At 49.2% G+C, this 61,286-nt stretch overlaps 2 protein-coding genes across 5 annotated transcripts; one reads left to right on the forward strand and one right to left on the reverse strand.

Moving 5' to 3' along the window:
* Window positions 1-2,397: 2,397 nt before the first annotated feature.
* plcg1 (phospholipase C, gamma 1) lies at window positions 2,398-45,031 on the forward strand. Of its 3 annotated transcripts, none has more exons than XM_082959880.1 (33): window positions 2,398-2,700; window positions 3,360-3,653; window positions 7,660-7,812; window positions 7,930-8,023; window positions 8,146-8,193; window positions 13,947-14,031; window positions 14,150-14,233; window positions 14,456-14,478; window positions 14,558-14,627; window positions 14,815-14,916; window positions 15,613-15,731; window positions 16,259-16,344; window positions 21,503-21,623; window positions 21,813-21,981; window positions 22,125-22,247; window positions 24,767-24,868; window positions 26,037-26,224; window positions 26,654-26,854; window positions 26,970-27,089; window positions 28,380-28,560; window positions 28,652-28,729; window positions 28,855-28,958; window positions 29,099-29,192; window positions 29,412-29,481; window positions 39,360-39,523; window positions 39,869-39,965; window positions 40,047-40,271; window positions 40,445-40,593; window positions 40,787-40,901; window positions 41,243-41,404; window positions 41,561-41,649; window positions 41,994-42,285; window positions 42,453-45,031. In XM_082959880.1, the coding sequence occupies exons 2-32, from the start codon at window positions 3,437-3,439 to the stop codon at window positions 42,279-42,281; spliced, it is 3,921 nt and encodes a 1,306-aa protein (XP_082816006.1). In that variant the 5' UTR covers window positions 2,398-2,700; window positions 3,360-3,436; the 3' UTR covers window positions 42,282-42,285; window positions 42,453-45,031. The 3 variants fall into 3 exon arrangements, with proteins under 3 accessions (XP_082816006.1, XP_013990141.2, XP_013990142.2); XM_014134666.3 differs by having other exon boundaries at window positions 41,994-42,271; XM_014134667.3 differs by having other exon boundaries at window positions 29,415-29,481; window positions 41,994-42,271.
* Window positions 45,032-45,204: 173 nt separating this feature from the next.
* Window positions 45,205-57,735, reverse strand: zhx3b (zinc fingers and homeoboxes 3b). Of its 2 annotated transcripts, none has more exons than XM_014134668.3 (7): window positions 57,456-57,735; window positions 50,474-51,451; window positions 50,163-50,279; window positions 48,183-49,898; window positions 47,174-48,013; window positions 46,489-46,756; window positions 45,205-46,349 (listed from the first exon to the last, which is right to left on the reverse strand). In XM_014134668.3, the coding sequence occupies exons 2-7, from the start codon at window positions 51,260-51,262 to the stop codon at window positions 46,339-46,341; spliced, it is 3,741 nt and encodes a 1,246-aa protein (XP_013990143.1). In that variant the 5' UTR covers window positions 51,263-51,451; window positions 57,456-57,735; the 3' UTR covers window positions 45,205-46,338. The 2 variants fall into 2 exon arrangements, with proteins under 2 accessions (XP_013990143.1, XP_013990144.1); XM_014134669.3 differs by lacking the exon at window positions 57,456-57,735 and adding an exon at window positions 52,459-52,638.
* Window positions 57,736-61,286: the final 3,551 nt, after the last annotated feature.

Genomic DNA, 61,286 nt, shown 5'->3' on the forward strand with positions numbered 1-61,286 from the left:
ACTCCAACCCTGTTCCTGGAGAGCTACCCTCCTGTAGGTTTACACTCCAACCCTGTTCCTGGAGAGCTACCATCCTGTAGGTTTACACTCCAACACTGTTCCTGGACAGCTACCCTCCTGTAGGTTTTCACTCCAACCCTGTTCCTGGAGAGCTACCATCCTGTAGGTTTACACTCCAACCCTGTTCCTGGACAGCTACCATCCTGTAGGTTTTCACTTCAACCCTGTTCCTGGAGAGCTACCCTCCTGTAGGTTTTCACTTCAACCCTGTTCCTGGAGAGCTACCATCCTGTAGGTTTTCACTCCAACCCTGTTCCTGGAGAGCTACCATCCTGTAGGTTTACACTCCAACCCTGTTCCTGGACAGCTACCCTCCTGTAGGTTTTCACGCCCACCCTAATCTAGCACACCTGATTCTAATCATAAACTTGTTGATAAACTGAATCAGGTTAGTCACAACTGGGGTTGGATTGAAAACCTACAGGAGGGTAGCTGTCCTGGAACAGGGTTGGAGTGAAAACCTACAGGAGGGTAGCTGTCCTGGAACAGGGTTGGAGTGTAAACCTACAGGAGGGTAGCTGTCCTGGAACAGGGTTGGAGTGTAAACCTACAGGAGGGTAGCTGTCCTGGAACAGGGTTGGAGACTTCTGGACTAAAGTGTAATAAATTACACGACTACATTGCGTAAAAACACTCAGAATATGTCATATTCAGGCTTGTAGTCTACTTTTTTTCAGCAGGTTTGTGAGTTTGTATGCAAATGCATCCTAATGCCACTGGTTGGCAATGTATTGTACAAGTACAGTGCCTTCAGAAAGTATTCACACCCCTTGCCCCTTTCCACATTTTTTTTGTGTTACAGCCTGAATTAAAAAATGGATTCAATATTTTTTTTCCACACCCATCTACACACAATACCCCATAACGACAATGTGAAAACATGTTTTTAGACATTTTAGCAAATGTATTGAAAATGAAATGCAGAAATATCTCATTTACATAAGTATTCACACCCCTGAGTCAATACAAGAGCTTTGCACACCTGGATTGTACAATATTTTCAAATTATTCTTCAAGCTCTGTCAAGTTGGTTGTTGGTCATTGCTAGATAGCCATTTTCAAGTCTTGTCATAGATTTTCAGGCCAATTTAAGCCACTTAGGAAAATCTTGCTAATCATCTCCAGTGTATATTTGGCCTTGCGTTTTAGGTTACTGTCCTGCTGAAAGGTGACTTTTTCTCCCAGTGTCTCTTGGAAAGCAGACTGAACCAGGTTTTCCTCTAGGATTGTGCCTGTGCTTAGCTCTATTCTGTTAATTTTTATTCTTAAAAAAAAAAAACCCTAGTCCTTGCCAATGACAGCCATACCCATAACATGATGCAGCCACTACTTTATTGAAAATATAAAGTGTAGTTCTCAGCGATGTGTTGTGTTGGATTTGCAAATATAATGCTTTGTATTCAGGACATAAAGTTCATTTCTTTGCCACATTTTTTTGCAGTTTTACTTTAGTGCCTTATTGCAAACAGGATGCATGTTTTGGAATATTTGTATTCTGTTTATTCTGTAATTTATGTTAGTATTGTGGAGTAACTACAATGTTGTTGTGCCATCATCAGTTTTGTGCTATCACAGCCATCACTCTGTAACTGTTTTAAAGTCCCCATTGGCCTCATGGTGAAATCCCTGACTGGTTTTCTTCCTCTCCGGCAACTGAGTTAGGAAGGACACCTTTATCTTTATAGTGAGTAGGTGTATTGATACACCATCCAAAGTGTAATAATAACTTCACCATGCTAAGATAGATATTCAAAGTCTGCTTTTCACCCATCTAGGAATAGATGCCCTTCTTTGCAAGGCATTGAAAAACCTCCCTGGTCTTTGTGTTTGAATCTGTTTGAAATTCACTGCTCAACTAAGGGACCTTACATATAATTGTATGTGTGGGGTACAGAGATGAGGTCCTCATTCAACAACAAAAAACACTATTATTGCACACCGAGTGAGTCCATGCAACTTATGCGACTGTTTACTCCCGAACTTATTTAGGCTTGGCATAACAAAGGGGTTGAATACTTACTGACTCAATCCATTTTTATGAGTTTGTAAAAATGTCTAAATACATAATTCCACTTTGACATGATGTGGTATTGTGTGTAGGCAGACCAGTGACACAAAATCTCAATTTAATCCATTTTAAATTCAGGCTGTAACAACAAAATGTGGAAAAAGTCAAGGGGTTTGAATACTTTCTGACGGAACAGACACTGACCAAAGGCGCGAAATAATTAGCTATGGTTAGTTAGCCTACTTATAGTAAACAGATCATTATGAAAACAAAGTAGACAGGGGTGGAAAAGTAAGTGCTGTATCTTTAAGAGGCCGATCTATCCGATGCTTTGTTGTACAGAGGGGTCGGATGGGGGAAGGGCCCGAGCCGTGCATGATACAGACAAAACTTGCCTATGGCTCTCTCCGTCGATGGGGAACTGTGACAGGACGCAAAAGGAAAAGGGATCTTTCTCCTCACGACTGAAGCGTACGTACACTGTCGGGACCACAATGATATAATCACGAAAAAGGGGAAGACTGCCGAAGTTGGACCGGCGGAGATGAGCGGGGCCGTGATTGCGGCGATATACCGAGGTGTTGTTCTGCTATTGTTGCGCTGCTCGCGTGTTCCAGTTGGATTTTGAGACGGTAAGACGAAGGGTACTAGAAGGGTGACCTAAAATAAAGGCTATGGCGATAGCTAACTGGGTTTGTCTGCGTTGAATTCAGCCATACTTCCTTGGCCGAACAACTGCCCACCACCCTCGCCTTTAGGAAAATGTAGCACGGAATTCCTTGCCTCGCAGTGTATCCGTTCTCCCTTTCGCAACGAATGTTATTTTGTATTGCTTGTTACAAAAAGAGCAGAATCTGGGCCCATGGAAATAAACTTTATGGGTAGCTTGGGAAGGAAAGCGATTCTATTTAGCTAATAGGATTTGAACCCTCTGAAACTGGCCTATCTAACCTATTTAAATGTGCCGCGGATTACAGTTAAAACCTGTGGATTTCCATGTATTATCTTCGTGAGAAAAGTGTTCTAAAATGATGTAAATCGGGTTGTATATTCCCATAACTAGTGTGTGGTCAGCTACAGTTGATTGGTGCACGTCTGTCATTTTCTCAGTCCAGCACCTGTAGGCCTACTGCACAAAATATGACCCTAATAACATAGGTTTAGGCCTACACCTAAACTCACCTAGACATATTTCTAACAGTAAGGCAATATGCAAGTTTGACAGACCGTAGCCATATAGATGATCAACTCCAGAGAATAGGTTTTCATGGGTTTTCCCCCTCTTCATTAGGTATCCCTGTCTCTGTCTAGCCCCGGGCTGTGGAGATTGTTCTGAAAGGAAAAGGACAACAAACGGGGGAAGTGAACATGGCTGGGACCTCGGGCTTCTTTTCCAACGGACCCATTCCGTGGATTGAGAGTGACACCGAGATGAACAATCTTTACCGGGATCTGGAATTGGGGACCGTGTTGACTTTGTTTTACTCCAAAAAGTCCCAGCGACCTGAGAGAAGAACATTTCAGGTCAAACTTGAGACGAGGACAATTATCTGGACCCGAGGCACAGACAAAATAGAGGGAGAAAGTGAGTATGGCTCTCACATTTGAAAACGTGTGCAATGCACAGGCTGAATGATGTTCTGTTTCATCCAATGAATACAATTTAGGCCTATCTTTGTTAAAAAAATATTGGGTAACTGATCACACTGTCACAACTGGTCGTCACTGTCATACAGAATATGTTCTGACAGGAGAATATGATGCCAAACCGGTCTGTTTACCTGCTGTCATAAACAGGAATGTTTTTACAAAACAACAAAGCTGCAGGAGTGTCACACAATAACAAAACACTTGCTATGTAATTCTGTCCAGTAGCTTGTGATTAGACGAGTACAATTACAAAATTGTGTATTTGTTTGTACTATAATGAAGCAGTTATGGGATTTGAAGTGTGCTCAATGTTCAGATACTGGAAAAACCATGTCACACGAGGCCAGAGCAAATTCAAAAATTGGGGCCTATAGCCTATTGAAACATCCTTATTTGGCCCCATTTGAACATGGCCTACATATCATTTTGTCCCAGTGTTAAATAAAGTGTAGAAAAGCATGCTGGATAGAAGTGTCAAATTCATCACAGGCCCTGTGTGTTTTCGTGAAGGGAGTCTTGTGCGTGCGCCCCTCACTCTGAACGGTCTCCCGGGTAGCAGGATGCCTCTCACACAGCTGTACTCTGCTCCGGATGCAGCCAAGGAGAAAGGAAAAAGAGGTTTAAACGACCCCCACCACCATGTACCTATGGTTGTCCTTTGTTTGCTTAAATCCATACTTTAAAAAAATAAATAAAACCTTAATCTTATTGCTACAACCAACGACTGACTGATTTTTACATGAGATTCAATGTGCACAGCGCATACCATTTTATTAAAACGTATGGATTTCAGGAAACAAATTAAGGCACGCAACAACAAACACAGGTAAACGGTTTAACGTTTTACATTTTTGAAGTATGGATACATAGCAACTTTAAGGAGTCAGGTTAATTTAGAAAAAACAATTCTTTGCTCAACTCCGTGGAGGAGTTTCGGTACTTGACAACGTCGGCATATGATATCCTACTCTTTGAGTGAGATGATATTGGCGAATGTGTCTCCTTAAAAATAGAATGGATCATTTTTACTGGAAGTGTGGGATCATTTGGGAAAGAATCAGGGCGCCATTTTAGTGTTCCGACCTATCGACGACGGGGAGATCAGTGGGTCTCTCACATCACCACTGACTCAGCATTATTGTTGCCTGCTGGTTGCCTCCGAGAGGAAATAAAGAATCTGTGTAATTACCTGCTGTATGCCTATAGATAATTCTCCCTAGTAAATTATCAAATGTAATTTGAATTTAATACAAATCTAATTGTATTTGTCACATGTCCCGAATACAACAGGTGTAGACTTTACCGTGAAATGCTTACTTACAGCCCTTTTCCAACAATGCAGAGTTAAAATGTAAGAAAAGATGGGTAAATAAGACAAAAAGGAAATAACATTTACAAGGCCTACCTGTACCTAGTCAATGTGTCAATACCTCCTTAGTGATTGGTGTGCTCTTGGTCCCCTGATAAACATTTGGCATATAATAAGTGATGTAGTAGTATTCAAATTGTGACTGGTGAAAAGCAGTTCACTTACTTGATGTACCCTGACCACACAGGAGTGAAGGACTGCACGACATAACTGTTTTGGTGGCTCAGTAACCTATCAAACCCTACCCCAGCCGCCTCACTGCTGCTTTCCCCACCCTACCCTTGACTGAATCTCAAGCGAAGACCACAGCTTAGGTCTAAGTGCACCGCGACAATTCTACACGAAACAGACAGAGACCCAAAATGTCAGTGTGGCCGAGACAGTCCTGTCCCAAACACACATCAAGCAGGTGACCCCCTTACCTCATCTCAAACACACCAGGCCTGGTGTGTGGGTGTGTGTGCCTTTATCTAACCACAGTCATAGCTTGCATCAACACACAAACATCTGGGTTTTGGTGTAGTGGTAGACAGTATGTCTTTATACTCTCAGCCAGCTAGGAACATGCCGTAAATAAGCCTACTTGACAAATCTAAACTCTTGTTTGAACAGGTGTTACTGGGATTTCTTAACATGATACTTGTATGTTGTAAGACTTGCTGGTTTAGCTAGTGTCACTAAGACTGAAATCCCAGTGTTGGCAGAATGTAGCACTGGCACTTGCACTCAGTGTGACCTGAGAATGTGGACAACATAGGTTCTCATTTGTACCGACAAGCCTGAAGGCAGCGAGAGAGAATCGAGACACGCAGGACTCAATGATTCCCCCAGATATCTCCATGCCCTTGTTTAGTAAGCACAAATCAGTCCCAAGCCACTGCATAAACAACACAAACAAATCTGAAACCAAACCTGTTTTTTTTTCTGAGTGAAGCTATTTTTGAGTCCATAAGGATCATGCTTTATTAGAATCCCACTATAGGAAAGAGGGTTTACATGGATAAAGGCGTTGAGTTGGCTACATCAGTGACTGCACACAACAGAACCCGAAACCCAGTAACTGCAGACATGCAGTGGTGGCTGGCCTGGTTCCATTCTGTGTGGACCATGAGCTTCCTTTTGATAGTTATTGTAGCTGTCACATTGGATAAGATCTTCTGATGAATGACTAAAATGTAAATGTTGTGGTGAGATTCTGACGAATACTGTTTTTTTTTTTTGGTGGGAGATGTTTAGATATGCTGAAACCGTCTCAGATTTGAGAGAGAGGTGTGTGTTCCGGCAAAGGCACCTGCACGCCTCTGTGGAAACTCAGTCAGTATATGTAGGCCAATGGCATGCCTTGGACTAGGATTTTCCATCCTTTCAGTACACAAGTCTAATGAAAAAGGACAACCTCTGCAATACCACAGTCAAATATAGCCTGCATCATGGGTGACTGTGCATTGGCCAATTTAGTTTGTTCAAAGTTCAACAGCTCTGCTCTAATACTTCAAAACAAACTACTCTTCAGTGTAGTTTGTTATCCTTCCATGCTTTCATCCTCAAACATGCATATTATCCCTAAAGTAAACAAAGATAGTTGTGAGCCAATGAGAGGAAGGTTAATGGGGTAGAGGGAAGTAAAGTGGAGAGCAGAGAGGGAGAGACGTGTTGGTATGTTAGTCAGGATGCCTCCTCTCCTCTCCCTGTGTAAGGTCACACCTCTGGCTAGCTCTTATTTCCTGGAGCCTCTCAATAACTCTGTAAATATTTAGACTGACTTACATGTTCTCTCGAATATCAACCTGTCAGATTGACTTAGTCTCAACGGAAGTCGGCTGCATAGATGCATGTGATGCAAAGTAGATGTGTGTTTTGTGTGTGTGAGATTCTTCGAGATGAAAGAAGGTGGGTACGTACGCACACACAGACACACCGTGTAGGCGGCAGAGCAGCACAGGATGTGGTTTAGGGCAGGAAGAGGAGCAGGAGCAGAGCTGTGTGTGAATATCTTATCGCCTAACTAACTGCACCAGGACAATCGGTGTACCTCAACACTGTCACTAACACAATCCCACTTTGCTACTGTCCGTAACTTCAACTCTCCATATGCTTTACAGCTCATTCTTCTGGCCAAATTAGAACTTGAGATGCCCATTTATACAGTAACTAGTTGTCTTGCACAAATCTCCCATTGACGTGATTTATGACGAAGTTCAAGGGATGCCGTATATGCACTGAGTTGGGCTATTCAGGTTTCTGTTCATTAGCTTTTGATCACCATCTGCAAGGCAAAGAAGGAAAGCTCTTGTTCTGTCTCCTCTGTTGAGGCCCGGTCGGCCCTTATAGTGAGCAGGTGTGTGTGTGGCTTGAGGTTGTGGTCCTCTGAAGGTCTTTCCCTTGGCCAGTCTGTTGCAATAGTGTGGCTGGACTAAAGAGCAGTGTCTTAATATGTCATGCATTGGTAACCCTCTGCTCTGCTTGACAATGTGCAAACCAAATGTGATTGGTGGATACTGTTTAGCTAACCTTAACAGACTGTTTCATGTTGGAGTGACTTGGCTGACCCCTGTATGTGTCTCCCCTCCAGTTGATATCCGAGAGATAAAGGAGATCCGAGCGGGCCAGAAGTCTCGGGACTTTGAGCGCTATGTGGAGGACTCTACAGCACGACTAGACCAGGCTCACTGCTTCGTCATCCTACACGGCACTGAGTTCCGCCTCAAAGCGCTCAGCCTAGCAGGTAAATACTAAGTACACACCAAAGCTTTCCGTTTTGTCAGGTAGAGACACACCCATACCATATTATGGAACTTGAATGTCAGGACTTTGACGCCTAACCCTTGACCTCTCTCCCCAGCGACATCTGATGAGGAGATGACCATGTGGGTGAAGGGGCTGACCTGGCTGGTGGCAGACACACTCAAATCCCCCACCCCTCTACAGATAGAGAGGTACACCTTTATTCGGTTGGGTAGGCTGAGTGGGCATCACTTGATGGTACGTTGCAAATGGTTATCGCAGCACTTTGGGTGTCGAAGACTCATTCTTCAATGTAACTCTTTTTTTCACCCAGGTGGTTACGGAAGCAGTTTTATGCCGTCGATCGCAACAGAGAAGACAAGTAAGTTAAATCAATCAGTGATTTTGGATATGAACTAAATACAGTATCATCGGAAAGTACTCAGACCCCTTGACTTTTTCCACATTTTATGTTATGTTACAACCTTATTCTAAACTGGATACATTTTATTTTTTTTACTCGGCAATCTACACACTACCCCATAAAGACAAAGTGAAACAGTTTTTTAGATGTATTTTTAAATGTATAAAAAATTTAAAACAGAAACCTTTACACAAGTATTCAGACCGTTTGCTATGAGACTGGAAATTGAGCTCGGGTGCATCCTGTTTCCATTGATCATCCTTGAGATCCTTGATTGGAGTCCACCTGTGTTAAATTCAATTGACTGGACATGATTTGGACAGGTACACACCTGTCTATATAAGGTTCCACAGTTGACAGTGCACGTCAGAGCAAAAACCAACCCATGAGGTCAAAGGAATTGTCTGTAGAGCTCTGAGACAGGATTTTGTCAAGGCACAGATCTGGGGAAGGGTACCAAAACAATTCTGCAGCATTGAAGGTCCCCAAGAACACATTGGCCTCCATTATTCTTAAATGGAAGAAGTTTGGAACCACCAAGACACTTCCTAGAGCTGGCCACCTAGACAAACTGAGCAATCGGGGAGAAGGGTCTTGGTCAGGGAGGCCAAAAGGCATCTAAAGACTCTTAGACCTTGAGAAACAAGATTCTCTGGTCTGATGAAACCAAGATTGAACTCTTTGGCTGAATGCCAAGCATCACATCTGGAGGAAACCTGGCACCATCCCTACGGTGAAGCATGGTGGTGGCAGCATCATGCTGTGGGGATGTTTTTCAGCAGCAGGGACTGGGGACTAGTCAGGATTGAGGCAAAATGAACGGAGCGAAGTACAGAGATTCTTGATTAAAAACCTGGGTTCAGTACAAGTCTCTGAATGCCCAGCCAGAGCCCGGACTTAAACCCGATCTAACATCTCTGGAGAGACCTGAAAATAGTTGTGCAGCTTCGCTCCCCATCTAACCTTACAGAGCTTGAGAGGATCTGCAGAGAAGAATGGGAGAATCTCCCCAAATGCAGGTGTGCCAAGCTTGTAGCATCATACCCAAGAAGACTCTTCGCTGTATTGCTGCCAAAGGTGTTCCAACAAAGTGCTGAGTAAAGGGTCTGAATACTTATGTAAATATATATATTTTTTAAATAAATTAGCAAAAATGTTTAAACCAATTTTTGCTTTGTCATTATGGGGTATTCGAATCAAATTGGATTAGTCACATGCGGCGAATACAACAGTGAACTGCTTACTTACGAGCCCCTAACCAACAATGCAGTTTCAAAAAATACAGATAAGAATAAGAGGTAACAAGTAATTAAAGAGCAGTAGTAAAATAACAATAGTGAGACTTTATACAGGGGGGTACCGGTACATAGTCAATGTGTGGGGGCACCGGTTAGTTGAGGTAGTATGTACATGTAGGTAGTGCTATGCATAGTTACTTTAATAAATTACAACAGAGAGGAGCAGTGGTGTATGGGGGTAGCCATTTGACTAGCTGTTCAGGAGTCTTATGTCTTGGGGGTAGAAGCTGTTTAGAAGCCTCTTGGACCTAGACTTGGCCCATGCCAAATCTTTTCAGTCTCCTGAGGGGGAATAGGTTTTGTCGTGGCCTATTCATGACTGTCTTGGTGTGCTTGGACCATGTTAGTTTGTTGGTGATGTGGACACCAAGGAACTTGAAGCTCTCAACCTGCTCCACTGTAGCCCTGTTGATGAGAATGGGGTGTGCTCGGTCGTCTTTTTCCTGTAGTCAACAATCATCTCCTTTGTCTTGATCACATTGACGGAGAGGTTGTTGTCCTGGCACCACACGGCCAGTTCTCTAACCTCCCTATAGGCTCTCTCGTCGTTGTCGGTGATCAGGCCTAACACTGTGTCATTGGCAAACTTAATGATGGTGTTGGAGTCGTGCCTGGCCATGCAGTCATGAGTGAACAGGGAGTACAGGAGGGGACTGAGCACGCACCCCAGAGGGGCCCCTGTATTGAGGATCAGCGTGGCAAATGTTGTTACCTACCCTTACCACCTGTGGGTGGCACGTCAGGAAGTCCAGGATCCAGTTGCAGAGGGAGGTGTTTAGTCCCATGGTCCTTAGCTTATTGATGAGCTTTGAGGGCACTGGTGTTGAACGCTGAGCTGTAGTCAATGAATAACATTCTCACATAGGTGTTCCGTTTGTCCAGGTGGGAAATGGCAGTGTCGAGTGCAATAGAGATTGCATCATCTGTGGATCTGTTGGGGCGGTTTGCAAATTGGAGTGGGTCTAGGGTTTCTGGGATGAAACCAGCCTTTCAAAGCACTTCATGGCTACAGATATGAGTGCTACGGGTCGGTCGTCATTTAGCCAGGTTACCTTGGTGCTCTTGGGCACAGGCACTATGGTGGTCTGTATAAAACATTTTAGTATTACAGACTCTGACAGGTAGAGGTTGAAAATGTCAGTGAAGACACTTGCCAGTTGGTCAGCGCATGCTCGCAGTACACGTCCTGGTAATCCGTCTGGCCCTGCGGCCTTGTGAATGTTGACCTGTTTAAAGGTCTTACTCACATCGGCTGCGTAGAGTGTGATCACACAGTCTTCTGGAACAGCTGGTGCTCTCATGCATGTTTCAGTTTTTTTTTTTGCCTCAAAGCGAGAATAGAAGTAGTTTAGCTCGTCTGGTTGGCTTGTGTCACTGGGCAGCTCTCGGCTGTGCTTTACTTTGTAGCCTGTAATGGTTTGCCAGCCCTGCTACATCTGAAGAGCGTCAGGGCCGGTGTAGTACAATCTTAGTCCTGTATTGATGCTTTGCTTGTTTGATGGTTCGTCGGAGGGTATAGTGGGATTTCTTATAAGCTTCCGGGTTAGAGTCCCAGTTCTTGAAAGCGGCAGCTCTAGCCTTTTAGCTCAGTGCGGCTGCTGCCTGTAATCCATGGCATCTGGTTGGGGTATGTACGTACGGCCACTGTGGGGACGACGTCATCGATGCACTTATTGATGAAGCCAATGACTGATGTGGTGTTCTCCTCAATGCCATCGGAGGAATCCCGGCACAAATTCCAGTCTGTGCTAGCAAAACAGTCCTGTAGCTTAGCATCTGCTTCACCTGACCACTTTTTTATTAATCTAACTTTTGCTTGTAAGCAGGAATCAGGAGAATAGAATTATGGTCTAATTTGCCAATTGGAGGGAGAGCTTTGTATGCGTCTCTCTGTGGAGTATAAGTGTTTCCTCTGGTTGCACATTTAACATGCTGATAGAAATTTGGTAAAATGGATTTAAGTTTCCCTGCATTAAAGTCCCCGGCTACTAGTAGCGCCGCATCTGGGTGAGCGTTTTCTTGTTTGCTTATGGCGGAATATAGCTCATTCAATGCTGTCTTAGTGCCAGCCTCTGACTGTGGTGGTATGTAAACTGCTATGAAGAATACAGATAAACTCTCTCGGTAGGTAGTGTTGTCTACAGGTTATCATGAGATACTCTACCTCAGGCGAGCAATAGCTCGAGACTTCCTTAGATATCGTGTACCAGCTGTTATTAATAAAAATACATAGTCCGCCGCTCCTTGTGTGTATTGTGTGTAGATTGATGAAAAACAACAATGTAATACATTTTACAATAAGGCTGTAACCTAACAAAATGTGGATTAAGTCAAGGGGTCTGAATACTTTCTAAAGGCACTGTAAATGATTGAAAAAGCATTGCATCAGCTTGGAGATAATAGAGAGCAATAATGCTTTTCTTTTGGAGACTTGGTACGTTTGGGTTAGTGTATTATCAATAATTTAGACCAGTATGACTAGCCACCTGCTGTAGCAAATGGCAATATAGGCCAACCAGAGGCATTTTGGACAGACTTGGGATGAAAGTAAAACCATACAATGCATGCGGAAAGTATTATTTTTCCACATTTTGTTACGTTACAGCTTTATTCTAAAATTGATAGAATAGTTTTTTTTCTCATCCATCTACACAATACCCCATAATGACAAAACAAAAAGAGGTTTTTAGAATTGTTTGCAATTGTAAAAAGAAAAAACATAATCACATTGACATAAGTATTCAGACCCTTTACTCAGTACTTTGTTGAAGCACCTTAGGCAGCGATTACAGCCTCAAGTCTTCTTGGTTATGACGCTACAAGCTTGACACACCTGTGTTTGGAGAGTTTCTCCCATTCTTCTCTGCAGATCCTCTCAAGCTCTGTCAGGTTGGATGGGGAGCGTCACTGCACAGCTATTTTCAAGTCTCCAGAATTGTTAAATCGGGTTGAAGTCCGCGCTCTGGCTGGGCCACTCAGGGACATTCAGAGACTTGTTCCCGAAGCCACTCCTGTGTTGTTTTGGCAGTGTGCTTAGGGTTGTTGTCCTGTTGGAAGGTGAACCTTCGTCCCAGTCTGAGAACCTGCTCCAGAGCGCTCAGGACTTCATCAAGGATCTCTCTGTACTTTGCTCTGATCATCTTTCCCTCGATCGTGACTAGTCTCCCAGTCCCTGCTGCTGATAAACATCCCCACAGCATGATGCTGCCACCACCATGCTTCACCGTAGGGATGGTGCCAGGTTTCCTCCAGATGTGACGCTTGGCATTCAGGCCAAAGAGTTCAATCTTGGTTTCATCAGACCAGAGAATCTTGTTTCTCATGGTCTGAGAGTCCTTTGGGTGCCTTTTGGCAAACTCCAAACGGGCTGTCATGTGCCTTTTTTTACTGAGGAGTGGCATCCGTCTGGCCACTCTATCAGAAAGGCCTGATTGGTGGAGTGCTGCAGAGATGACCTTCTGCAAGGTTTTCCCATTTCCACAGAGGAGCTCTGTCAGAGTGACCACCGGGTTCTTGGTCACCTTCCTGACCAAGGCCCTTCTCCACCGATTGCTCAGTTTGGCCGGGCGCCCAGCTCAAGGAAGAGTCTTGGTGGTTCCAAACTTCTTCCATTTAAGAATAATGGAGGCCACTGTGTTCTTAGGGACCTTCAATGCTGCAGAAATGTTTTGGTACCCTTCCCCAGATCTGTGCCTTTACATAATCCTGTCTCGGAGCTCTACGGACAATTCCTTCGACTTCATGGCTTGGTTTTTGCTCTGACATGCACTGTCAACTGTGGGACCTTTTTATATAGACAGGTGTGTGCCTTTCCAAATCAAATGAATTTACCACAGGTGGACTCCAATCAAGTTGTAGAAACATCTTAAGGATGATCAATGGAGACAGGATTCACCTGAGCTCCATTTCGAGACTCATAGCAAAGGGTCTGAATACTAATGTAATAAGGTGTTTCATTTGTAATAAATGTGCAACATTTTCTAAAAACCTGTTTTCGCTTTGTCATTATGGGGTATTGTGTGTAGATTGAGGAAATGTTTTTATTGAATCCGTTTTAGAATAAGTATGTAACGTAACAAAATGTGGATAAAGGGAAGGGGTCTGTATACTTTCCAAATGCACTGTATGCACAACTAGGGAATGAGCACAGCTTAATAGTTTTTGAAGAAGCTTCCTAACAGCTCCGGCTGGTGTGTGTACGTGATGTGGAGGTGTGAAGGAACAAACCTTTCAGCCACAGACCTGCACAGCTTCCTGGTGTTTGTGTGTGTGAGAGAGCACCTCTCTCTCCCCCCCCCCTCCCATTCAGAAGCAGCTTCCTTTAAGTAGTCCTGAGGTTAAGTCACGACATGGCACTCTTCCAGAAGTGTGTGTGCATCTTCATTTGTGTGCTTGGCGTTGTGTGTATTTTAGGATATCCTGTAAGGATCTGAAGAGCATGCTGTGCCAGGTTAACTACAGGGTCCCCAACATGAAGTTCCTCAGAGAGAAACTTCCGGTAACATCCTCACACTCATCACATTTCCCTAATACCCCTCCCCACCAGTGTGTGTGTTTCCAGTGTCTTCCTAACCCTGTGGCAACATTGCCCCCTCTCCTCTCACTCTTTCTCTCAGGACTCGGAGTTGAGGAATGGAGACGTGTCCTTTAGCCAGTTTTCCCAGCTCTATCGCAGCCTGATGTTTGACGCCCAGAAAGCTGTAAGTCATCTTCACCCTTCTATCCTAATCTTCTCTCTCACCCCCTCTCTCTGTCTGTCTGCTTTTCAAATGGCTCCCGAATCAAGAGGCCCGTTAAAACCCACAGAGCCTCTGGTAGGAACCATGAGGCCCAGCAGGCAGGCAGAAGACAGGAGCTGTGTTGTCATACTGAAACGACAAGGTTTATTGTGTTTAATAATTGTCTTTACTTTTGTCTTTCAGATGGAGATTCCTTTTCTACAAAGGTAGATACTCACACACCCAGCCTGAGCATCATGTTATACTGTAGACGTGAGTTGTGTAACACCGCTCTCCCTCTGTCAGGTTCATTGAGAGACCAGAGCAGAAGATCTTACTAGAAGACTTCAAGACTTTCCTTCTGGAGGCCCAGAAGGTATACTGGATGATATAGCATTATTATCTACCCAAGTTCCTAGGGATTCAGTACAACACAACGCTTGACTTGTCATACACTTTAACTAGTTCTCTAGTAAATGTGTTACGTGTTAATACACAAGGAAATCAAATGACCTGAATAACATATTTGGGCAACAATGTGTTGTGTGTGTGTGTGTTCGTAGGAGCTGTGGGCCACCGACAACAATAAGGTGCAGGAGTTTATGTTTGGGTACCTGAAGGACCCACTGAGGGAGGTGGAACAACCCTTCTTCCACCAAGATGAGGTACCTTCTCACTCTTAAGCTTGTCCCCAAGTCTCTGAAATCCCAGACCTAGAGAACATTTTCTACCTGTCTACCTAGGGAAACTAATCGCACCCCCCTCTCTCTCCTAGGCAATAAAATAAAAGTGCCACTATGATTAACTGTTTTCATGTTACACGGTGGTGAGAGTACATCCAACAGACATCGCTCGTCCTAATATTTATATCATTTCTTAATTCCCTTTTACTTTAAGGATTGTGTGTATTGTTGTGAATTGTTAGATATTACTGCACTGTTGGAGCTAGGAACACAAGCATTTTACTACACCCGCAATAACATCTGCTAAATATGTGTATGCGACCAATAGCATTTGATTTGACATTTCACATGATATAACTTCATTTGGAATATAACATCCACATCTTGCTGGAGACCTGAATGTGCCCGAGTTCTGTGGAAAGGAGACATTATTAGTTATTGTCGAACCACGTGACTCGTCTGAAATGTCTGACAAAGGAAGTGCCTCTAGTGTCTACCTACAGGAAAGAACACTTCATATGTCTGGGCCTGTGATTAGTAGAAAACTCTGACTTTCAGTTCAGCACAATCACAAAGGGTGCCTGGTTTTCGCATAGTAGTGCTCTTCATTGGACTGTTTCTTTGTATTCATCAGAACCCCAATATTGATTGCGTGTCTTCCCTCCCCCCTCTGTCTAGTTCCTGACGTACCTGTTTTCCAAAGAGAACACCGTCTGGGACTCAGCCCTGGACCAGGTGTGTCCTGAAGACATGAACAACCCCCTGTCTCATTACTGGATATCCTCATCTCATAACACGTAAGAACAGCGGGAGTGGGGGAGGGAGAAGAATGGATTACTGTATTTGAAATCAGTGTTGTGCTAATGCTGGCTTCACATGAATGGCTAAGAGAGAAAGCATAGTTTCCCAGACATTTTTCCCTAGTCCAAGGGGATTTGTGTCCTACAGTTCTGATGTATATCAGATTAAATTGGTATATTCTAACAATTCCTTTTTAACAGTGAGAACTGGGCTTTGATTGTGTAGGAAAATGTCATTTTCCTCCCATTGAAACATGGTGAGAAGAGGTTAATGTGATAACCTTTTGTTGGCTGTGAAACAATAATCCTGGAAGTGAGGAATGAAAACGTCAATGTTGCTTTGATAAAGTCTGAATTGCCTGGCTAAGTGAGAAAGGGGTGTTTACACTAACCAACAAAGACAGAAATACCTTTTTGATTCTGTATTCAATGTTTCACTACTGTCATGGAAGGGGATGTGAAGAACACATGATGAAGGGAAAGGAGGCTTCTATAGACTATCTGATGTCGTGTGTGTTTTGTAGCTACCTGACAGGTGACCAGTTTTCTAGTGAGTCGTCCCTGGAAGCGTACGCACGCTGTCTGAGGATGGGCTGCCGCTGCATCGAGTGTGAGTTTATTATATACACACACACACCCCTAACTCTGCTCTCTCCATAACCCAATGTCTTTCAGACCTAAAGCCACTCTTCTCCACAATATCTGCATGACAAACGCACCTCGTAAACTGTATCCCTGCAGACTGCACTGGTAGAGGGGGAACACTGTTCAGACCGGTTTCTAAAGGCTATTTTTAGAGACAGTCGTACTGCACTGCTGCTCCGTTCAGAAAGGCACATGACACTTTAATATTTCATCTTGATTTAAACCAGGAAGTCCCTTTTTTTGTGTGTGTTATCACACACACACACACACACACACACACACACACACACACACACACACACACACACACACACACACACACACACACACAGTGCCTTTAGAAAGTATTCACACATCTTGACTTTTTCCACATTTTGTTGTTACAGCCTGAATTTAAAATGTATTATATTGAGATGTTGTCACTGGCCTACACACAATACCCCATAATGTCAAAGTGGAATTATTTTTTAAACAAATTAATTAAATGAAAACATGAAATGTCTTTGGTCAGTAAGTATTAAACCACTTTATGACAAGCCTAAATAAGTTCAAAGTAAAAAATCTGCATAACAAGTCACAAAATAAGTCACATGAACTCACTCAGTGTGCAATAATGGTGTTTAACATGATTTTTGAATGACTACCTCATCTCTAACTTACACATTCAATTATCGGTACGGTCCCTTTGTCGAACATTGAATTTCCTAATGCCTCGCAAAGAAGGGCACCCATTGGTAGATGAGTTAAAAAGCAGACTTTGAATATCCCTTTGAGCATGGCAAAGTTATTTAATGACACTGGATGGTGGATCAATACACCCAGTCACTACAAAGATAGTCATCATTCTTAACTCAGTTGCCGGAGAGGAAGGACACTGCTCAGGAATTGCACCAAGAGGCCAATGGTGACTTTAAAACAGTTACATGGCTGTGATGGGAGAAACCTGAGGATGGCTACAACATTGTAGTTACTCCACAATACTAATGTAAATGAAAGGGTGAAAAGGAGGCCTGTACAGAATAAAAAATATTACAAAACATGCATCCTGTTTGCAATAAGGCACTAAAGTACAACAGAAGGGGGGAAAAAATATAAATTAACTTTATGTTTGGGGCAAATCAACACAACACATCACCGAGTACCACTCTTCATATTTTCAAGCATAAGGTAGTAGCTGCATTATGTTGTGGGTATGCTTGTCATTGGCAAGGACTAGGGATTTTATTTTATTTTTTGCATAAAAAGAAGCTGAATAGAGTTAAGCACCGGCAATATCCTAGAGGAAACCTGGTTCAGTCTGTTTTCCGAGAGACACTGGGAGTAAATTCACCTTTCACCAGGACAATAACTTAAAGACAAGTTTACATACACTAAGTTGACTGTGCCTTTAAACAGCTTGAAAAATTCCAGAAAATGATGTCATGGCAAAGAAGCTTCTGATAGGCCAATTGACATAATTTGAGTCACTTGGATGCATTTCAAGGCCTACCTTCAAACTCAGTGCCTCTTTGCTTGACATCATGGCATAATCAAAAGAAATCAGCCAAGACCTCAGAAAAAAAATTATAGACCTCCAAGTCTCTGGTTCATCCTTGGGAGCAATTTCCAAACGCCTGAAGGTACCACGTTCATCTGTACAAACAATAGTACGCAAGTATAAACACCATGGGACCACGCAGCCGTTATAGCACTGAAGAAGGAGACGATGAACGTACTTTGGTGCGAAAAGTGCAAATCAATCCCAGAACAACAACAAAGGACTTTGTGAAGATGCTGGAGGAAACGGTACAAAAGTATCAATATCCACAGTAAAATGAGTCCTATATCGACATAACCTGAAAGGCCGCTCAGCAAGGAAGAAGCCACTGCTCCAAAACCGCTATAAAAAAGCCAGACTACAGTTTGCAACTGCACATGGGGGCAAAGATTGTGCTTTTTGGAGAAATGTCCTCTGGTCTGATAAAATAGAACTGTTTGGCCATAATGACTATTGTTATGTTTGAAGGAAAAGGAGGAGGCTTGCAAGCCGAAGAACAACATCCCAACCGTGAAGCATGGGGTGGCAGAATCATGTTGTGGGGGTGCTTTGCTGCAGGAGGGACTGGTACACTTCACAAAAATAGATGGCATCATGAGAGAGAAATTATGTGGCTATATTGAAGCAACATCTCAAGACATCAGTCAGGAAGTTAAAGCTTGGTCGCAAATGGTTATCCAAATGGAGAATGACCCCAAGCATACTTCCAAAGTTGTGGCAAAATGGCTTAATGACAACAAAGTCAAGGTATTGGAGTGGCCATCACAAAGCCCTGACCTCAATCCTACAGAACATTTGTGGGCAGAACTGAAAAAGCGTGTGCGAGCAAGGAGGCCTAGAATCCTGACTCAGTTACACCAGCTCTGTCAGGAGGAATGGGCCAAAATTCACCCAACTTATTGTGGAAGGCTACTTGAAACGTTTGACCCAAGTTAAACAATTTAAAGGCAATGCTACCAAATACTAATTGAGAGTATAAACTTCTGACCCGCTGGGAATGTGATGAAAGAAATAAAAGCTGAAATAAATAATTCTCTCTACTATTATTCTGACATTTCACATTCTTAAAATGAAGTGGTGATCCTATCTGACCTAAGACAGGGAATTTTTACTAGGATTAAATGTCAGGAATTGTGAAAAACTGAGTTTAAATGTATTTGGCTAAGGTGTATGTAAACTTCCGACTCCAACTGTACATGCATACATATACAGTACCAGTCAAAAGTTTGTTCACACTTACTCTTTCAAGGGTTTCTCTTCATTTTTACTATTTTCTACATTTGTATAATAATAGTGAAGACATCAAAACATGGAATCATGTAGTAACCAAAAAAGTGTTTTAACAAATATATTTGAGAATTCAAAGTAGCCAACCTTTCCCTTGATGACAGCTTTGCACACTCTTGGTATTCTCTCAACCAGCTTCATGAGGTAGTCATCTGGAATGCATTTCAATTAACAAGTGTGCCTTGTTAATTTGCAGAATTTCTTTCTTCTTTAATGCGTTTGAGCCAATCAGTTGTTTTGTGACGCGGTAGGGGTGGTATAGAGAAGAGAGCCCGATTTGGTAAAAGATATTATGGCAAGAACAGCTCAAATAGCAAAGAGAGGTGACAGTCCATTACTTTAAGACATGAAGGTCAGTCAATGTAGAACATTTCAAGAACTTTGAAAGTTTCTTTAAGTGCAATCGCGAAACCCATCAAGCGCTATGATGAAACCAGCTCTCATGAGGTCCGCCACAGGAACGGAAGACCCAGAGTTACCTCTGCTGCAGAGGACAAGTTCATTAGTTACCAGCCTCAGAAATTGCAGCCCAAATAAATGCTTAAGTGTTTTAGTAAGACACATCTCAACATCAACTGTTCAGAGGAGACTGCGTGAATCAGGCCTCATGGTGGAATTGCTGCAGAGAAACCACTACTGAAGGACACGAAGAAGAGACTTGCTTGGGCCAAGAAACACGAGCAATGGACATTAGACTGGTGGAAATCTGTCCTTTGGTCTGATCAGTGTCTTTGTGAGACGCGTTGTAGGTGAATGGATGATCTCTGCATGTGTAGTTCCCACCATGGGGGAGGAGGTGTGGGGGTGCTTTGCTGGTGACAGTGTCTGTGATTTATTTAGAATTCAAGGCACACTTAACCGGCATGGCTACCACATGTTTCTGCAGCAATACGCCATCCCATCTGGTTTGGGCTTAGTGGGACTATCATTTATTTTTCAACAGGACAACAACCCAGCACACCTCCAGGGCTATTTGTCCAAGAAGGAGAGTGATGGAGTGCTGCATCAGATGACCTGGCCTCCACAATCACACAACCTCAACCCAATTGCGATGAGTTGGACCGCAGAGTGAAGGAAAAGCAGCCAACAAGTGCTCATCATTTGTGGGAACTCTATTGAGACTGTTAGAAAAGCATTCCAGGTGAAGCTGGTTGAGAGAATGCGACGTGTGCAAAGCTGTTAAGGCAAAGATTGGTTACTTTTTGAATAATCAAAAATATATTTTGATTTAACACTTTTTTTGATTACATGTGTTCATAGTTTTGATGTCTTCACTATTATACAATGTAGAAAATGGTACAAATAAAGAAAAACCCTTGAATGAGTAGGTGTCCAAACCTTTGGCGTGTGTGTGTGATAGATGGATAGATAGATGAGTTGCCTACCAAGAAGACAGTGAATGTTCCTGAGTGGCCAAGTTTTACTTCAATCTGCTTGAAAATCTATGCCAAGACTTGGAAAAGCGGTGTAGCAGTGATCAACAACCAACTTGATGGAGCTTGAATATTTTTTTTTATAATAATGGCAAATTATTGTACAATCCAGGTGTGCAAACCTCAGACGTACCCAGAAAGACTCATAGCTGTAATTGCTGCAAAAGGTGACAAATTCCCCTTTTCAAAAATATATATATTATATATATATATATATATATATATATATATATATATATATATATATATATATATATATATATATATATATATATATATATATATATATATATATTTAACCTGTATTGACTCGGGTTGTGAATACTTATGTAAATAAGGTGTTTCTGTATTTTATTTTCAATAAATGTACTAAAAACATGTTTTCACTTCATTATTATGGGGTATTGTTTGTAGCTGGTTGAGGAAAAATAAAGCTATTTAATCAATTTGGAATCCCGGCTGTACCACCACAAAATGTGGAATAAGTCAAGTGGTATGAATACTTTCTGAGGGCACTGGATGCTGTCCTTCCTCTCTGTCATTGAATAAATCATTTTCAATCACATTTTTTGATCCTTTATTTTTAATATTGAGGCTGGTTGTGGAGGCCAAGTCTAAGCATACGACACATACAAACCATGGCCAATGGAGAATCTCCACTAACAGTAGTATGCTTATCCTGGGATTGTGTAGCTGCCCTTGTAAATGAGAATAGACAAACTATAGTTTGTGTACTCAACAGGTTAACTAACATGGATAAAGCCTACTACTCCCTACTTAGCCTTTTTAACAGACACCCACTCAACTCACCAAATATGCAGACCAGACATCTCTACTATGCCATTAAAAAAAGTTTGTGTTGGCAGTGGACTGCTGGGATGGTCCAGATGGAATGCCTGTCATCTATCATGGACACACCCTCACCACCAAGATCAAGTTCTGTGATGTCCTGGCGACCATCAAGGAACACGCCTTTGTGACGTCTGAGTGAGTCTCCATGTGCTCAGTCTTTGTGTTTTGTATGCGTGAGTGATACTCAGTAATCTACTCTCCTCTAAAGAGAACATGACATTAAATGAGAAGTTCACAAAGGGGGGGTGCCTTTCCACCACGCCTTTCACCTTTGACATGTGCTGTTGACCTCTGACCCCTCTCCCCCTCTTACTACTTCCCCAGCTACCCCATCATCCTGTCCATAGAGGATCATTGCAGCATTGTCCAGCAGAGGAACATGGCTACCTACTTTAAGAAGGTCTTTGGAGAAATGCTGCTTACCAAGGCTGTGGACATCTCCGCCGACGGACTGCCCTCACCCAATCAGCTTAAGAGGAAGATCCTCATCAAGGTCAGAGGTCATAGGGTCATGTGGATTTGGAATTAAAGATGTTTGTGTTGTCATTTTAATGTACTCGTGGATCAGAGCATCTGCTAAATGACTGTATAAACCAACTGCAGTCTCTTCACTCTTCCTCTCCCTGTCATGTGCAGCATAAGAAGCTAGCAGAGGGCAGTGCCTATGAGGAGGTGTCCACCTCCACTCCCTACTCTGAGAATGACATCAGCAACTCCATCAAGAATGGCATTCTCTTCCTGGAGGACCCCATCAACCATGTGAGAACTTTGTTTTCTATCTATCTACAGTGAGCTCCAAAGGTAGTTGGACAGTGACTTGTTTTGGCTCTGTACTCTAGCACTTGGGATTTTAAACGATTCAATCACTGAGGTTAAAGTGCAGACTTGCAGACTCCAAACTGCCTCTGGAAGCAACGTCAGCACAAGAACTGTTTGGTGGAGGTGGAATAATGATCAGGGGATGTTTTTCATGGTTCGGGTTAGGACCCTCACTAATGCTCTTGTGGCTAAATGGAAGCAAGTTTCCGCAGCAGTGTTTGAACATTAACTGGAAAGCCTTCCCAGAAGAGTGGAGGCTGTTATAGCAGCAAAGGGGGGACCAACCCCATATTAATAAGGACGATTTCTGCGCCCCGGCGGAAATCTAATTAGCATAATAAAATAAGCATAGTAAAATCTCAATAGAGATCAGTTTTTTGTTTGCGTGTCAATCCACCGCATATGCCTATGTCGCTCATCCGCAGCTGTGGTGAAAGGTGACAGAGTTAGAGCAGTGTTTGTCAGACCATGAGACATCCCAAAAATCGGTCTTCTCACAAAATCATCTGTAGCGTCCGACTGGTTTGGCCTACAAAACTATTATGACCCCTCTATGGAAAGATGACTCTCACGAACAGTGTTTTTCTCTACGACCTCCACAAGTGTCAAGAGACTCGTCTGACGTTGGTACAGCTGATCTGCCAACTTCTGTCTGTAGCGTCCAAACCTTTTGGGTTACACACTCTCACGAACATGTTGGATATTTTGCTCTAGGATGCCCACATGCCTCAAGACTCATCTGAAGGTCCCCCGGTACCAGTTGAACAAATGTATGGAAGTACACTTCCATTCAAAAGTTTGGGGTCACTTAGAAATGTCCTATTTCCTAAAATAAAATCACATTTTGCAATTGTTAGCACAGCTGGCCTTCTTTAGACTAGTTGAGTATCTGGAGCATCAGCATTTGTGGGTTTGATTACAGGCTCAAATGTCCTCTTGCTCAGTTGTGTACTGGGGCCTCCCACTCTTTCTATTCTGGTTGGAGCCAGTTTGTGCTGTTCTGTGAAGGGAGTAGTACACAGCATTGTACGGAATCTTCAGTTTCTCGCATGGAATAGTCTTCATTTCTCAGAACAAGAATAGACTGATGAGTTTCAGAAGAAAGTTCTTTGTTTCAGGCCATTTTGAGCCTGTAATCGAACCCACAAATGCTGATGCTCCAGATACTCAACTAGTATAAAGAAGGCCAAAGTTATTGCTTCTTTAATCAGGACAACTGTTTTCAGTTGTGCTAACATAATTGCAAAAGGGTTTTCTAATGATCAATTAGCCTTGTTAAAATGATAAACTTGGATTAGCTAACACAACGTGCCATTGGAACACAGGAGTGGTTGCTGATAATGGGCCGCTGTACACCTATGTTTTAACCTTTTTATTTAACTAGGGAAGTCAGTTAAGAATACATTCTTATTTACAATGAATGCCTACTGGGGAACAGTGGGTTAACTGCCTTGTTCAGGGGCAGAACAGATTTTTACCTTCTCAGCTCGGGGATTCGATCCAGAAACCTTTCGGTTACTGGCCCAACGCTCTAACCACTAGGCTACCTGCCGCCCTTAAATAGATATTCCATAAAAAATCTGCCGTTTCCAGCTACAATAGTAATTTACAACATTAATGTCTACACTGTATTTCTGATCAATTTGATGTTATTTTGATGGACAAAGAATTTGTTTTTTTTTCAATGACAAGGGAATTTCTAAGTGACCCCAAACTTTTGAACTGTAGTGTATATATGGAGACTCTTTAATACCAAAAAATGTGGTTGAATACATGTAAAATAAAAAAAATAGATTTAGGAGAGACACTTCAGCACAAACACGATTACAGATAGTCCTGAATGAATCGTGAAAAAGTTAGACGCTCAAATATCATACCCCCAAGACATACTAACCTCTCACCTTTACAATCAAATCTGATTAATAACAGGGGAGGTTAGCATTTGGGTTTTTTTTTGGGGGGGGGGGGTTGTTATTTATGCCTCTAACTTTCTCACTCATGATTCATTCAGAATTATCTGTAATCATGGTCGCATCCACGTTAATGTAGCAATGTTTTAGAAACATATATTTTTATTTACAATAACAGTGAATCCTACGTTATTTACCATCCTACTACGTTATTTACCATTAATTTATATTGGGCACAAAATAATCAAACACAATCAAAACATTGGGGGGGGGGGAAACTATGTACAAAAAGTATTACAATTTCAAAACATTTCACACGATATGGATGGAAAAAACCCTCAAATTAAAGCTGACTTTAACATTATAGTCTCTGTATCATTTCAAATCCGAAGTGCTGAGTACAGAGCCAAAACAACAACCAATGTCACTGTCCCAATATTTGTGTAGCTCACTGTATATGCCTTGGTTGTATGGTCCATAGCTCTCTTGCCACTGTTACTTTTTTAAATACCTTTTTCTAACTCAAACACCATCTCCCCCTCTCTGCAGGAGTGGTACCCTCACTTCTTTGTACTGACCAGCAGTAAGATCTACTACTCGGAGGAGACGTCTAACAACCAAGGCAACGAGGATGAGGAGGAGCACAGAGAGGTGAGTAAGGCCTTGCAGTACATTAGTGTTTCATCTGAAAAAATGTGTAGGAGTGGGGGGGGAAAGGAGTCAGGGGGGCAAATAAATAGGCTGAAGTATGGGGTTGCCTATCTGCATTTACCCCATTGGGCTAATCATTAGTCAGATCTCAAATGTGTTCTCTTAACTAGTTATCATGTTGATTCATTTATGTCCCAAGAAACTTGCATAAACACTGAATAAAATTTAGGCCTACCTGTTAATTTTTCCCCCAACACTTTATCTGGTTTCCACTACTCTTGCTCAACCAAAAATAGTATCTGTCTCATCACAATTTAAGTCATTCAAATAAATGATTTTGAGGTAGTGAGGCGTTGTACCCCAAGTCACCCTACAATTGACCGGTGTTACATTTAGCCCCACTCTTCCCTATGCACCCACTGTGAATTGCTGAGCATAACATGCTGAACCATGCTTCTGAAAACCATGGGTTTAAAATGGTGCAGTTTGTGCATATTTAGGAGTTGAGAAATAAATGAAGTAGGAATGGAAAGCTGGGATTCCCCTCTTTTTAACAAAAGCCATTAACTGCTGTTTTCACGACTGCTTGTCAGAATGCATGTTTCCCTTCCTATGGCACTTATAACATGAATGAGCCACGGAGAGGAATATTTATCTAGCATAGAACACAACAACAAGCCGACTAGGTAAATAAACTATTCTACTATGGGGTTGTTACTTTTTCTATTAATTACTTGTTTTGTTTGCAGATAAAGTACATGTGGAATGTTCTAGGCAAAATGCTCCTCAACAAAAAGTTTTTCATGTTCCATATTTTTTATTGTGTGGAGGCAATGATTTTGCAGGGGTGCAGCACCACAGCAAAATGAAGCCAGCGGACACACTGCGGTACATACAGGACAGAACATCACTTTATGCTGCTTAATGCCATAGGACAGGGTTTCCCAAACTCTGTCCTCGTGACTCCAAGGGGTACACGTTTTTGCTTTTTGGCCTAGTACTACACAACTGATTCAACTAATCATCAAGCTTTTATCATTTGAATCAGCTGTGTAGTGTTATGGTAAAAACCAAAATGTGCCCCCTTGGGGTCCCCAGTACCAAGTTTGGGGAAACGCTGAAATAGGAGTTCCAACATTAAACTCTAGCACTCTGTCTGTCTTTCTAGGTCTCGAACGGTATGGACCAACATATAGCAGAGAAGTGGTTCCATGGGAAGCTGGGTGCTGGTCGCGACGGGAGACAGATAGCTGAGCGGCTGCTGTCGGAGTACTGTCTTGAGACGGGTGCTCCCGACGGGTCCTTCCTGGTCCGGGAGAGTGAGACGTTCGTAGGAGACTACACCTTGTCCTTCTGGTAAATCTCCCCTACTGTACCCCCCCCACTAACTCCCTTCTCATCACCCTTGTTCCCAGCTCACTCTGAACCTGCCTCACCCCACTCCTGTTCCCTGTTCCTAGCACACTAACCTAACCCCCCTTCTCCTCACCCTCTGTCTCCTCACCCAACCCATTGCTTGCATCACAGAGTTCAGATAATACTTGTGCTGTATGTTCTTGAGGGCTAGCCCCCAATCTACGGTGCCCATAGGTTTGCTACACTGCTAAGCCTTGGACCTGAACAGTCAATCAATCCAAATTGTTGTCCTTTTGGTTTTCTGTAGTAGCCAGTCACGGTGTAGGCTAGGCTGCTGGTCTCTCTGCTAATGCAGGGGACAGGGCTGAGTAACCGGGATCATCTCATTTCAAATCAATACCTGGTCTCTCTCTTTCACTGTCCACACAGGCGTTCAGGCCGGGTGCAACACTGTCGCATCCACTCTCGCCAAGAGGCGGGCAGCCCCAAGTTCTACTTGACAGACAACCTGGTGTTTGACACGCTATTCGCCCTCATCACCCACTACCAGCAGGTAGCGCTGCGCTGTAACGAGTTTGAGATGAAGCTGACTGAGCCTGTGCCCCAGACCAACGCCCACGAAAGCAAAGAGTACGTCCAGCTCTCAAGGCTTCAGATAGTCATTCATTTCTATCTCATGTGTGTCAGTGATGACTTTATGAAGGAGGGTAGGAAGGATGTGTGTAAGTATGAGTGTATGTTCTAGGTGGTACCATGCCAACCTGTCTCGGAGCCACGCTGAGAACATGCTGATGAGGGTTCCACGTGACGGGGCGTTCCTTGTCAGAAAAAGGGCAGAGCTAAGCTCCTTTGCCATTTCCTTCAGGTGAGTTCCAAATATAGAAACAGACAACTAGACAGAATTGTTTGTTCTGGTTGTTACTGATGGGTAAAATGCAGCATCAGGTATTATTTGATATTAGGAAAGTTGACATGCCTCACCAGCTTGCTAGAACTTGTTTTGAAAGCAAGACGTTCAGCCAGCTAGCTCAGAGAACGGTGACCTATGCCTTCTACCCATTAAAGATTTTCATGAGGAAGGAAGTGGTCACTGGTTGTGAAAATAGTTTACTGGTGGCCCATTATTATAATTTTTTTTATCACAGTTGGCAACCTAAGCCACAATATTGTAATATGTTTTATTTTACCTTTATTTAACTAGGCAAGTCAGTTAAGAACAAATTCTTATTTACAATGACGGCCTAGGAACAGTGGGTTAACTGCCTTGTTCAGGGACAGAACAACAGATTTTTCCTTGTCAGCTCGGGGATTCGAACTTGCAACCTTTCGGTTACTAGCCCAACGCTCTAACCACTAGGCTACCCTGCCGCCCCAGTAAGTGTAGAGCCCCGGCAAGGGCTCTAAATAAAAACATGACAATGGTAACTTAACGGCATTATGTGACTTTATGGGCGACCCTACCAAATTCACATAGCTCTGTTATTCAACTTGAATGCCAGTCTAAGACGCGGTAGATCTGTTCTAGATGCACTTTCTATGCTTCCCGTTAAGTTTAGTTTGTGTCTCTTCACTTTCGGTTTTGTACACCAGCTTCAAACAGCTGTAACAACATTTTTGGTTATGGAAAACATATTTCACAGCGGTTTAGACGGTACGATGATTCTCTACACTATACTAGTTTATTTTGTCACACAAACTGAAATTAGGCAAACTATTAGAGTTTCAGCAACCTGGAAATGTCTGAGCGATTTCTGCACAGTGCATCTTAGGCACACAATGTGGTTTTATAAGCACCACAGTGTGTATTTTACAGCAAGTAGTCAAAGATCAAAGCTGTGACCTACTCGAGACATGCGTTCTTTACTGTGTTAGATCTGTAGTATAGCTCACGCTGCCGTCCACCTGGCCTCTCGAGACGCGCGTTCTAGCGTCTGCTCTGGCATTACTGACTGGCTTGTTGTGAAAATGTACAGTTCTAGGTCTAATTACAACGAAAGCATCTTCCATGACGATGGGTTCTTGCCACTGTCGTCCTTGGCGTCCTCTTTCTTCACGGGGATTTTGGTTCAGGTTGCTGTGACGCGCCTGATGATTAATGCACGCAGCAGGTCACGTACGTACGTGTGTGTTTAACCCTGTGTTGTCGTCCCCTCAGGGCAGAGGGGAAGATCAAGCACTGCAGGGTGCAGCAGGAGGGCCAGACGGTGGTGTTGGGGACGTCGGAGTTCGACAGCCTGGTGGATCTCATCAGTTACTACGAGAAGCACCCGTTGTACCGTAAGATGAAGCTCCGCTACCCTATCAATGAGGAGACGCTGGAGAAGATAGGCACCGCTGTGAGTGGACCACACACACCTGTGCTCATGATTGTTGCTGTAGTCAGTGTAAGTGAGTTGGATATCCTCTGAACTCTCATGTATTTGTCAGGAGCCAGATTACGGGTCTCTGTATGAGGGGCGGAACCCTGGGTTCTACGTCGAAGCCAATCAGATGCCCACCTTCAAGGTAAGACTGCACCGGATCTCTGATCCATCCTGTCTCCTTCCCTCTCTTTGCAAATGTAACAATGCAAGGATTGTTGTGTGTGTGTGTGTGTGTGTTTGTCCTACCCCCTTCACATCGGTCTGCAGTGCACAGTGAAGGCCATGTATGAGTACAAGGCCCAGAGGGATGATGAATTGTCCTTCAGTAAGAACGCCATCATCCAAAATGTGGACAAACAGGAAGGAGGCTGGTGAGTGACATCACACACAGGAAGTCAGGTTCACTATCCAAATCTATCAAATCATCACAGAGCTACATGAGTTATCTGGGGTTGGTTATAGAACATCCTTCTAGAGTAAACCCCATTCCGTGTGTGTTTCTCTCACTCAGGTGGAAGGGGGACTGTGGTGGGAAGAAGCAGCTGTGGTTTCCTGCTAACTATGTAGAGGAGATCAGTCCTTCAGCTGTGGAGCCAGACAGATCAGTAAGGCCCTCTACCCTGTAGACACATACTGGGATACGCATCAGATAATCCCACCTGCTAATAATCCACATTTTACAGCCACCAGTCTATGCTATGAGAGGGACTGTCATTTTCTAGCGTTTATAGCAACAACATGTAAAATGCTGCTGTTAGGTTTTTCGATTAGCATTCATGTCTCCCCTCTCTCTCCCTCTCCCTCTCTCTCCCTCTCTCCTACAGCAGCTGACAGAGAACAGTCCTCTGGGAGACCTGCTGAGAGGAAGTGTAGATGTGTCTTCCTGTCAGATTGGTGAGTGACTCCTCCCCTTCCTGTTTCTATCCTCCTGCAGATAGTACGGTCACCTTGCCTCGGGACGACCTCTACATACTTGTATCTCCCCCTCAATCTCTTTTCTTTATCTCTCACCACCCTCTCTCTCTCTGGGGTTATCACTGTTCCATCTCTCCCTCTCTCTCTCTCTCTCTCTCTCTCTCTGGGGTTATCACTGTTCCATCTCTCCCTCTCTCTCTCTCTGGGGTTATCACTGTTCCATCTCTCCCTCTCTCTCTCTCTCTGGGGTTATCACTGTTCCATCTCTCCCTCTCTCTCTCTCTCTCTCTCTCTCTCTGGGGTTATCACTGTTCCATCTCTCCCTCTCTCTCTCTCTGGGGTTATCACTGTTCCATCTCTCCCTCTCTCTCTCTCTCTGGGGTTATCACTGTTCCATCTCTCTCTCTCTCTCTCTCTCTCTCTCTCTCTCTCTCTCTCTCTCTCTCTCTCTCTCTCTCTGGGGTTATCACTGTTCCATCTCTCGCGCTCTCTCTCCCCCCCTCGCGCTCTCTCTCCCCCCCTCGCGCTCTCTCTCCCCCCCTCGCGCTCTCTCTCCCCCCCTCGCGCTCTCTCTCCCCCCCTCGCGCTCTCTCTCCCCCCCTCGCGCTCTCTCTCCCCCCCTCGCGCTCTCTCTCCCCCCCTCGCGCTCTCCCGACCCCCCTCGCGCTCTCCCGACCCCCCTCGCGCTCTCCCGACCCCCCTCGCGCTCTCCCCCGACCCCCCTCGCGCTCCCCCCCGCCCTCTCTCCCGCCCCCCCTCGCGCTCCCCCCCGCCCCCCCTCGCGCTCCCCCCCGCCCCCCCTCGCGCTCTCCCGACCCCCCTCGCGCTCTCTCCCGCCCCCCCCTCGCGCTCTCTCCCGCCCCCCCTCGCGCTCCCCCCCGCCCCCCCTCGCGCTCTCCCGACCCCCCTCGCGCTCTCTCCCGCCCCCCCCTCGCGCTCTCTCCCGCCCCCCCCTCGCGCTCTCTCCCGCCCCCCCCTCGCGCTCTCTCCCGCCCCCCCCTCGCGCTCTCTCCCGCCCCCCCCTCGCGCTCTCTCCCGCCCCCCCCTCGCGCTCTCTCCCGCCCCCCCCTCGCGCTCTCTCCCGCCCCCCCCTCGCGCTCTCTCCCGCCCCCCCCTCGCGCTCTCTCCCGCCCCCCCCTCGCGCTCTCTCCCGCCCCCCCCTCGCGCTCTCTCCCGCCCCCCCCTCGCGCTCTCTCCCGCCCCCCCCTCGCGCTCTCTCCCTCTCGCTCCCCCCTCGCTCTCTCCCTCTCGCTCCCCCCTCGCTCTCTCCCTCTCGCTCCCCCCTCGCTCTCTCCCTCTCGCTCCCCCCTCGCTCTCTCCCTCTCGCTCCCCCCTCGCTCGCTCGCTCTCTCTCCCCCGCTCGCTCGCTCGCTCTCTCTCCCCCGCTCGCTCGCTCGCTCTCTCTCCCCCGCTCGCTCGCTCGCTCTCTCTCCCCCGCTCGCTCGCTCGCTCTCTCTCCCCCGCTCGCTCGCTCTCTCTCCCCCGCTCGCTCGCTCTCTCTCCCCCGCTCGCTCGCTCTCTCTCCCCCGCTCGCTCGCTCGCTCTCTCTCCCCCGCTCGCTCGCTCGCTCTCTCTCCCCCGCTCGCTCGCTCGCTCTCTCTCCCCCGCTCGCTCGCTCGCTCGCTCTCCCCCGCTCGCTCGCTCGCTCTCCCCCGCTCGCTCTCTCTCCCCCGCTCGCTCGCTCTCTCTCTCCCCCGCTCGCTCGCTCGCTCTCTCTCTCCCCCGCTCGCTCGCTCGCTCTCTCTCTCCCCCGCTCGCTCGCTCGCTCTCTCTCTCCCCCGCTCGCTCGCTCTCTCTCTCCCCCGCTCGCTCGCTCTCTCTCTCCCCCGCTCGCTCGCTCGCTCTCTCTCCCCCGCTCGCTCTCTCTCCCCTGCTCGCTCGCTCGCTCTCTCTCCCCCGCTCGCTCTCCCCCGCTCGCTCGCTCTCCCCCGCCCTCGCTCGTCTCCCGCTCGCTCCCCCGCTCGCTCTCTCCGCTCGCTCGCTCCCCCGCTCGCTCGTCTCCCTCTCGCTCCCCCGCTCGCTCGCTCTCTCTCCCCCGCTCGCTCGCTCTCTCTCCCCCGCTCGCTCGCTCTCTCTCCCCCGCTCGCTCGCTCTCTCTCCCCGCTCGCTCGCTCGCTCTCCCCTCTCCCCCGCTCGCTCGCTCGCTCTCTCTCCCCCGCTCGCTCGCTCGCTCTCTCTCCCCCGCTCGCTCGCTCTCCCCCGCTCGCTCGCTCGCTCTCTCTCCCCCGCTCGCTCGCTCGCTCTCTCTCCCCCGCTCGCTCGCTCTCCCCCGCTCGCTCGCTCGCTCTCCCTCCCCCGCTCGCTCTCTCTCCCCCGCTCTCTCTCTCTCCCCCGCTCGCTCTCTCTCCCCCGCTCGCTCTCTCTCCCCCGCTCGCTCTCTCTCCCCCGCTCGCTCTCTCTCCCCCGCTCGCTCTCTCTCCCCCGCTCGCTCTCTCTCCCCCGCTCGCTCTCTCTCCCCCGCTCGCTCGCTCTCTCTTCCCCGCTCGCTCGCTCTCTCTTCCCCGCTCGCTCGCTCTCTCTCCCCCGCTCGCTCGCTCTCTCTCCCCCGCTCGCTCGCTCTCTCTCCCCCGCTCTCTCGCTCTCTCTCCCCCGCTCGCTCGCTCTCTCTCCCCCGCTCGCTCGCTCTCTCACCCCCGCTCGCTCTCTCTCCCCCGCTCGCTCTCTCTCCCCCCCGCTCGCTCTCTCTCCCCCCCGCTCGCTCTCTCTCCCCCCCGCTCGCTCTCTCTCCCCCCCGCTCGCTCTCTCTCCCCCCCGCTCGCTCTCTCTCCCCCCCGCTCGCTCTCTCTCCCCCCCGCTCGCTCTCTCTCCCCCCCGCTCGCTCTCTCTCCCCCCCGCTCGCTCTCTCTCCCCCCCGCTCGCTCTCTCTCCCCCCCGCTCGCTCTCTCTCTCCCCCCGCTCGCTCTCTCTCTCCCCCCGCTCGCTCTCTCTCTCCCCCGCTCGCTCGCTCTCTCTCTCCCCCGCTCGCTCGCTCTCTCTCTCTCCCCCGCTCGCTCTCTCTCTCCCCCGCTCGCTCTCTCTCTCCCCCGCTCGCTCTCTCTCCCCCGCTCGCTCGCTCTCTCTCCCCCGCTCGCTCGCTCTCTCTCCCCCGCTCGCTCGCTCTCTCTCCCCCGCTCGCTCGCTCGCTCTCTCTCCCCCGCTCGCTCGCTCGCTCTCCCCCGCTCGCTCGCACGTTCTCCCCCGCTCTCTCGCTCGCTCTCCCTCGCTCGCTCGCTCTCCCTCCCTCGCTCGCTCTCCCTCCCCCGCTCGCTCTCTCTCCCCCGCTCGCTCGCTCTCTCTCCCCCGCTCGCTCGCTCTCTCTCCCCCGCTCGCTCGCTCTCTCTCCCCCGCTCGCTCGCTCTCTCTCCCCCGCTCGCTCGCTCTCTCTCCCCCGCTCGCTCGCTCTCTCTCCCCCGCTCGCTCGCTCTCTCTCTCCCCCGCTCGCTCGCTCGCTCTCTCTCTCCCCCGCTCGCTCGCTCGCTCTCTCTCTCCCCGCTCGCTCGCTCGCTCTCTCTCTCCCCCGCTCGCTCGCTCTCTCTCTCCCCCGCTCGCTCGCTCTCTCTCTCCCCCGCTCGCTCGCTCGCTCTCTCTCCCCCGCTCGCTCTCTCTCCCCTGCTCGCTCGCTCGCTCTCTCTCCCCCGCTCGCTCTCCCCCCGCTCGCTCGCTCTCCCCCGCTCGCTCGCTCGCTCTCCCCCGCTCGCTCGCTCGCTCGCTCTCTCCCCCGCTCGCTCGCTCTCTCTCCCCCCGCTCGCTCGCTCTCTCTCCCCCCGCTCGCTCGCTCTCTCTCCCCCGCTCGCTCGCTCTCTCCTCCCCCGCTCGCTCGCTCTCTCTCCCCCGCTCGCTCGCTCTCTCTCCCCCGCTCGCTCGCTCGCTCTCCCCCGCTCGCTCGCTCGCTCGCTCGCTCTCTCCCCCGCTCGCTCGCTCGCTCTCTCTCCCCCGCTCGCTCGCTCGCTCTCTCTCCCCCGCTCGCTCGCTCTCCCCCGCTCCTCGCTCGCTCTCCCTCCCCCCGCTCGCTCTCTCTCCCCCGCTCTCTCTCTCTCCCCGCTCGCTCTCTCTCTCCCCCGCTCGCTCTCTCTCTCCCCCGCTCGCTCGCTCTCTCTCTCCCCGCTCGCTCGCTCTCTCTCTCCCCCGCTCGCTCGCTCTCTCTCTCCCCCGCTCGCTCTCTCTCCCCCCGCTCGCTCTCTCTCCCCCGCTCGCTCTCTCTCCCGCCGCTCGCTCTCTCTCCCCCTCGCTCGCTCTCTCTCCCCCGCTCGCTCGCTCTCTCTCCCCCGCTCGCTCGCTCTCTCTCCCCCGGCTCGCTCGCTCTCTCTCCCCCGCTCGCTCGCACGTTCTCCCCCGCTCTCTCGCTCGCTCTCCCCCGCTCGCTCGCTCTCCCTCCCCCGCTCGCTCTCCCTCCCCCGCTCGCTCTCTCTCCCCGCTCGCTCGCTCTCTCTCCCCCCCGCTCGCTCCCCCGCTCGCTCGCTCCTCTCCCCGCTCGCTCGCTCTCTCTCCCCCCCGCTCGCTCTCTCTCCCCCGCTCGCTCGCTCTCTCTCCCCCGCTCGCTCGCTCTCTCCCCCCCGCTCGCTCGCTCGCTCTCTCTCCCCCGCGCGCTCGCTCGCTCTCCCCCGCTCGCTCGCACGTTCTCCCCGCTCGCTCGCTCGCTCTCTCCCGCTCGCTCGCTCGCTCTCTCTCTCTCCCCCGCTCGCTCGCTCTCTCTCTCCCCCGCTCGTCTCTCTCTCTCTCCCCCGCTCGCTCGCTCTCTCTCTCCCCCGCTCGCTCGCTCTCTCTCTCCCCCCGCTCGCTCGCTCTCTCTCTCCCCCGCTCGCTCGCTCTCTCTCTCCCCCGCTCGCTCGCTCTCTCTCTGCCCCCGCTCGCTCGCTCTCTCTCTGCCCCGCTCGCTCGCTCTCTCTCTGCCCCGCTCGCTCGCTCTCTCTCTCGCCCCCGCTCGCTCGCTCTCTCTCTCTGCCCCCGCTCGCTCGCTCTCTCTCTCTCCCCCGCTCGCTCGCTCTCTCTCTCTCCCCCGCTCGCTCGCTCTCTCTCTCTCCCCCGCTCGCTCGCTCCCCCCGCTCGCTCGCTCCCCCCTCTCGCTCGCTCCCCCCTCGCGCTCGCTCCCCCCTCTCGCTCGCTCCCCCCTCTCGCTCGCTCTTAGGTCGCCCCCCTCGCTCGCGCTCGCTCGCCCCCCCTCGCTCGCGCTCTGCTCGCTCCCCCCTCGCTCTCGCTCGCTCGCCCCCCCTCGCTCGCGCTCGCTCGCCCCCCCTCGCTCTCGCTCGCTCGCCCCCCCTCGCTCTCGCTCGCTCGCCCCCCCTCGCTCTCGCTCGCTCGCCCCCCCCTCGCTCTCGCTCGCTCGCCCCCCCCTCGCTCTCGCTCGCTCGCCCCCCCCCTCGCTCGCCCTCCCCCCTCGCTCGCCCTCCCCGCTCGCTCGCCCTCCCCGCTCGCTCGCCCCCCTCGCTCTCTCTCGCTCTCATCTCTCTCTCGCCCCCCCTCTCGCTCGCTCTCGCTCTCATCTCTCTCTCGCCCCCCCTCTCGCTCTCATCTCTCTCTCGCCCCCCCCTCTCGCTCTCTCTCGCTCTCATCTCTCTCTCGCCCCCCCTCTCGCTGTCTCTCGCTCTCATCTCTCGCTGTCTCTCGCTCTCATCTCTCTCTCGCCCTCGCTCTCATCTCTCTCTCGCCCTCGCTCTCATCTCTCTCTCGCCCTCGCTCTCATCTCTCTCTCGCCCTCGCTCTCATCTCTCTCTCGCCCTCGCTCTCATCTCTCTCTCGCCCCCCCTCTCGCTCTCTCTCGCTCTCATCTCTCTCTCGTCGCTCTCATCTCTCTCTCGCCCCCCCCTCGCTCTCATCTCTCTCTCGTCGCTCTCATCTCTCTCTCGCCCCCCCTCTCGCTCTCATCTCTCTCTCGCCCCCCCTCTCGCTCTCTCTCGCTCAGCTCTCTATCGCCCCCCCTCTCAGCTCTCTCTCGCTCTCATCTCTCTCGCCCCCCCTCTCATCTCTCTCGCCCCCCCTCTCAGCTCTCTCTCGCCCCCCCTCTCAGCTCTCTCTCGCCCCCCCTCTCGCTCTCTCGCCCCCCTCTCGCTCTCTCGCCCCCCTCTCGCTCTCTCTCGCTCTCATCTCTCTCTCGCCCCCCCCTCTCGCTCTCTCTCGCCCCCCCCTCTCGCTCTCTCTCGCCCCCCCTCTCGCTCTCTCGCCCCCCTCTCAGCTCTCTCTCCCTCTCAGCTCGCTCTCGCTCTCAGCTCTCTCATCCCCCCTCTCGCTCTCTCTCGCCCCCCCTCTCGCTCTCTCTCGCCCCCCCTCTCGCTCTCTCTCGCCCCCCCTCTCGCTCTCTCTCGCTCTCATCTCTCTCTCGCCCCCCTCTCGCTCTCTCTCGCTCTCATCTCTCTCTCGCCCCCCCTCTCAGCTCTCTCTCGCTCTCATCTCTCTCTCACCCCCCCTCTCGCTCTCTCTCGCTCTCATCTCTCTCTCGCCCTCGCTCTCATCTCTCTCTCGCCCTCGCTCTCATCTCTCTCTCGCCCTCGCTCTCATCTCTCTCTCGCCCTCGCTCTCATCTCTCTCTCGCCCTCGCTCTCATCTCTCTCTCGCCCCCCCTCTCGCTCTCTCTCGCTCTCATCTCTCTCTCGTCGCTCTCATCTCTCTCTCGCCCCCCTCTCGCTCTCATCTCTCTCTCGTCGCTCTCATCTCTCTCTCGCCCCCCCCTCTCGCTCTCATCTCTCTCTCGCCCCCCCTCTCGCGCTCTCTCGCTCATCTCTCTCTCGCCCCCCCCTCTCGCGCTCTCTCGCTCATCTCTCTCTCGCCCCCCCTCTCGCTCTCTCTCGCTCTCATCTCTCTCTCGCCCCCCCCCTCAGCTCTCTCTCGCTCTCATCTCTCTCGCCCCCCCCTCTCAGCTCTCTCGCCCCCCCCTCTCAGCTCTCTCTCGCCCCCCCTCTCGCTCTCTCTCGCCCCCCCTCTCGCTCTCTCTCGCCCCCCTCTCGCTCTCTCGCCCCCCTCTCGCTCTCTCTCGCTCTCATCTCTCTCTCGCCCCCCCTCTCAGCTCTCTCTCGCTCTCATCTCTCTCTCGCCCCCCCCTCTCAGCTCTCTCTCCCTCTCAGCTCGCTCTCGCTCTCAGCTCTCTCATCCCCCCTCTCGCTCTCTCTCGCCCCCCCTCTCGCTCTCTCTCGCCCTCGCTCTCTCTCGCCCCCCCTCTCGCTCTCTCTCGCTCTCATCTCTCTCTCGCCCCCCCTCTCAGCTCTCTCTCGCTCTCATCTCTCTCTCGCCCCCCCCTCTCAGCTCTCTCTCCCTCTCAGCTCGCTCTCGCTCTCAGCTCTCTCATCCCCCCTCTCGCTCTCTCTCGCCCCCCCTCTCGCTCTCTCTCGCCCCCCCTCTCGCTCTCTCTCGCCCCCCCTCTCGCTCTCTCTCGCCCCCCCTCTCGCTCTCTCTCGCTCTCATCTCTCTCTCGCCCCCCCTCTCAGCTCTCTCTCGCTCTCATCTCTCTCTCGCCCCCCCCTCTCGCTCTCTCTCGCTCTCATCTCTCTCTCGCCCTCGCTCTCATCTCTCTCTCGCCCTCGCTCTCATCTCTCTCTCGCCCCCCCTCTCGCTCTCTCTCGCTCTCATCTCTCTCTCGTCGCTCTCATCTCTCTCTCGCCCCCCCTCTCGCTCTCATCTCTCTCTCGTCACTCTCATCTCTCTCTCGCCCCCCCCTCTCGCTCTCATCTCTCTCTCGCCCCCCCCTCTCGCGCTCTCTCGCTCATCTCTCTCTCGCCCCCCCTCTCGCGCTCTCTCGCTCATCTCTCTCTCGCCCCCCCTCTCAGCTCTCTCTCGCTCTCATCTCTCTCTCGCCCCCCCCTCTCAGCTCTCTCTCGCTCTCATCTCTCTCGCCTCAGCTCTCTCTCGCCCCCCCTCTCAGCTCTCTCTCGCCCCCCCCTCTCAGCTCTCTCTCGCCCCCCCTCTCGCTCTCTCTCGCCCCCCCTCTCGCTCTCTCTCGCCCCCCCTCTCGCTCTCTCTCGCGCTCATCTCTCTCTCGCCCCCCTCTCGCTCTCTCTCGCTCTCATCTCTCTCTCCCCCCCCCTCTCAGCTCTCTCTCCCTCTCAGCTCTCTCTCCCTCTCAGCTCTCTCTCCCTCTCAGCTCGCTCTCGCTCTCAGCTCTCTCTCACCCCCCTCTCGCTCTCTCTCGCCCCCCCTCTCGCTCTCTATCGCCCCCCCTCTCGCTCTCTCTCGCTCTCATCTCTCTATCGCCCCCCCCTCTCGCTCTCTCTCGCTCTCATCTCTCTCTCGCCCCCCCCTCAGCTCTCTCTCGCTCTCATCTCTCTCTCGCCCCCCCCCTCAGCTCTCTCTCGCTCTCAGCTCTCTCTCGCCCCCCCTCTCGCTCTCTCTCGCCCCCCCTCTCGCTCTCTCTCGCCCCCCCTCTCGCTCTCTCTCGCCCCCCCTCTCGCTCTCTCTCGCTCTCATCTCTCTCTCGCCCCCCCCTCTCAGCTCTCTCTCGCCCCCCCTCTCGCTCTCTCTCGCTCTCAGCTCTCTCTCGCCCCCCCTCTCGCTCGCTCTCAGCTCTCTCTCGCCCCCCCTCTCAGCTCTCTCTCGCTCTCATCTCTCTCTCGTCCCCCCCCCTCTCAGCTCTCTCTCTCTCTCGTCCCCCCTCTCAGCTCTCTCTCGCTCTCATCTCTCTCTCGTCCCCCCCTCTCAGCTCTCTCTCTCTCTCGTCCCCCCTCTCGCTCTCTCTCGCTCTCATCTCTCTCTCGTCGCTCTCATCTCTCTCTCGCCCCCCCTCTCGCTCTCATCTCTCTCTCGTCGCTCTCATCTCTCTCTCGCCCCCCCCTCTCGCTCTCATCTCTCTCTCGCCCCCCCTCTCGCGCTCTCTCGCTCATCTCTCTCTCGCCCCCCCTCTCGCGCTCTCTCGCTCATCTCTCTCTCGCCCCCCCTCTCGCTCTCTCTCGCTCTCATCTCTCTCTCGCCCCCCCCTCTCAGCTCTCTCTCGCTCTCATCTCTCTCGCCTCAGCTCTCTCTCGCCCCCCCTCTCAGCTCTCTCTCGCCCCCCCCTCTCAGCTCTCTCTCGCCCCCCCTCTCGCTCTCTCTCGCCCCCCCTCTCGCTCTCTCTCGCCCCCCCTCTCGCTCTCTCTCGCCCCCCCTCTCGCTCTCTCTCGCCCCCCCTCTCGCTCTCTCTCGCCCCCCCTCTCGCTCTCTCTCGCGCTCATCTCTCTCTCGCCCCCCTCTCGCTCTCTCTCGCTCTCATCTCTCTCTCCCCCCCCCCTCTCAGCTCTCTCTCCCTCTCAGCTCTCTCTCCCTCTCAGCTCGCTCTCGCTCTCAGCTCTCTCTCACCCCCTCTCGCTCTCTCTCGCCCCCCCTCTCGCTCTCTCTCGCTCTCATCTCTCTATCGCCCCCCCTCTCGCTCTCTCTCGCTCTCATCTCTCTCTCGCCCCCCCCTCAGCTCTCTCTCGCCCCCCCCCCCTCAGCTCTCTCTCGCTCTCAGCTCTCTCTCGCCCCCCCTCTCGCTCTCTCTCGCCCCCCCTCTCGCTCTCTCTCGCCCCCCCTCTCGCTCTCTCTCGCTCTCATCTCTCTCTCGCCCCCCCCCCTCTCAGCTCTCTCTCGCCCCCCCTCTCGCTCTCTCTCGCTCTCAGCTCTCTCTCGCCCCCCCTCTCGCTCGCTCTCAGCTCTCTCTCGCCCCCCCTCTCAGCTCTCTCTCGCTCTCATCTCTCTCTCGTCCCCCCCTCTCAGCTCTCTCTCTCTCTCGTCCCCCCCTCTCAGCTCTCTCTCGCTCTCGTCCCCCCCTCTCAGCTCTCTCTCGCTCTCGTCCCCCCCTCTCAGCTCTCTCTCTCTCGCCCCCCCCCTCTCAGCTCTCTCTCTCTCGCCCCCCCCCTCTCAGCTCTCTCTCGCTCTCATCTCTCTCGCCCCCCCTCTCGCTCTCTCTCGCTCTCATCTCTCTCTCTCTCTCTCCCCCCTAGTGGTGCGGCCTGATGGTAAGGGAAGCAGGCTGCATGTGTTCTCCCTCCTCCCAGCTGCCTCTCCCAGGGCAGGGCAGGTCTTGGACATCGCTGCCAATACCCAGGAGGAGCTCAAAGAGTGGGTCATAAAGATCAGAGAGGTCACCATGACATCAGAGGCCAAGGTATGGAAAGAATACTTTGTAGTAAATGTGTAAGAATAAAGAATGGAAGAAGCGTATACCATGTGCAGGAATACTTCCTCAGAAACTGAGTCGTGTGGTTGTCTGTGAAGTAATGACCGTGAGTAGTGTCAAACTGAGTCGTGTGGTTGTCTGTGAAGTAATGACTGTGAGTAGTGTCAAACTGAGTCGTGTGGTTGTCTGTGAAGTAATGACCGTGAGTAGTGTCAGACTGAGTCGTGTGGTTGTCTGTGAAGTAATGACCGTGAGTAGTGTCAGACTGAGTCGTGTGGTTGTCTGTGAAGTAATGACTGTGAGTAGTGTCAAACTGAGTCGTGTGTCTGTCAGCTGGAGGAGGGGAAGATGATGGAGAGAAGGAAGAAGATCGCTCTGGAGCTGTCTGACCTGGTCATCTACTGTAGACCTGTACCCTTCGACGAGGACAGTAAGTACGCGTCTATACAGCTAAACACACTGTCACACACACAAGCATATCTCACCCCCCATCTCCCCCTTGCTCCTGTAGAGATTGGGACAGAGCGGGCGTGTTTCCGGGACATGTCGTCGTTCCCGGAGACCAAGGCAGAGAAGTATGTGAACCGGATCAAGGGGAAGAGGTTCTTGCAGTACAACCGGCTGCAGCTGTCCCGTATCTACCCTCGTGGACAGAGGCTGGACTCCTCCAACTACGACCCTCTGCCCATGTGGCTCTGTGGATCCCAGCTGGTCGCGCTGAACTTCCAGACTGCAGGTACAGAGGGATGAGTTGTTACTGAATGAGAAGGGGGATTGATACACTGGGGTTGGAGAGGGGATTTTTCCTTTTTTTTAAATAAAAACGAAATAAAAATGTTTAAGTGACTGGTTTTCCTTACATTACCTTTCTGAAGATGACTGACTGAACTTCTCCCCTCCCCTCTGCAGACAAGCCCATGCAGATGAACCAGGCTCTGTTCATGTTGAACGGGAGGAGTGGCTACGTCCTCCAGCCACCAATCATGAGAGACGACAACTTTGACCCCTTTGACCGACACACGCTGAGGGGCCTGGAGTCAGTCACCCTGCAGATAGAGGTGCGTGTGTGGTCTTCTATCCTGGTGGAAATCCCCACAAGGATCGTAAAACAAGGAAAATTCTCCCTCAATGGAACATTTCCCACGTCCCCAACGGCTATCTTAAGCTTAGGGGTTGGGGTTAGGGAAAATGTTAGGTCCCCACGAGGATATAAAAACGTGTGAAGGTGTTTAAACTCTCTGTCCTCTCCAGGTGTTGGGTGCTCGTCACCTGCCTAAACACGGACGTGGCATCGTGTGCCCGCTGATCGAGCTCGAGGTGTGTGGCGCAGAATATGACAGCGCCAAGCAGAAGACCGACTCAGAGGGTGAGTAACACACCTTACACTAATACTTAATTCAACCAATCAGGTTCTTTACATCTAGCTAGTAGTTGGTTAGTTGAACCAAGTGTTATTTCGAAGAGAAGGGTCCTAGGTTTTAGGGACAGGGCAAGGATGTTGTGATGGGTTTGGAATTAAGCTCGTTATTTCCTGTTCAGTTATGGAAAAACAAAGTTGTAGAAATATCTAAGGGTTATGTGGCAACCTGATGGACAAAACATCCCCTAATGTGTGTATACACACACACACACACACACACACAATATATGACAATGGGGACTTGGCTGATCTAGTCTTCTCTCTCTCTCTCTCCATGTTCTCTTCAGCGGATAATGGGCTGAACCCCACATGGCCTCGGAAGCCTTTCCAGTTCACCGTGTGTAACTCTGCCTTTGCCTTCCTGCGCTTTGTGGTGTACGAGATTGACATGTTCAGCGACCAGAACTTCCTGGCTCAGGCCAGCTTCCCCATCAACAGCCTCAAGACAGGTAGGTGTCGCATCGCACCAACGTCCACTCGGATTGGCTGAGACAAGTACGATACACCCTGACTGGCTCTCTGACTAGCAGAATAGTTTGGCATTTCAGATCATCATTCTTTTGGCATTACTAGACTCATGTCTGTCTGTCTCTGTGTGGTGTCAGGATACCGGTCGGTCCCTCTGAAGAACAGCTGTAATGAGGATCTGGAGCTGGCCTCTCTGCTGGTGCACATGGACATCACCCGGAGCAGGGTGGGTACTGGTACACTCACTGGACTGACTCCACATCACACATTGAGAGATATCCACTAGGGCCGGATAAACCAGTATCACGTTACTCATTAGTATCCTGGCAAGGAAACAAAACACAGGATTTAACTTGTTTAGGAAAACATCCCCAATGTTGGAAACATATCATTATGTTGTCATCCAGAATCACATTTATTTTCCAAGCTATAGTACACAGTATTTTACATACAGCGGGTTTTTAAAGGACCATAGTGTTAACTTTTTTCATTTTTGCCATGGAAAACATTGCGTTACTGTTATCATCCCTAATATTCACTCCTCCAACTTATTTTCTCTCCCTCTACTAGGCTGAAAATGGGGAGGTGCTGAGCCCGTTCCTGCCGGTAGGAGGTGTCTCTGCAGCGGTGGTTACCCAGACAGGGCGCGAGCGTCTGGGGGAGACAGGCTCCACGTCCTCAGCCTCCTCCATGTCCCCTCTGCCCCAGTCCCCAGCAGCCCAGACCCAGGCTCAGACACAGGCCTACAGAGGCAGGGAGGGCTCCTTCGAGGCCCGCTACCAGACACCTCTGGATGACTTCAGAGTATCACAGGAGGCTCTGCTGGACCTGGACCCTCAGAACAGGAGGTATGTGTAAGGAGGTATGTGTAACTTCTATCTGTCTGTGTTGGTGCATTTCAGTTTTGTGAGATTTTAGCGTGTCCTTGCTTTCTCTCTCGCTCTCTCTCGCTCTCTCTCGCTCTCTCTCGCTCTCTCTCGCTCTCTCTCGCTCTCTCTCGCTCTCTCTCTCTTTTCCTCCCCCCCTCAGGATGATGCGCAGGACCAGAGTGGGCGGAGAGAACCGCGTTTAGGCCGGACCAATCAGGGCGCATTCCAACCCCCCCAGCTCCTCCCCGTACCGATGATGTCACTGACTGCTGTGAACACTGTTTCTATGGAAACGCCCACCACCGCTTTGGCCTACATTTCAGGCAGCTCTCCCTTGCTCTGCTCTCTTTCTCTCCTCTGTGTGTCCCCCTCCTGGAGTGAGTGTGAGGTGGAGGGGGCGGGAAGGGAGAGAGAAGACAAAGATGACAAGAAAGAAATAATACGCAAAGAAGTTTCAGCCCTCGGCTAAGATGTCGGGCGATGGGGAATTTTGGCGTGCTCGACTCGAGCGCAAAGGTTTGCGACGGAAAGAAGAATGGAAGAGGGAGGGATGAGATGAGGGAGGGAGCTGTGAAGGTGTCAGTTTGAAACTGTTTTCCACGTTAGGTTATTATTTTTCTCTTCTCTCTGGCGTATACGAGTATATATATTTATTCCTGCTGTGCTGTTGGCCAAACGACGGCAGCAGCCAACCTGCTCTTAAAGAGCTTCTGTCTCCATGTTTTTTTTAATTATTTTTATTTAAACTTTTAAACATTCATGTGATTTTTTCTTTTTTTAATGTGTAAAACACGAGGGCTCTCTGGAGTAACTCAAGCCTTTATATATACACACACATAGGCTTTTCTTATTTTGCCAAACTTGCATTCTGAAAACTACGGGTCATTCCGTTGGCTGCCTTGTGATGTGAAAGCAGTTGCTCTTAACAGTCGCTAACAGTAAAAACACTCACACTCTTACCCCATATACACTATTCAATCTGGAAAGCTGAAGTGTTACAGATTCTGTGATAGAAATGTAAAGGTAATTGAGCCGACAAATGCAGCATTTACAGTGAATGCAGTCACTGCTAACGCGGGAACATTGCCTTTAAATTCCAATCACGCTGTCAAACTGAACTTCTGCGATGTGGCTTGAATAGAGCCCAAATTACCCCCCCCCCCCCCCCCCAAAAAAATATATAGAACCTTGTCAAAAGTGCTACCCTATTTGGAGATTAGCATGGCATTATTTTCTCTTTTTAGGATGCCATACTGCATTGTAGAGTGCTGGAATTGGGCTAGCCTGTCTGTCCCTGAAAGTTGTGTCAGTAAGCAATGCTGTGAGTTGAAATGCTAGTGATGAAGTCACATCCTTAATGTTTTGTTTCAATGTGGATATTTGGCGGAGGGAGGAGAGACAGGGTGCCACTGGATGCATTCAGTTCTGCCCACACGTTTACAAGACGGGCTTGGTTTTAGCAGACATTCCGGTGCCAGTGCAGAGCCATGGTTTTTGTTTTAAATAATGTTTTACTGTAGCAAGTGTCTACAGTTTCTGCTCTGGACTTCATTACATTTCCACTTGGAATGAAAGGCGAGGTCAATGGAAGACATTACAGTTATCTTTGTTTACCTGTGTGTTAAAGTTGTCTAAATTGTAGACCGTCATTCCTCTTAAATGTACCGTCTTAACTGGTTTTGAGGGGCTTGCGTGTAGATTATCTTAGAGTAGAGCGCGCTAGGAAGTCGACTAACCTAATTAAGTGCAGTATTGCTGGCCGAGAAGGACCTAACTGAAATCCTATAGACAGTATCGATTGAAAGGCTGTTCTTAAATGTTTGAGTAGGTCGCTGGTTCTTGTATGCATATTATTCAGCTGAGGGGGTGTTTGTCTTTTCCATTGCGGCATTCCAGATGTTCCCAAAGATTTTCTGGAGATTCTTTCAGCACAGCTGTTTGCCACAGAACTGCTGACTGATAAAGACTTCTGTATTAGACTTGCAGAGACATGAAGGGGTTAAATCACTGTGGTCTATAGTGACATGACTCATAACAGCACATTTTTAATGTAAATCAAGTGAGATTTAATTTGCAGATCTTACTGAATGTATATCGGTGTTGTTCCTGAAAGCTCAATTGATCATTCCTGACTGACAAACGCCCCCAGCCTAAGGTCATGCACTTTTGTGCTTACCCCCACAATGGTTTAGGCTGGGAGTAGGGGACGCCAGAGTCATATTTCAATTGATATGCAATGCCCCCCTTGAGCAGACGATACTCTTAAGACCAGTATTTAGAATGTTATGCCATGGAGGGAAACTCCTTTTGAAGCCATATGGATTTAGTTAAGTGGAACATGGGGGTTGGAACTGAATACCTAAGGTCTGAATCTTGCCACCTTTTGTTTTGCGGCCATCTCCATTGTCAAACTTTCATGGTAAGGTTGAGGGAATGTGTACACACACACTTTCGCTCTGTGTCGTGAAGAGTTGTCCCTCTTGTGCTACATAGCTCCTAATGCTGACCAGTGTGCTTTCTTCCATGGGCCTCGATGTACACAACTATATATCTACATTGTTCATTCAGAAATCCTGTTTCATTTGACCTAGACGCATCACAATGGAACTGATGGTCTCATTTACAAACCAAGCCTTTCTGTATTGTGCCTAAGCTATGGAGAAAAAGTATTCATTTTAATTTTGCCTTTCATATGCAACATATTCAAGCCTGAGAATTAAAGTACTTAATCAACTATGATTGGCCTGATCTTGTTTGATTATAATGTATAAACATCTGTTTTAGTGCACATTCACAAGTCATAACTCATCAAGCAACTGTGGACCTACACTTTACTGAGAAGGTTTGAAGTGTTAATTACTCAATGATCCACACTGAAACATTGACTTTGAAAATAAGTGACAGGAAACCAATTTGTTACATTGTTTATTCTGCAAATATCTGTAAAAAGTATACAACAGGCCTAAGTATGTTGGAACTTCTTTTACAGTCAGTCAAGATGTTACACTTTAAGAAAAAGATCCATGAAAAGATAGACGTCCATGACATACAGAACAGAAGCACTTGATGTTAAAACAAGGACACATTAATATTCACCTCAAGTCTCCTTTATTAAAAAAACCTGTTACCCCAAAAACCTCTTGGATACAGTCAGTCTCTTCCCCTCCCACTGGAGGATTGGATTGGTCAATATCTGTCCAGTCAAGGTTTTTTTTAACACCCCACACCCTCCTTTCACGTCTGCTGGAGTCAAAATCCCAACCACACCTCTCCCCCTCTCCCTCCATTCACAAGAGAGGATGGGGAGAGAAACACCCCCCCCCCCCCTTCCTCAGCAAATCCTGCACTTAACTGGAACTTGTTCTTTTGAAGGAGAAAATGGCAGATTACAGGATGTGGGGGTGTAGGAAAAATGGAAAGCAGACAGGAGGTGGTGGCCATCTTCAGCATAGCGTTGAGTTGGGGGTTCAGTGTCCATCCCCAGTAAAAGGGGTGGTTGTGTGGGGTTCAGTGTCCATCCCCAGTAAAAGGGGTGGTTGTGTGGGGTTCAGTGTCCATCCCCAGTAAAAGGGGTGGTTGTGTGGGAAGGGGGGGGGTTCAGTGTCCATCTCCAGTAAAAGGGGTGGTTGTGTGGGAAGGGGGGGGGGGGGGTTCGGTGTCCATCCCCAGTAAAAGGGGTGGTTGTGTGGGAAGGGGGGGGGGGGGTTCGGTGTCCATCCCCAGTAAAAGGGGTGGTTGTGTGGGAAGGGGGGGTTCAGTGTCCATCCCCAGTAAAAGGGGTGGTTGTGTGGGTAGGGGGGAGTTCAGGGTCCATTTCTAGTGATCCAGTTACAATCACATCTGCTGTCATGCACTCGCAAAGACCACCTGCATTGTCTCTCTGGGCCACCCCTAGACCAGGGTCTCCCAAGCTCGGTTTTTGCCCTAGCGCTACACAGCTGATGGAAACAACTCATCAAGCTTTGATTATTTGAATCAGCTGTGTAGTGCTAGGGCAAAACCAAAACCGTGCACCGGGGGGTTTGGGAAACCCTGCCCTAGACAGCTCAGTCTGTTCCTGTGACAGAAACAAAAAGAAATACAATAAATAAACATTGTATGTAGTGCTACTTTATGACAGTGTCATGTGCCAACATTCTAAATACATATACCAAGAAAGACTAAACATCAAATCGGTGGAGAGAAAAAATAACTACCTTTTTCAGGATTCACAGCCTTGGTGTCCACGCTCCTCTCATCTTTCGCTCCTCCACACACCAACTGTTCCATCTTCTCCTCTTGAACCGGCTTTGACGATCCTTCCTCCATGGGTGCTGGGTTGGGTGTTATTCCCCCTGCCACGGGTGTCTCCTCTGTGGCTGCAACACCCCTGTCCTTCCCATGCAGAAGTATAGGAGCCTGGGTAGAGAACCAGCGTCGTACCAGCTCTTCGGTCAGCCCACTAGCCTGGGCCAGCTCCAACACCTGCAGAGGACAGTCTTACTAATCACTATTGACAGGCATTCTGCTACTCAACATTTAGACACACAGGCAACATGATAGGATAGACACACTTTACATCCAGGTGCACAAATACCATGTCATTTAATGATGATCATTTCTTGGTGGGGCCTTGTGGTTATAGTATCCGCCCTGAGTTTGGAAGTTGGATCCTCGGCTGAGTCATCCCAAAGACTAAAAACGGGACCTGAGGAGTCTGCTTGGCATGCAGCATTAAGGAGATAAATTGGGGGCAAGGTCCTGCGATAGACTAGCGTCCTGTCCAGGGGGTGTACTTGTGCCTCAAGCTACAGAAACAGAATCGTGCTCCTATGAGCAGCTCGTGCACTTAAGAATATGAAGATTAAAATAAAAACTATCCCAGGCAATTTAGAGTCCTACCTGTTCTTCCTCCAGACTCCCGTGGGCCTCCAGATGGGCCTTGAGCATCTGAGTGTCTCCCCTCTGGAAGTCCTCCTTCAGTACCATGGTCTGGTAGGCCTCCAGCCACTTCAGCTGGCCGTTCTTCTGCACGTAGCGACAGTCCCCGAACCAACGCACTACCTCAGGCCTGGGCAGCCCTGTCGAAGAGATCAGCTCGTCATACTGGGCTGCGCTGGGCCACTGGGTCCGGACAAAGACCTGCTTCAGGAGGTGGAGCTGCTCTAACGTCTTCTTGCCCCGGATAGGGGAGGGTTTGGGGGACGCAGAGGGCTTGAGGGCAGGGGTGGAAGATGGTGCTGCTGGTTTTGGGGTTGTAGAGGGGGAGGGTTTAGGTGATGGAGATGGCTTTGGGGTTAGACTTGGAATTGTGGATGGAGCAGGGGTAAGGGTGGGGGTTGATGTTGGGTCTGGGGAGGGAGACAGGGTAGGCATGGTGGGGCTATCTGCCTGCCCGCCCTCAGACTCCAGTTTGCCATCTGACTCAGTCACTTTGAGCATCTTCAGGTTGATCTTAATTGGGTTCACCTTCAGCTCGGAGCCTGAACCATCCTCCTCTTTCTTCACCCTGACATCATCCTTACTCTTACCTCCCTCCCCCCCTCCCCCTGCCTCCATCTCATCTGCTTGCTCCGCCCTCTCCAACTCCTCTTTCTTCTTCTCAGCAGCGACTCTCTTCCTGCGTTCAGCGAACCAGCCGTGGATCTCTCTACGGGTCATTTTGGTCTCGGCCCGGAGGCGGTCCACCTCCTCTCCAGGGGGGTCAGGGTCCTGGCTGAAGCTGGCCTCCAGCGCCCTCACCTAGTGGGGTAGACAAGCATAGGTTTCTCATGTCCCAGTGAGCAATTTGATTGGCAGTAAATACACACTAATGGGATACTTCACCTATAATAAAAAATTGTATCATCTTATGGGGGAAAAAAATGAAGCTGTGTGCAAAGTCAATCATCACAGTCACACCACCACTCACCTGCTGAGGGTCCCTCTCTTTGTAGCGGATGGCTGTGAAGTCCGGGGAGGGGGGTCTGGGTGGCCGTCTGGACGGGGTGGTGGGGGAGGTGGGTGTCTGTGAGGGAGGGGGGCTGAGGGCTGCCAACCCCTGCTGGGAGGTTTTAGTGTTCTCACTGGGAGTGGCAGTGTCCGAGAGGTCCATGGGGGTAGCACTGTTACCACGGGGCGTCCCGGGTGTGGTCGTTGCGCTAGCCGACCCAGGTGTGGTCGTTGCGCTAGCACCCCCCTGACCGCCCGTGCTCGAACGCCCCCCCTTGAGGTTGCGGAAGTGGTAGCGGCGGTCACTGAACCACTTACGGACCTCGCGTACGGTCAGGCCGGTGAAGGAGATGAGACGGTCCACCTCTTCCTGGTTGGGGAACTGGTTGTTGGTGAAGCTCTCTTTGAGCGCACTCAGTTGCTCCACGGTCTTCTTGCTCTTGTAGAAGCCGGGGTCCAGGAAGGTGTTGGGGAGCGTTCTGGAGCTGGGGGTTCCACTGGCGTCAGTGCTCCCGCTCTGCGCCGGAGAAGATGAGGAGGAAGGTTTGGTGGAGGGGGAAGATGCCGCCTCTGTTTTGATGGTGGTAGGATTACTGGTGGTGGTGGGGTTACTGGTGGTGGTGGGGTTACTGGTGGTGGTGGCAGTAGGGGTAGTTGTGGCTGTGGGGCCACTGGTTGTGGTGATTGTTTTCTTGTTGCTCAAGCTGCTGCTGTTAGTATCTTTGCTGCTGTTGGGTTTGTTGTCCATGGTGCTTTTAATATCAGCGGTTACTTGACTTTCACTTATCATTTTAGCAATAGTACTGCTGTTGCTTTTGCACCTACTGTCAGTGCTGCTGCTTTTAACCATGCTGATAGCATTGCTGTTGCTTTTCCCACTGAGATTAGCAATAGCATGGTTGATTTTACCATTGGCGTTGATGACTTTTCCATTGCTATAAATGCTGTTTCCCCTGTTGTTGCCAAAGCTAAGGTTAATAACACTAGCATGGCTGCTGAAACTACTGCTATTGTAACTACTACGGCTACTACTAGTACTCCCTCCACCATTACTAGTACTCCCTGCACCATTTCTACTACTACTGATACTCCCTCCACTATTACGGCTACTGATGATGATGTTGTTCCCAATACTACTGCTCTCCACCACCATGCTGATCCCCTTATCGGCCACTAGGGCGGCAGCAGGCCGGGCCTGCATCATAGGGCGGGCTGCAGCCTGGTGCTTGGGTGTGACCGCCAGGGCCATGGGGGCACTGGTGACCTGGATGCTGTTGGCCATCATGGGCTGGGTGACAATCACCCCACCCTGACCCACCAGAGAGCCCTGGAGGATGTGAGGGATCCCTGTTGGCCCCAGAGAGGCAGGCAGGACCCTGATGGTGTGCTGGGCTGGACTGTGGTGTGTCTGGCTCAATGGCTGGTACTGGGTGCTAGGAGGAGCTGTTTGTATGATGGTGTTGAACATCTTCTTCCTGGCCTCCTCTATCTCCTCTGGAGACCAGCTGATGCCCTGCTTGAGTCTCTGGGCGGTGAACCAGATGTTGATCTGCTCCTCTGGGAACTTGGTGACCACGGTGAGGTAGCAGAGCTCTGCCTTGGTGGGATAGGGGAACTTACTGAAGGACGTCTTGAGGAAGGAGGAAGAGTCCATAGAGGCGCTGTAGGTTGGGATGCTGCTCAGAGGGATCATCACCTGCACAACAGAAGGTAGAATATATACTTCATGTAACTATTTCATATAAACTAGGAGAAGATTTACACTGACAGCTCAAAAGGCACTGAAACCCATGTATTTCCATGGTAAAACCATGTAATAATGTGTACATATACTGTAATTACACTTGAACTGCCTAGCACATCTTCATAAAGCTGGACTGACAAGTCAATCACCAGACACAAAATGTTAAGAGCTGCAGGCCTCCTGGTAAAATGACAGGAAGTAAATCAATGTTTGTACCTTGGGCATGTTCTTGGAGGAGGTGGATGAGGAGGAGGTGGAGGAGGAGAGGGCAGCGGACACTGTGATGGGAGCTGTCTGATGGTAGACGTTCCTGTTCTGGACCACTGACACCACCTGGTTCAGAGAATAGAAGAGAAAAAAAAAACATTATTGTCCACAGTCTGATATGAACTGCCTTCAACTCCCTGAGGAAACTTGTACACATTCTGGCAATGTAATTCAATGAAGTTAATTGAGCACCAATTGTAATTTGCAGTAATGGACTGACCAAGACGTGAAACACAGAAAAGATCAAATGCACTAAGTACCTGTGTGATGGCAGTCTTGAGCATGGGCAGAGCCCCCGAGCCATTCACTATCTGGATAGCAGAGGGGAGCGTGACCTTGGTGGCTGTCCCGTTGTGCACTATGGTAGGGACGTGGGTAACCGTCACTGTGGGGGTCTCTTTTCTCTCCATCTCCTTGGACTTCGAGATGGGGAGGGGGTCTGGGGATGGTTCATCAGGAGAGGAATGGGACACTACAAACCTCTTTGACTCTGACTTCCCTTTCATCATCCTCATGATGGGGGTCTTGGTGATGGTGATCTCTGTGTCCCTCCCGGTCTCTGACCCTGTCACCAGACTCTGCTCCACCACCACCCTCCTGTCCCTCCTCCTCAGCTGCAGGGTGGTGCACAATGTGCTGGGGTGGACCTGGGCGTTGTGCAGGGCCAAGCCCTCAAATTTGGCCGCTGACACCCCACAGTCCACGCACTGGAAGCTGGGGTCAGCTCTGAAGTCCGGGTGGCCACTGTAGACGTGGTCCAGGAACAGGTTTAGGTCCTGGGTCTCAAAGTTACACGGCCTGCACGTGTAGGTGCCACACCCATCTTTGACATCATTGCCCCCCTCAGGCCTGGAGGATTTTCCTGGGGATCGCTCCCGGGGGCTCTGCCCGTTACCGCTCGCACCCATAGAGGGGTAGCCCTGTTCCCGGGCCTGTCGGAGGAGGGAGAGAGGGTCTGACAGACACGAGTCCTGCTCCAGCTCCTCCCGGAGGTGCATGGTCTTATGGGGGATCATACAGGGTATGGTGGATTTCCTTTTGCTGGCCATGGTTGGAGCGGATAGTGTGGGGAAGGAGGGGGGGTGGGGGGGGTGGGGGGGGGTTGTGGTAGCCGGCCAAGGAGTACAGCAGTCAGTTTGTGGTTCAGTTGGGGCCCTGACTATGGACCAACCATTGGGAGGGGAGCGTGGGGGAACATGACCATGAGTTGGGTTTGCTCACGTCTCCGTGTGTTTGCACTGAAAACAAGATGGACAGAGAAAAAAAAACACAATTAAGCTTCAAGTCATCATTATGAAACTATACTGTATACTATACACATACTGGAAGAGGTCAATCATTTTTATACCGAGTCCCAGAAGCATATTACACTACGTAATGAAATTCATTTGATACAGACAAAGGAAAGGCCAACATGCTCTGATATGAAATATGTGGTTTAAAGAGGTCTTGAATTGTGGTACAATGTTCTATCATTTTCAGTGTTGTTTCTTTGTCAATAAATACAGTCTGCTCCTTTAAAAACTCAACTCACAAGCCAAGTAACTCAAGGCTGTGTTTTATTGGCCAATATTGGGTGTTTCTCTCTGCTCCCCTCCTGGTCTCTCACTCTTCTGTAAAAAAAGTTTTTTTAAAGAGAGCTATCCCAGGCCACCCCCTCTCTCCTCCACGCCTCTAACTTCCCCAGCTTCATACACAGTACACCCTCAGAGGGAACACAACCCACTCTGGACAGACGCAGCACAGCGCATGACAGATCCACACTCATAGGCTGGCCAAACAATTCACACCACCAAAGAAAACATTTGTGAATATTTTCAAATCTGTAGCGGGACATTCACTCCACAGGATTTTGGTAGCCTTCATTTGGGGGAAAGGTGGGATTCGTATTAGGCGTGCGAATGGCACACACACAGATTCAATCTCTACACTATCCAAACTTTTCCTATGTTATAACTACCCCCCCAACAACAACAAAATGGCGTAGCTTCCTGTTAGGTGTGCGACTTCTCCCTTCCTTCCCCTCACTTCCTCCCTCCCAAGATGCATTGGTGAAATACTGGAGGACAGCTCTAAGGCAATTACTCCCAACGGCACCACACACACTACCAGTCCTTCAACCCAAAGCCTCTTCCATGAACACAATGAATCCCCCTACCTTATAAGGAGCTTACACACCTCTGTCTCTCACCTCTGCCACATGGCAGACATGTCCACTGTGCAAATTAGGTCAGCTTCATCTTACCCTCTAATCCAAGTTCCCTGCATCCACACACACACAGGGTGGAGCAGAAACCATAGTCAGATGAAGTCGGCCCTACACACTGGTCTAAGACCTGTTGTGTTTCCCTCCTGATGGCGCCGAAGAGCAACATGTTATTTTCTAGTCCCAACTGACTGGACCCAAACTGCCGACCAAAGTTCCAGTGAGCCTCTGAGCTACGGACTAAATGGTGTAGGGGTGTTGAGTTTCAAATCTCTTAAAGGTGCAGTCGCTTTTGGAGGACTGAGGTGGCGGATGTTTTGCGAATAGGACATGCTGTTTAAATGGAGTTATGGAGAAAAAGCTTGACCTAACTTACTAATCAGCGCTTCTGTATCGATTCTATCAATGGGGGAGTCTTGTTCAATAAAGAGAGTGGGTCATGTGTTGGAAATACACAATCACTGAAGATGATAATGCCAATCTGAAAACAACGTTTCATCTTTTGTTGCTACTGTGAATCTTCTATATTACGCAGCCAATGAGCAGTCCCTTCCGTAACATATTCACCAACAGCAATATCTTGTGTTTTATGCCTCAAACTTTGTGTTAAAAGTAAAATTGCTACCCTGATTGAAAATACTTTCCGGTCTTCTCCAAAGCATCATACTTTTCCTCTACACTGGTGTCTGGTGTACGAGTGGTTAACAGGCAGAGCAGGCCTTTGCCACTGTGGGGGGAACGTGATTCCCCCCCCCCCCCCCCCCCCCAGAGGGAGTAACTGCCCTCCGTTTTGGCTATTCTGCCCCCCTCTCCCTCTCTCTGCGACCCGCCACTCCCTCTCCCCTGCCATTCAGTTCTGCATCAGGGGGCACAGCTTTGCCAAGGCGGCCAAGTCACATGACCAACACAAAGGCTTATGGGGGGTGGGCAGGCCCTGCCATCCATCACGTGGGCCTGATGGGGAGAGGGGGGAATGAGGTTGGTGGGGGATGGGCAGGAGGGTTGGGGTGAGAGTGGAGAAGCAAGGGGGGGTGTTAACGGTCTCGGAGGAAGCAGTTAGGTGTTTCAGCCAGGAATTTTCTGCCCCAATACCACCCCCCATCCACCCAACCCCCGCTCTCTTGCTCCCTCTGCCTCTCTTCGCACTACAATCACATCAAGTCATTTCTCCTCCCCCTCCTCCCTGGTCGACTGCGAAGACTGGAATGTTCCGCCGCAAGCTCTTCAGCCAGTGGACACAACCTGAGAGCTGGGCTGCAGTGTGTGTCTGCACATGTGTTTTTCTGAATGTGCATGATATGTGCGTGTTTGCCTTTGTGCCGAGTACCACACGCTAGCCCCCCTGACTGGCTACAACGAGCAGTTGAAAGACACAAGATCACAAACTGTGTGTGAACCCCCCATTAACACCTTGGAGCACCACCGTTAAGTTAACCCCTGACTGACTGACTACTGTAGCTTCACACAACAACACACAGCTGGGAGGAGAGCTCATTCTCCAGGTGGACTTTTGTTAAGCAGTTTTTGCATTGAGTATTTTCCGAGAGGAACATTTCACCGAGATTACATGAACAAAGAATTGAGTAGATACACGTATGAGTACAACACTGGTGAACCTCTCCTCTCAATCTCAGCGGATCTCAGACAAGCCCTGTTGACTTAATACGGGAGAGCCGCTGAAAACTAAAATATGGGTCAGAAATGTTTTTTCCATGAGCACAGCGAGACTTACCATGAAGCTTGATTGTGTGTCAGTGTGGGTGCGTGCGCACATCAGTGTGCCTGTGTGTGAGCATGCGGGGTATGTGTGAGCACGGGGGAGTGTGAGTGTGTGCTTGTCTGCATGCCTGTGCGTGAGGCTTGTTTACCGAGGCAGTAGGGCGGCCATTTTCCCACACGACACAGGCAGACACTACTCGCTGTGACCCACACAGACAGAATGTGGTCATTGTCCTGACACTCAAATAATCTGTCAGAGGTAGAGTGCTCAAACTCACATGTCCAGGGTATGATAGAGCGACGGGTGGGCTTGCTTCTATACTCTCAGTGTATAGGCCAATATTCGCCCCCACACACTAGAGACTAACGCTCCAAATAGTCTGGAAGCGTAGCCGGCCGGGTGCGTACGCCATCCCAGCCAGCATGACATCCCTGACTATGGCTCCTGTCCCTCATCTCTGCTGTATGCCTGTCTATCCACGTGACAGTGTCCATCTGTCTGTCCTCTCTGTGAGAGAGAGAGACTCTCCCCTAGCCTTCCCATGTTTGCTTGCCTCCTCACCCCTCCCCCTTCTTCCTCTCCCCCTTTTTCTGTCCCCTCCTCTTTCTCTCTGACCCACTCCCTTTCTGAATAAGTTCGGCCAAGAGACAGGTCGGCAGGGCCACTGGTATGTTACTGTCCCCATGGCAACTGCCCCCCCCCCACCCCAGTTCCCTCCCACTCTCCTCATTTCACTCACTCGTGCATCCACCCACAAGCTCACACACACACAAACAAACACACCTCAAATGCCATCCAGGTCCTGGCTCTAGTGGGCTTGTTTTTTCCACACACTCCTGTGAGTGGTGACTGGAGAGTCCGTGCCCTGCTCCTATTTCAGTGCCTCACTCACGCGGTGTGCATGTCTTCTAGGTGTGGTCGCCCTCGCCAGCGCACGCTATTGGCTGGGGCGAATGGCGTCCTTTCCTTTCCTGCTCACACTCTGTACAGACAGACGCCTGGGTCACTGCCCACCGTTACTGAGAGACAAGCTGGGAGCACTGAGGCAAGTTGTCTTTGTTGTTTCCCTGAGACTCTCTACCCCTTTAAAATATCCATACTCCCACCGTACTACCACTACAGTTACCCTTCTACATCCCTCCTCAGCTCCCTCTAAACCAGGAGTATGTGGTAGTAATCCTTCCATCACCACCTCCTTCTCCTTTTCCTCCTCTGGCACCACAGCAGAGGCTTGCATATGTTTGTCTCTGAGGTTTCCCTTCATTCTGGCTGTATCATTTGTTCTTCACTTTTGGCAACAGAAACAAAACCCTAATGACACTGTCTCTACACATTGTCACAGTTCAGCTGCTGCTGAATCCCAATTGGGCTGTGTTCAAGTCAGGGAGCGCAAATGGCTGCAAAAAGGTTGCGAAAGCCTGCGTTGCTGTGGCCACTGGCAGTGCAGGCTTTAAAGCTGGATTGTTAAGAGGGTAGGGAGAGAAAAATGGCGGAGCACCACCATGCTCTGTGCTGGCCAACCTAAAATGGCTGACATCACAGGCTGTTAGCCAGGCAGTGCTCTGCCGGTTACTGTTGACCTAAACCTGCTGGCTCTGGACACAGCCACACACGCCCTCTTCCTCTCCTTTCTCCTCTCACTTCCAATCCTCTCCTCCTATAGAAAAAGGGGTCTTACAGCAGACAGCCTTAGTGGGGTTTTGTGGAGAATAAAAGTTGAACAGTGGGTAAACGAACGCAGGCCAACACAGAAAATAGTCCAAGTTTAATTTGAAAAACGAGGATGGGCAAGAAAATGTTTAACTGCTACCCTTGCCAGACATGTTGATGAAATACAGGCAAATAGTTGTATGTTTTTATTTATAAACAAATAAGGGTTTGTTTAAACTACCACATGCATGCATCAGCTAAATTATTCTGTATGGCCTACATCCCACAACAACAATGCCAATGGAGCCATTGGGGACACTTTTCAAATCTGATGGTAACAGAGTCAGTTATTAGAATCATTCTAATGTAGCCTATGCTATATTGAATTACTGTCCATATACAATCAAGCCATTGTGCCAACACCAGGCCTGGCAGACTGTGCCACAAAGAGAGAAAGGGAGGTGTGTGTGTGTGTGTGTGTGTGCGCGCGATCAGGGAGATAGGCACACCACCATGACCTCAGGCAATCAATTCACCACAAAACACAGTTGCTGACTAAATGCACATGCACCAACAAAGCATTAATAAATAATTTAATTTATCACATCTGAAACACTGAACCCCCCCCCCCCCTTCAAATCATAAATGACTAGTCTACCTTTTTCTCCCCAACAATGTACTGCAACTGGTATGGTAGGGGTGATGAATAGATAGCTGGATTAGAGTTGGGGCTCTATGGCTGTTTTATCATGTGGACATCAGACACAAATGAGCCTTTTGGGAACAGCTTTGAACTAATATCTATCATGCACAGAGAGCATGGCAATGTTGACATGTGGTGGGAGTTACCTAAACAGCTACTGCTGCTGCGTGCATATATTCATATAGCCTAGGCTATCAGGCATACACAGTGCATTAGTCGAGATATGAATGTAAATATGAAGATACAGAATAGTGAAAACTATATTCTGAAAGGTTTTATCATCCAAATACATTTTATAACTAAGCAGGCAATTTCTGTCATATCTAGAATGGGAAAAACATAGTATATTTAGTCTTATTCTCCAATAATTGTAGATTACAAATTGCATAACAGCGTACTAAACTGCCACGGTCAAACGATTTTATGACATTATATATCTTAAAGTTAAACTTTCATAGCCCATCTTCCTCAAAATCGTGAACGAGGATGCAATATGATGGACTGATTACAATAATATCATATTCTACATAACCCGTAACGCCTAGAGTGCGTCAACGTAAAGCAAGTTGTTATGATAACTAACTACATTAGTTAACTGATAAAACTGTGATTCATTAAGATTGGGAGAGTGATTTTAAGAGGAAAGCCTGTAAATTACATCTCGTCAATGAAGACAGTCAGGAAAATTAATTGATACATTGTAACAAAACTGGCGCGTGTTGTTCTTCCACTGAATTGCGGAGTGAGCGATAAGTTAATAGGCTGGCTACATACATCTTTGTAATATTGTAACCAATTCAGAACAGGGGAAGAGACAAGCCTCCAAAAACTACTCGCCCCTTGCTGTCGCCATTTTATGCGAGCGACATGCAGCTGGCTAACATTAGCACCATAAAGGTAACGCTCGCACAACTTTGAAAAGGTGAAAACTCGTTTTTAAGAATACATTCACAGAAACCTTACCTTATTTGATAGAGGTGGAGTTCAGATTGTGGAAAAAAGTCAGAAATAAACGTAAGCATATGTAACAAAATAAATAAATAACGTGAGATGTGGGGCTTTGTTGATGCCAACTTAGGTAGGGTGGTACCCCTCTCTTCCTCGAATGGTGATAAACGTGATACTGGCCACTTGGGCTAGTGACACAATGGCCCCCGTCGTTCTTGTTTATTTCGAATGGCTCTCACAGCTTCTGGAGGCGTGTGGAGAGGGAAATACGACGCACGTAGTCAGCATAGAGACAGGCACGTGGTACAAACGTCATGACCGACCTCTAACACCTCAGATCGTCTTGAATTTAGAGAGAGAGAGGTTTCATAATAAAGAAAAGTGAACTTCAATATGGTAGTCTAAATTACTGATGTTAAAGGCTTTCCTTTCAGTTGGTATAGGCTAGTCTATACCTCTATGCCACAGGAGGTTGGTGGCACCTTAATTGGGGAGGACTGGTTCGTGGTAATGGCTGGAGCGGAATTGGTGGAATGGTATGAGCCATCCTCCCCTCAGCAGCCTCCACTGCTGTACTGAGTTAGGCCTAATGTGTTTTCATACCCTAGGTTTTTAGCCTAGGTTACTTTTCTGTTATTGTGTCTCATGGGGTGTGACTGCAAAACAGCTCTGATCATGCCACCACAGCCTCATGGTTATCGGACACATCAGACAATATTTCCAGTTGCATGTGAACTCATGCACACATCACTTTCAATGTGGTGGATGGCCAGAAAATCTGTAGCACAGTAAGGTCCAGATGATCAAACGCTGGAATAGGCCTACCGTTAATGGCAGATTGTTTGTATAGGGATGTATTTAAGCCCTACTTTACTTTAGCAAGATTCTGCAAAGGAAAAGCACACAATCTCAGATTCCCTAGTGAATTGATTGAGACCGTTCATCCATGTTGTTCTTGTAACGAAGCCTTCAAGGCTTACACTCAACCTTAGAGACTATGCCATTTACAATCTGCCTCCTTCCTGGTCTTGACCTTTATGCACAGGTGGTACAGTTCTGTGTAGTGTTGTGCAGCTGGTTCACAGGTGGTACAGTTCTGTGTAGTGTTGTGCAGCTGGTTCACAGGTGGTACAGTGCTGTGTAGTGTTGTGCAGCTGGTTCACAGGTGGTACAGTGCTGTGTAGTGTTGTGCAGCAGGTTCACAGGTGGTACAGTGCTGTATAGTGTTGTGCAGCTGGTTCACAGGTGGTACAGTGCTGTATAGTGTTGTGCAGCTGGTTCACAGGTGGTACAGTGCTGTGTAGTGTTGTGCAGCTGGTTCACAGGTGGTACAGTGCTGTGTAGTGTTGTGCAGCAGGTTCACAGGTGGTACAGTGCTGTATAGTGTTGTGCAGCTGGTTCACAGGTGGTACAGTGCTGTGTAGTGTTGTGCAGTTGGTTCACAGGTGGTACAGTGCTGTGTAGTGTTGTGCAGTTGGTTCACAGGTGGTACAGTGCTGTGTAGTGTTGTGCAGCTGGTTCACAGGTGGTACAGTGCTGTATAGTGTTGTGCAGCTGGTTCACAGGTGGTACAGTGCTGTGTAGTGTTGTGCAGCTGGTTCACAGGTGGTACAGTGCTGTGTAGTGTTGTGCAGCTGGTTCACAGGTGGTACAGTGCTGTGTAGTGTTGTGCAGCAGGTTCACAGGTGGTACAGTGCTGTGTAGTGTTGTGCAGCTGGTTCACAGGTGGTACAGTGCTGTGTAGTGTTGTGCAGCTGGTTCACAGGTGGTACAGTGCTGTGTAGTGTTGTGCAGCTGGTTCACAGGTGGTACAGTGCTGTGTAGTGTTGTGCAGCTGGTTCACAGGTGGTACAGTGCTGTGTAGTGTTGTGCAGCTGGTTCACAGGTGGTACAGTGCTGTGTAGTGTTGTGCAGCTGGTTCACAGGTGGTACAGTGCTGTGTAGTGTTGTGCAGCTGGTTCACAGGTGGTACAGTGCTGTGTAGTGTTGTGCAGGTGGTGTAGTGGAGTAACACGTTGCCTTAGACATGCAGGACTCCAGTCTGCTCCCAGAGTCTAATGGTGGACTAACACAGTCTGAGTCTGTAGTTACACATATCACACAGGTTACATACTAGGTCGGCTGCTGGGGTTCATGCAAAGAGATGGAGGACAAGAGTGTACTAATGGTAGCTTCTCTGACCAAGCTTAATATCTAGGGTTAAGCTCAATGGGCTAACACAGGCTCAAGTCCTTCAAACAAGCCAAGTTTGATACCAAATTGGTCACACTAGTTTCCCTCCAACGGTTGATTGTGCCCCACTACATCAGTGGTGGTTGTAGTGGGATGTCTGCAGTCTATGTAGCAGTTCGCCTTGGGGGTTGGATGCAGACCTGTCTAAGGTATGTGAGGTCTTGATCTTTATGGCAAATATGTCTTTGCCCTGTAACCATAGAGCAGTTGTATAAAAAGTACCCAACTATCATACTTGAGTAAAAGTAAAGATTCCTCAATAGAAAATGACTCAAATAAAAGTAAAAGTCACCCAGTAAAATTCTACTTGAGTAAATGTATAAAAGTATTTGGTTTAAAATATACTTAAGTATCAAAATAATAGTATAAATCATTTCAAACCAGATGGTACCATTTAGTTTTTTTGTTTTTTTTCCGGAAAGCCACGGGCACACTCCAACATCATTTACAAACTAAGCATGTGTGTTTAGTCAGTCCGCCAAATCAGAGGCAGTAGGGATGACCAGGGATGTTCTCTGTTTAGTGAGTCCACCAGATCAGAGGCAGTAGGGATGACCAGGGATGTTCTCTGTTTAGTGAGTCCACCAGATCAGAGGCAGTAGGGATGACCAGGGATGTTCTCTGTTTAGTGAGTCCGCCAAATCAGAGGCAGTAGGGATGACCAGGGATGTTCTCTGTTTAGTGAGTCCACCAGATCAGAGGCAGTAGGGATGACCAGGGATGTTCTCTGTTTAGTGAGTCCACCAGATCAGAGGCAGTAGGGATGACCAGGGATGTTCTCTGTTTAGTGAGTCTGCCAGATCAGAGGCAGTAGGGATGACCAGGGATGTTCTCTGTTTAGTGAGTCTGCCAGATCAGAGGCATTAGGGATGACCAGGGATGTTCTCTGTTTAGTGAGTCCTCCAGATCAGAGGCAGTAGGGATGACCAGGGATGTTCTCTGTTTAGTGAGTCTGCCAGATCAGAGGCACGGGATGACCAGGGATGTTCTCTGTTTAGTGAGTCTGCCAGATCAGAGGCAGTAGGGATGACCAGGGATGTTCTCTGTTTAGTGAGTCCACCAGATCAGAGGCAGTAGGGATGACCAGGGATGTTCTCTGTTTAGTGAGTCCACCAGATCAGAGGCAGTAGGGATGACCAGGGATGTTCTCTGTTTAGTGAGTCTGCCAGATCAGAGGCAGTAGGGATGACCAGGGATGTTCTCTGTTCAGTGAGTCTTCCAGATCAGAGGCAGTAGGGATGACCAGGGATGTTCGGTTGTTAAGTGCGTGAATTTGACTATTTTCCTGTCCTGCTAAGCATTCAAAATGTAAGGAGTAATTTTGGGTGTCAAGGAAAATGTATGGAGTAAAAAGTACAATATTTTCTGAAGAAATGTTGTGAAATAAAAGTAGTCAAAAATATAAATAGTTAAGTAAAGTACATATACCCCCAAAACCTACTTAAGTAGTACTTTAAAGTATTTTTATACCACTGCCACAGAGTCAGTGGTTTAACTTCAGGCATAGTCTTGTAAACCCGACCCTAGGCAAGCCAGAACTTTTGAAAATTGTGGGAGACAATCTGCATGTCTAGAGAGACTACTTCAAGCATTTTTACCCATCAATTGCTACAA

Source organism: Salmo salar, chromosome 13 (genome assembly GCF_965601325.2).
Source record: "Salmo salar chromosome 13, fSalSal1, whole genome shotgun sequence".
NCBI classification, from domain to species: domain Eukaryota; kingdom Metazoa; phylum Chordata; class Actinopteri; order Salmoniformes; family Salmonidae; genus Salmo; species Salmo salar.

Excerpts from the sequence above, each read along its gene's own strand:
- plcg1 (XM_014134666.3), top strand. The coding sequence starts at position 3,437 with ATGGCTGGGACCTCGGGCTTCTTTTCCAACGGACCCATTCCGTGGATT. Across the intron at positions 28,561-28,651 it reads TGGAGAAGATAGGCACCGCT|GAGCCAGATTACGGGTCTCT; the intron begins GTGAGTGGACCA and ends TGTATTTGTCAG. Across the intron at positions 39,966-40,046 it reads TGTACCCTTCGACGAGGACA|AGATTGGGACAGAGCGGGCG; the intron begins GTAAGTACGCGT and ends TTGCTCCTGTAG.
- zhx3b (XM_014134668.3), bottom strand. The coding sequence starts at position 51,262 with ATGGCCAGCAAAAGGAAATCCACCATACCCTGTATGATCCCCCATAAG. Across the intron at positions 48,014-48,182 it reads AAGAGAGGGACCCTCAGCAG|GTGAGGGCGCTGGAGGCCAG; the intron begins GTGAGTGGTGGT and ends CTACCCCACTAG. Across the intron at positions 46,757-47,173 it reads GGAGTCTGGAGGAAGAACAG|GTGTTGGAGCTGGCCCAGGC; the intron begins GTAGGACTCTAA and ends TGTCCTCTGCAG.